At 40.7% G+C, this 72089-nt stretch overlaps 1 protein-coding gene across 3 annotated transcripts; it reads right to left on the reverse strand.

Moving 5' to 3' along the window:
* Positions 1–1341: 1341 nt before the first annotated feature.
* ccnd2a (cyclin D2, a) lies at positions 1342–33528 on the reverse strand. 3 transcript variants are annotated; one of them, XM_059987486.1, is made up of 5 exons: positions 32906–33528; positions 31738–31953; positions 30543–30702; positions 25181–25329; positions 1342–2167 (listed from the first exon to the last, which is right to left on the reverse strand). In XM_059987486.1, the coding sequence occupies exons 1-5, from the start codon at positions 33098–33100 to the stop codon at positions 2084–2086; spliced, it is 804 nt and encodes a 267-aa protein (XP_059843469.1). In that variant the 5' UTR covers positions 33101–33528; the 3' UTR covers positions 1342–2083. The 3 variants fall into 3 exon arrangements, with proteins under 3 accessions (XP_059843469.1, XP_059843468.1, XP_059843470.1); XM_059987485.1 differs by lacking the exon at positions 1342–2167 and adding an exon at positions 10110–12987 and having other exon boundaries at positions 32906–33525; XM_059987487.1 differs by lacking the exon at positions 1342–2167 and adding an exon at positions 22106–22260 and having other exon boundaries at positions 32906–33527.
* Between the last annotated feature and the right edge of the window lie 38561 nt (positions 33529–72089).

The raw sequence follows: 72089 nt of genomic DNA on the forward strand, positions 1-72089 counted from the left end.
CCAGAGGGTACAGCCTCAGAAGAGACCTCCATTTAATATAGAAGCAAGGAGGAATTTCTTTAGTTAGAGGGTGGTGAATCTCTGGAATTTGTTGCTACAGGCATCGCTGGGGGCCAGGGCATTGGGTGTATTGAGGAGGAGGCTGATAGGTTCTTGATTATTCAGGCTATGAAAGGTTATGGGGAGAAAGGAGAATGGGTTTGAGTGGGAAAATGTATCAGGCAAGATGAAATGCCAGAGCAGACTTGATAGGCCAAATTTGGTGTATTTATGAAACAATTGCTTTACTGATTATTATAGAATGTCCCTGTGGTGCTTTCCCCTCCTTCCCTGCTCCCTTCACCTTTTCCCAACCATGATTCTCCTTTCCTGTCCCCTTTGCACTCTCAGTTCACAATAGAGACTCATATTATAAATAAGTTTATCATCACTCTAAAATGTCTTTTTTGCAGCAGCAGCAGAAATATAGTGCAACACATTATTTTGCTACTGACCTAGTACCATTCAGTGGATAGATGCCCTGCTTGTCTAACCTGTCCTCATTGTTTATCAGCCCATTTTTAGTATTAAAAAGTAAAATTTCTCCGAAACATTTTTAACTAAGGATTTACATCTTTCCTTAATTAAAGGGACCAGTCTTGTACGTAGTACTCTAGAAATAGTTTCACCAGCACCCATTCTAACTGAAGTATAACCTCCCTACATTTGTTTCCAGCTTCACAAGCAATAACAATATTAGCTTTTATATTGCCTGTGCCTGCACACTAACAGCTTCAGTCATGCACTAGGACATGGAGATCTCTTAGATCCATTGTTTAGATAATATGCTTCTTCCTGTCAAAATTAACATTCACTTTTTTCTCCAATTGTACTCATTGACCATATTATTATCTACCTCCATTTTTTCCAGCCTACCACATCCTTGTCAACCTTTTGCCCATATCCACTGTTTACATTTGCCCAAACTGGGCCATATTGTTCTCTGCTTTGCCTTTTAAGTACCAATCTAAATGCCTCTTAAAGGTAATGATTGTATCCAATTCCATATCTTCCAACAGCATGTTCCAGATATCAAAAACTCTGGGTATAAATTTCCCCTTTAACCTATACCCTCTTAGTTTTGAAGTCCCTCTCATGGGAAAAATTATTCTGACCATCTGCCATATCCATGCTGCTCATACTTTTGTGTTGTGCTGTTGACTAATGTTTTCAGGCTCAATATAAAATGCAGGCAATATAGCTAAATGTATTAATTCATTTTATCAAATGTAAATTACATTATAGTTCTTGAGTTACTTTACATCTCTACTTTGGCAAATGCAGCATTAGTTAATTTTTACTTAGTTTTTTTTTAAAAAGGCTTAATTTATTGGGTTGAAATTGATTAAATCAAATTGAATCCACATGACTAGCAACAATCAACCAAAAACAAAATGAACTGTAATTACAAATCAGTGAAATAGTAGCATTAAAGTGAAAATCTAATATAGCTCACTCTTAAGACAGGTCTTCACTGACAATTTCAGTAACCAAAGTGAGCCACTAATTCAGCCAGAATAGTAAATAACAGATTCAATGGGTTATTTCCAACACCTATTTACCCTTAATTTCACAGTTTGAAACTAAGTAAAATAAATCTTCAAAATTCTAATATTTTTACCAAAAGAATGAAAACACAAGCAGTGATTCAAGCTATTAAAATGTTTGTTTATTGAGTAGTCAATTCCAATGCAAATTGGTTTATATTGCACTTGGAACGTAGCAGCAGTGAAACAACTCTGTATTTTTGAATTTTAAAACTGCTTAAGCTTGTTTTTATTATTTAAAAAAAGCTTTGCAATATCTTTGCATTCCAGACAACATGTAGTAAGAAATAGGTTGGAGATGTGGTTCAAACCAAGACAAAAGTGATTGAGGCAGGAGTTAAACTGCTACTGTTAACAGACTGTGACACTGAAAGAAACAATTTTCTAAAAGATTTTAAAATGTATAATGCACAGATAGAGAACACATAGGTTACAAATTGAAGTAGAATTGATCAAAAGGTCATTGATTCATGATGAACTTGTGTTGATCAAATAAGTCAAATTCCATTTTTATTATATAGGAATTTCCAGAATTTCAAACGTGGTTTTTCAAGTCTGCAGTCCACACTGCCCATGTTCCTCTGAAAAACACACATTCAAGGCTTTAATAAGAAATGGTTTCTCTAACTGAAGGTTCTATAGAGGATAAGGTTTAATATACGTGCTAAAAATCAGGTTTTAATTGAGAAAGTTATACACTAAGCAGAAACATAATGGGCAGTATTCAGCCAGAATAAGTGCATCAAATCTAATTAGGGCTTGTGCAGGGTAGAATATGTGCCAGAAAGTGTGAAGCTTATTCAATACCCTCCATCTTTTCCAACTCCTTAACTCACTGATCTGACAGTTGTTTGTTTATATGTTTTGAAAAGCATGTAAGTGAGGCCGAATGCCTCCAAGAGAGACAAAGAGCACATTTTCAGAAAATCTACGCTTACATCTTACACTGCTGTTTTATGACATAGTATTATTTGTAAAGTACCAGGAGCTCAACTTTAATTGGAAACCACGCAATACTAATCATATTTTCCACAGTAAAATATAAAGTTCATTTTGTTCAGTAACTCACCCCAGCCCACCAACTAAGTAAAAGATTTTCTAACTCCTCACTTCAAGAAGGAGATAATGTTGGATGGTAAATGTTCACTTGGTAAACACCTGACCATAAATATAGTTAAGGTCCCCTGTGTTTTCCCAAAGTCATACTTCAAATTGTATCTCACTTGTATCAGTCTTTCCACTTTTGTCATTCATTATATTGGTTTGAGACTGCTAACAGTGATGAATTATGAGTTTTCCTGCCTCGATCCATATCTTTTAATGGCTGCAATGATAGCATCTAAACTAATTTTATAAATGCCTGTTAAAAGTAAGTGGTCAGGCATGCTTTTGTTTTATCTTGTACAATCTCATCACATCATTTTACAACTAATGATGTACTTTTAAGTGTACTCAATGTTGTATTGTAAAAACAATGATCAGACTGCGCACATAGAGCTCCCACAGACAGCAAGGTGATAACAAATTTATTTTATTCACTAAAGTTCAATCATTGGTCAATTCACCAGAAATAACTGAACACTTCAATCATTCAGTGAACCTTGTGTTCATCCAATCAATGCCAAGACCTTGGTTTATTGTGTCATTTGAAATGTAGCAGCTCAAATGGTGCACTGCTCTGATTGTTCTGCAAGGGGTATTAGCCTAGTTTCTGGAGCAAAGCCACCGATCTGACTTAGAGGAAAAAGATTATTAATGTACAGTACTTGTAAAATTCTCCCCATTATTTAAATTAGAAATAATTGTGACTTACTGTTGTTCCTTTCCAAGCCTTGTGGTACATCAGGCAGCAACCTTGCTGTTTCTTTGGCATGTTGTTTTTTTTTGACAAAACCAAGTTGCTAGCTTGACACTCAACCCAAAACAGATGGAAGTCATGCAAGGAACCAGCTGGATTTGAACCCAGGACCACTCACCTCGAAGTTTGGTGTGGATGCCACTACACCACTGGCTGGCTAGTGACTTATAATTTTGGATCATTATTGAACATAAAGGCTTTTCCTCCAAGTCTAATGTTTCCGCGAATGGAAATAAAACTTTGTTCATGAATTCTTGCATCTTCCAATGCAATTTTGTAAAAAGAAAATGTCCAACTCCTGTAATGAGCAGCCATATACATTTTCTGAATGGTTCTTAAGCCATTGTTAATATTATTATTGATCAATATCTAATTTGGGATTAGTCATATTGTTTTGAACACTCCACTGGAAAGCAGTGTGAGTGAACAATAAAACTGTACAATGGTTAAGTTTTTAAGACATCTAAATGTCTCCAGATCACCACTCCAGACTAGTTTAAATTTCAAAGGTTCCATGTGGGAATTAAATTCAGTTAATGAGATAAACCTCAACGCATCTGTTAGTAATGGATGACTGTAAAATTGTTATTTTAAGTGGTTCATTGATGTCTTTTAAATCTTAACCCAGTCTGGCCTGTACATAATTCCAGACTCTCAGCAATATGGAATACTCTTAAGCATCAAACATGTGATCTAGCAAACCACACATCAAAGGACCATTGAAAACGGGCATAAAATGTCAGCAGCACTCATTTTGTGAATTAATAAACATAAAAACAAAATCAGTAAAACCACAAAGATTTAGATTGCTGCTTTACATCTATTTGTAATTTCAATTTTATAAAACACCAAGCTATTAAAGAACTCAATTATTCATTTTTAAAATACATTATAACCATAAAAATATAGCTATGCAGCAGCGATGTTAATCATAGAATCATTTATGTACCTATCCACCTGGAGCAGAATGTCACATCACATCTCATTATGATGTGAAGTTTAATTAATCTATTACCACCAGAACTATCTTTCTGAGAGCTTTGTTCAGGCACTCAGACTCTGTAGAAACAGTCCTCAGCTTAAGGTCTACTGTATGGAAGAACTGGAGCATTTATTTTTTCAATGAAGTAGCCAACAGAAACATTCACAGGAAATGATACCTTGGTTTGGAATTGCTTAGCTAAATGTTCACATTATTGGTATTAATGGTCAATTGGAATTCTTTATCCCTTGTCTGGTGTATTCAAGGTAGAGGCTACATATGTGGATCTTAGTGAAAGCCACATTAATTGGAGGCAAATGGAAAAATTATTAACATGCCCAATGAACTTCCATTAAAGTAATATCTTTGTTGCAAAATGATTCTGAAGGGCAAGCCAATAATACTAAATTTTCTCAACTCAAATGAATTTTGATAATTCATTTCTGAAACGATCTGAATATTTATAGATCTGCGGCTGATTCAGCTGCTTAAGCCTGTAAAATTGACCATGATTCACATTGTTTAAATAAATGATTAGCTTAATGTCTGATATTGGAAATTTATGCAAAACCATAATCTCATAATGCCTGATTGACTGACTATAAAGCCTAGTTATCAGTTTTTTGACAAATAAGCTACACAGAGAATGAATGAAGGGATGAAATTTGCAATTTGGTTATATTTACTTTTCAAACTCCTATCTATTCATTAAAATATCAAATACATTTAGTGCTTCAAAAAACAAAAGTGCTTATAGAGTTTTTGAATGATGCTCTATAACACAAATAGGAGCACATACTTGCTAGCAAGCCCTTCAAGCCTGCTCTGCCGGTCAATACGATCATGACTAATCTTCTACCTCAACACCATTTTTCTAATATAGAGATTATTTTGCCCTCAATTTGGTAGCAATGACTAATCCACCATTGGGTAGAGAATTCCAGACTCACCATCATGAGTGAATAAATTTCTTATTTCAGATCTCAATTAGTTACTCCATATTCATCCCTATTTCTAGACTCCTCAGCTATGTTAGCTTTCAGTGACTTGCATATATAACCATATAACAATCACAGCACGGAAACAGGCCATCTTGGCCCTCCTAGTCCGTGCCGAACCCTTAATCTCACCTAGTCCCACCTACCCGCACTCAGCCCATAACCCTCCACTCCTTTCCTGTCCATATACCTATCCAATTTTACCTTAAATGACACAACTGAACTGGCCTCTACTACTTCTACAGGAAGCTCATTCCACACAGCTATCACTCTTTGAGTAAAGAAATACCCCCTCGTGTTTCCCTTAAACTTCTGCCCCCTAACTCTCAAATCATGTCCTCTAGTTTGAATCTCCCCTACTCTCAATGGAAACAGCCTGTTCACGTCAACTCTATCTATCCCTCTCAAAATTTTAAATACCTCGATCAAATCCCCCCTCAACCTTATGCGCTCCAATGAATAGAGACCCAACTTGTTCAACCTTTCTCTAGAACTTAATTGCTGAAACCCAGGTAACATCCTAGTAAATCGTCTCTGCACTCTCTCTAATTTATTGATATCTTTCCTATAATTCGGTGACCAGAACTGCACACAATATTCCAAATTTGGCCTTACCAATGCCTTGTACAACTTTAGCATTACATCCCAACTTCTGTACTCAATGCTTTGATTTATAAAGGCCAGCGTTCCAAAAGCCCTCTTCACCACCCTATCTACATGAGACTCCAATTTCAGGGAACTATGCACAGTTATTCCTAGATCTCTCTGTTCCTCTGCATTCCTCAATGCCCTACCATTTACTCTGTATGTTCTATTTGGATTATTCCTGCCAAAATGTAGAACCTCACACTTCTCAGCATTAAACTCCATCTGCCAACGTTCAGCCCATTCTTCTAACTGGCATAAATCTCCCTGCAAGCTTTGAAAATCCACCTCATTATCCACAACACCTCCTACCTTAGTATCATCGGCATACTTACTAATCCAATTTACCACCCCATCATCCAGATCATTTATGTATATTACAAACAACATTGGGCCCAAAACAGATCCCTGAGGCACCCCGCTAGTCACCGGCCTCCATCCCGATAAACAATTATCCACCACTACTCTCTGGCATCTCCCATCTAGCCACTGTTGAATCCGTTTTATTACTCCAGCATTAATACCTAACGACTGAACCTTCTTAACTAACCTTCCATGTGGAACTTTGTCAAAGGCTTTGCTGAAGTCTATATAGACTACATCCACTGCCTTACCCTCGTCAACATTCCTCGTAACTTCTTCAAAAAATTCAATAAGGTTTGTCAAACATGACCTTCCACGCACAAATCCATGCTGGCTACTTCTAATCAGATCCCGTTTATCCAGATAATTATAAATACTATCTTTAAGAATACTTTCCATTAATTTACCCACCACTGATGTCAAACTGATAGGTCTATAATTGCTAGGCTTCCTTCTAGAACCCTTTTTAAACAATGGAACCACATGAGCAATACGCCAATCCTCCAGCACAATCCCCGTTTCTAATGACATATTAAAGATCTCCGTCAGAGCTCCTGCTATTTCTACACAAACTTCCCTCAAGGTCCTGGGGAATATCCTGTCAGGACCCGAAGATTTATCCACTTTTAAATTTCTTAAAAGCGCCAGTACCTCCACCTCTTTAATTGTCATAGGTTCCATAACTTCCTTACTTGTTTCCCACACCTTAGACAATTCAATATCCTTCTCCTTAGTGAATACCGAAGAGAAGAAATCATTCAAAATCTCTCCCATCTCCTTCGGTTCCACACACAGCTGACCACTCTGATTCTCTAAGGGGCCAATTTTATCCCTCACTATCCTCTTGCTTTTAATATAACTGTAGAAACCTTTCGGATTTACTTTCACCTTATTTGCCAAACCAACCTTGTATCTTCTTTTAGCTTTTCTAATCTCTTTCTTAAGATTCCTTTTACATTCTTTATATTCCTCGAGCAATTCCTTTACTCCATGCTGCCTATATCTATTGTAGACATCCCTCTTTTTCTGAACCAAATTTCTAATATCCCTTGAAAACCATGGTGCTCTCAAACCTTTAACCTTTCCTTTCACCCTAACAGGAACATAAAGATTCTGTACCCTCATAATTTCACCCTTAAATGACCTCCATTTCTCTATTACATCCTTCCCATAAAACAACTTGACCCAATCCACTCTCTCTAAATCCCTTCGCATCCCCTCAAAGTTAGCCTTTCTCCAATCAAAAATCTCAACTCTAGGTCCAGTCCTGTCCTTCTCCATAATTATATTGAAGCTAATGCTATTGTGATCACTGGACCCGAAGTGCTCCCCAACACATACATCTGTCAGCTGACCTATCGCATTCCCTAACAGGAGATCCAACACTGCCCCATCTCTAGTCGGTACTTCTATGTATTGTTGCAAAAAACTATCCTGCACACATTTCACAAACTCTAAACCATCCAGCCCTTTTACAGAATGAGCTTCCCAGTCTACGTGTGGAAAATTAAAATCTCCCACAATCACCACCTTGTGTTTACTACAAATATCTGCTATCTCCTTACACATTTGCTCTTCCAACTCACGCGCCCCATTAGGTGGCCTATAATACACTCCTATCAGTGTTACTGCACCTGTCCCATTCTTCAATTCCACCCAAATGGCCTCCCTAGAGGAGCTCTCTAATCTATCCTTCCAAAGCACCGCCATAAGATTTTCTCGGACAAGCAATGCAACACCTCCTCCTCTGGCCCCTCCTACTCTATCACACCTGAAGCAACTAAATCCAGGAATATTTAGTTGCCAATCACACCCTTCCTGCAACCATGTTTCACTAATAGCTACAACATCATAATTCCAGGTATCAATCCACGCTTTAAGCTCATCCACCTTCCTTACAATGCTCCTAGCATTAAAATAGATACATTTAAGATTCTCACCATCTCCTCCTCTCTTTCCATCCCTAACAATGCATTCAAATTTATTATCCTTTTCTTTCTTCTCCCCTACATCTTCGGGCTGAGCGCATCCCTTCTCCATCACCTGCCTTTCCTCCCTCACACACTATTTACTTGCTCCACTGGTGAACTAACCTCCTCTCCCATAGTCTCCTCAAATAGTCTCCCGCCCCCACCATCTTACTAGTTTAAAGTCCGCCCTGTAGCCCTAGCAAACCTCCCCGCTAGGATATTGGTCCCCCCACGATTCAAGTGTAACCCGTCCTTCTTGAACAGGTCACTCCTGCCCCAGAAGAGGTCCCAATGATCCAGAAACTTGAATCCTTGCCCCCTGCTCCAATCCCACAGCCACGCATTCATCCTCCACCTAATTCTATTCCTACTCTCACTGTCGCGTGGCACAGGCAGTAATCCCGAGATTACTACCTTTGCGGTCCTTCTTCTTAACTGCCTTCCTAACTCCCTATACTCTCGTTTCAGGACCTCTTCCCCTTTCCTTCCTATGTCATTGGTACCTACATGTACAACGACCTCTGGCTCTTCACCCTCCCACTTCAGGATATCTTGGACGCAACTAGAAATGTCCCGAACCCTGGCACCAGGGAGGCAAATTACCATCCGGGACTCCCGGTCACCTCCACAGAAACGCCTGTCTGAGCCCCTGACTATTGAGTCCCCTATTACTATGGACCTCTTTCTTCTAACCCTACCCTTCTGAGCTACAGGGCCGTCCTCTGTGCCGGAGGCTCGGCCACTGTCACTCCCACCAGGTAGGCTGTCCCCCCCAACAGTACTCAAACATGAGTACTTATTGTCAAGGGGTACAGCCACTGGGGTACTCTCTAGTACCTGCCTCTTCCCCTTCCTGACTGTAACCCACCTTTCTGCCTCCCGTGGTCCCAGAGTGACCACCTGCCTGTAACTCCTATCACCTCCTCACTCTCCCTGACCAGGCGAAGGTCATCGAGCTGCAGCTCCAGTTCCCTAACTCGGTCCCTCAGGAGCTGCAGTTCAGCGCACCTGGCGCAGATGTGGACGTCCGGGAGGCTCGGAGACTCCAGGATCTCCCACATCCGACACCGAGAACAACAAGCTGCCCTCACACTCGTACCTCCCAAATAACTGAAAATACAAGAACTAAAAGATAAGCCTACTGTGCCCTCTTCTGCCTAAGCCCTCTGAGCCCAAGCCCTACACTCTGCGCCCGGCTCACTCCGCTGCCCGCAAACGAAGCTGCCCGCTTCTTAAGGCGGCGTTCTTTATATATCTTCCCTCCTTCCCGGGCCTCCTTCACGCGCCTGCGCAGTCCCGCCTCTCAGAACTCCGATCTGAGAAGCAATTGGACAATTTGAAAATGGCCACCGCCGCACTTCCTCTCAAGCCTCGCTGTCCTCTTCCAAAAGAGAACTACCTCACTCAGTATCTCCTTTATATAAGGAAACAAAGATCCCTTTGAACATCAACATTCCCATCTCTCAATATTTGCCTTCTATCAAAATGGATATCTTCAAATTTTCCACACTTCCACCACCGTGTCATTGCCCATTCCTTCAGCTCAACTATATTTTTGAAGCCATTTGCATCCCCTTCATTCACATGGCTTTATGTCATCCGCATACAGCAGTATTAAATGAAAATTATATTCCACAAAAGGTTTCTTCTTTTTCTTGACAAGTGAGAAAGTGCAAGGAAAAAAGAAAGATAACATACACAAATACATTTTGGACCAAGTGACTTTATTGTCCATAGATATGCCTATTTCCCCTCACACCATAAAACCACCTATGATCCAATTAAGGTCATTATATATTGAATAAAAAGCCTTTTCCATACTGAACCAACAAGACTTGAATATTTATTCACAATTCTTTTGAAATGAGCCTTGTACCCATCAACTGCCCCACAAGTTTTCCACATTGTACTCAAGCTATAAATGCTGTCTACTCATCCCTAACCATATGAACAATCACGAAAAAATACAAGAGCACATTGTGAGAGAGTAACATTGTATTGGTATGGCATCACACTCAGTAAAGCAAAAAGTTTTAAGAACAGAGTTGTGCATCTGAAAGTAAATGAGGTACATGGTAAAATTACTGAGCCCAGTAGGGAGCTTTAAGTCTGTGCAATCTGTTTGTGCATCTCTCAGCTGAAGCAGCAATGTACAACAGAGTGCTAATCTCATCTCTTTAAGACAATTATGCCTTCAAAGCTCCCCAAAAACTGTAGAAGTGTGAGGTATTGTAAATGCAAACCATTTTATTGTCCAGTAAACCTGAGGTAACTATACAGTCTTTGTAGAATGTGACAGAAAAAAAGAAAATCATGAAAGGCTATTGCAAAAAACCGTACATGGGCACTTCCAGTAAATCAATGCACTCATTTTCCCAGGATTTTGAAACTTAAGCGGTAAAATAATATATTATAAAAATGTTTATAAAATAGCAGCACACTCAGTGAAACAATACAGCCAAGTACTGTTAATGTGAATAAGAATGAAACAAATCATAGCTTTTCATAGCAGCGCAATTAAAGATTCATACTCCATTTTCTATTCCATCAACCCAAGTCAGGCTGCTCCAATTCAGCAAAAACCTATTTCTCAAAAATACCTTTAGTCCAGCTTTTCACAAATCCCTAGACCAACCTTTTAAATCAATAGCTTTAATTTCAAATTTAAGACCATTATCAAACATGTGCAAATAAACCTCCCGAACTCTACCAACTACGTCCTAACGATGGAGCAGAAGAATTCAAGTAGACTGAATACAAATTTTCTCAAATAACAACTAGTTCTGAACCATGATATTTGCTGCTTCTTGCACCAGCAATGATTCTCATCCAAATGTCCAAAGCTTGGCACACCTGTGGCACACAAGAGCCTTCTGTGACACTGACAACACATGAAGTTACTGAACATCTGTGGAATGTTGCAACCCAAACTGGAATGTCTTCCTTACAAAGTAGTTTCTTTTTACAGCAATACCATAATTACATTGTACACCGGAAACTGGGAAACAATTCAATTTCATAAACCATTCCATTCATTCCTTGGGAAATATATTCAAAGTGCTTTTCAAATGAAATGGTTTACAATAATGGTAACTTGAGCCAATGCTTGTGCATAATAAATGATTGAGAATTATAATTCTGAAAAATGTTACACCTTATTTCAATTGCAAGTATAGAATTAGGTTTCTTCATTCTTCAAAATTTCAGGTAGTCAAACACTTAAGGTTTCTATAGGAGATCAAAGTACGGAATAAAAAATTCCTATCAGCAGATTCAATGGCAAGTGTAATCAACTGATTGGTAGTTGGATAGGGAGTTCTCTGGATGCACTCAAATTTGGCCCACAGCTAGAGAAACACTTATAAATTGGAGCCAGCAATGCTGTTGAATAGAATGAACCATTTCTGAGAGAGAAACCAAAATCTGAGAGAGACATATAATGAAACAGGCACAAACAAAAACAGATGCAGAAAATGAAGAGGAGAAAAGTGAAACAAACACAGGCATGAAAAATATGAAACCAACACAGGGGAAGTGAAAATACATGATTTCAAAGTTAAAAGATTAGAAAGAGCCACTAATGCTCCTTTTGTTATCACTGAAATTCAGTAACTCCCTAAGTAACAATTCTGTGGGAGCACCTGGACTATCTGGACTGCAGCTGTTCAAGATGACTCTTCGCCACCTTCTCAAGGATGGTTAGGGGCATAAAATAAATTGTAACCTTGCTGTGAATGCCCAGATCTCACAAATAAATTAAAAACAGAGTAACACACAAGCAGGTAAAAATGAGAGACAAGTATAAGTATGACATTGAGAGAAGAGTGATAAAACAGACAAGTTCACACAAAAACAAATTAAGGTGATTTAAAAGAAAATGACTTTCTGGACAATCACCAAACTTTCAAGGCGAAATATATACCCAGTGTACAATCTGCTGCAGGGCAATCCTCCAGTAACTCATTTCACAGGAAGATACAAGGTTCAATATCTTAAAGCAGTTAAATTCCTTCTACACTGAAGATGGTTCATTCATAAGAGAATATTATTTCCCAGCAACCCTCCCCATGTCTTCAGCTTTGCCATCTGAATTGAGCCACAAATCATAGACATTTCCTCAAATCTGAAGAGGGTGCATGCACCATAAAATTGAACAGTAAATATCTAGTCATTTGATCCCACATACACAGTCCTGCATTTAGCTAGCTATTTTATGCTTTTGAAGCACGTTCATCATTGATAATATAATAGCAATTATGCAAACATACATGGTGGGATTCCCTTCTGCAGAACACCCTAGGCACCAGAGTTTTAATATCAGTTTTTTTTCTAAAAGAAGCTTTTAGATAGTTTCTATGTAGGAGCATCGTAAAATGGAAAGAAACAAGATTTATTCCTAAAGGGAAGATCACGCAGGGTCATTTCCACTCCAGCTGCCTTACAGGTTTACGTTTCTCACATCTGTGGGAGTGCTGGCCTGGTCCAGTTCAACCATCCTCTTTGAAGGGTTCCTCTGCTGTGGGATTTGTCTCAGGTTGCTCACCAGTAATGATTCAATCTGCTCCTGGCAAGCTCTCAGGCAATCCTATTGGAGAGAGGTAAACCAAACCATGAATGTCCATACCTTTCAAAATAAATATCAACCTGTGAAACTCAAATATTCAGCCCCCAGAGCAAAGGAAGATGCAATATGTAGTGTAATAAATATTCTTTCCAATTTTTATTATATGTTTTCAATGTGTTTTGTCTCACAAGTTTTTCCTTTATCTCTGTATCATAATTAAAGGTAAACTGTTTAGTACACAGACATTAGTTAGAATTTGTTCATTAAATAAACACTGGACTGGATCAAGCTCATCTGTAGTTCACTCGATGGAGCGCTACCAGCCATATGGTGTCCAACTCCCCTTGCCTTCCTCTACCCATACCCCCACCCTGATACGTCTGCCTTTTGCTCTTCCTTATTTGACCACAAGTACAAAGATGAGCTGATATCAGATGCTAGCACATACAACTTCCCCCACCACGTCCAGACTTGCCGTAATAGTGGGACACCTATGTGCTGAAGGAGAGAAGCACTCGTGACAGAACATGCCAGCATAACAAGTGTGACCTCACTTGTTTGAAATGGGTTGCTCTCCTATGGAGAAAAAAGATGAGCAGTTTCTTTCCATGTTTTCAATTACTTGCTAACATCCAAACTAGAACAAGATATAGGGAAAGGCAAGAGAGCAGGAAAGTGGTGTTGATGCCATAATTTCTTCTCAGCAGTTAATTGGATACAGAGGCAAACAAGGCATCAGCCAGCCTACTCCAGTTGTTACTGAATTCTTATTTAATTTTTGTTTACATAATCATCCCGATTTTGCTTTGAAATTTAGATCACTGAACAATTATCAATGATATTCAAGAACAATTCCAAATATCTTTGAGCTTGGTGAACAGTCATAGATCTTGGGGTGGACCCAAGATCCAACAACTGAGACCATGCTTCAATGCATTCCCCATAGAGACTTGTATACTGGAGGGAAAGCCTGACCAGCCATCCCTATATAGAATGTTTAGATCCCAGAGGTGGCCAGAATGATCCAGTCCATAAAGTTAATAGTATAATATAGGAATACTGACAAAATAAAAACAAGAATCTCAAAAACATTTGCCAAGCACTTATGAATTAATTTTTGCAGTCACTTTAGCTTCAAAGATACTCATTATTTACCTATCTTAAGACACGTTTTAAAAGTGGCCAGCATGCCCCTCACAGATCAAGCGAACTATATTTGTTTCTGACCATTAGTTCAATCCTTCTGGAGACTGCACCTTCTCCTTATGATTGCACTGATTTATTTCTGGGTGTTCTGGCTTCTTCCCACATCCCAAAACCCGATGGATGGTAGGTTCCCATCACTGCCTGTAAGGAGTTTGTACGTTTTCCCCGAGACCACTTGGATTTCCTCTGGTTTCCCCCCCACAGTCCAAAGAAGTACTGGATGGCAGTTTAATTAATTATTTTAAATTGTCCCATGATTAGGGTAGAATTAAATTGTGGGATTTTAGGTGGTGAGGTTCGAAGGACTAGGAGGGCCTATTTCACACAGCACCTCAATAAATAAATAAATTTAACTCTATATTGCAAATTGTTCCAGGTTGGATGTGATTCGTAGAGCCTGCATGGAGTTGCTGGGAATCTGGGGAATTAAAAAAAATGGGTTGACTGCAAGAGGATACTTGATGGTCAATGCAGAGCCAGTGGGCTGAATGGCCCATTTCTGTGCAGCAAACAAATAATTTTAAATAAATTTTGCTTTAATACCATAAGACGTAGGAGTAGAATTAGGCCATTTGGCCCATTGAGTCTGTTCCACTATTCCATCATGGAAATATATTCTCCTTTTCAACCTCATTCTCCTGGCTTCTTGCCTTAACTTTTGACAGACTTCTAATCAAAAACCTGACAACCTCCACTTTAAATACACCCAATGACTTGGCCTCCATAGCCATGTGTAGCAATGAATTCCAGATTCACCACTTCTGACTAATGAAATTTCTCATCTCTGTTCTAAAGGTACGTCACTCTATTCTAAGAATGTGCCCTCTGGTCCTAGACTCCCTTACTATAGAAAACATCCTCTCCGCATGCATTCTATCTAGGCCTTTCAATTTTCGATAGGTTTCAATGAGATCCCCCTTCCCCATTCTTCTAAACTCCAGTGAGTACAGGCCCAGAGCCATCAAACACTCGTAGTTTGTAGGAAAACCATTTTGACTTGTAGGACAACTGCATCAAAAGTATTTTTGTGCAACTAGACATTCTGACTGACACTAACTCTATGCTGGCTCTATACTGGGAATACTAAGTCAATGCCTTTAGTCACAGCTATAAAATCTGCTGCTATCCATTCATTTATTTCCTGCCTCCACCACTCACAAGGGGTAAATGAGGCTTTGAAAAAAGAACTGGACATGGGAACAGAAAACTGGTGGTATCACATTAGTCGTGTGTTACACTTTGGCTGAGTATTCAGCTCCATTGACTGCAAAAACTGCTCATTGGCCATGTCTTACAACAATCGGCAAGAAAGATTTCTCCTGTGTTGTATCCCCCTCAATTCGTCTTACTTCATTCCCTTGGTTGTGTTATTCAACTGACCCCACCGGATCTTTTGGGGTCAGCCTTTTTCAGTTTCAGTGCCAGCTCCTAGCCTGGGTTTGGGTGGGGGTGGGTTGGCGCAATGAGGAAAAAGAAGAGGAGAAAAAGAATCTGGCACAGCTGCAGTTGCAAACTAAAGGCAAACTGATTTATTTCTCCAGCAAGAAGAAAGAAGTCAGGAAATCACTGCAGTTGCTGAAGAATAGTGCAACGTCTACACAGAACCTCTCCATTCACTGATGCAGCTGCTCCTTCAGAAATGGATGAAAGAAGAATTACCCTGTTTGGCACTGAAGGGCTTCCTCCACACTGACGTGCACAGTGTGTGGAAGTTATTAGAAAGAGCAAGTGTGTGTCCAGAGGAACAGGGTGCAGATCAGGAAGAAAAATTAAGACTACCCAGTGGCACCTTATACCAATCAGAAGGGCAAAGTATGCATTTACCATGCTTTACAGCTTAACTGCAGTAAACAAAGCAAGCAGATCACAATTCAGGTCTCATTTTCATCTATAGGTTGAAATCACAAATGCAACCTGAAGAATAAACATAATCCATTCTGTCCACGCAGATGAGTTTCTCAAAATATTTGACCAATTTCATCCTAAAGCTAAAATCACATACCTCTATTGAGGATCTAACTTGACACTTAACAACACTTAGCCATGTTAAACTGTAACTGCCAATTATCATTCTTGTCTCCAAGAGTTAAAGTTGCCACATTTTGTCATATAAACTTAGACCCACATCATACCTGGCCCCACACAAAGAAGCATTGTACACTTGCACATTATTCAACAAGGAAAGCTTTCAAACTACTGCTGCATTAATACTTCTATGAAAAGCAAGATTGCAGTAAATATACAGCACGTTTTTCTTGGTGACGTGCATCTGTAAACTTACAACATCTCAGTCATAAGTCACTGGCTGTAACCCAGAGTAGCAAATTTAATTGGGGATGAATTGAACTTTGTAGATTTAAGGTAATACATCTATGTATCCTGTTACTGGACAGTTTAGATGGAATAGGAGATGATGAAGCTGATGGTCTTTGACAAGCTCAATGTTATCACTGTTTTTGATTATTCATCCTCTCCCACTCATGCAGACTTTCTAACATACTGTTATGACACATAATTGTATATGCTCATGATTGCCCCAGAGCTTTACAAATAGTCAACAGATCATTTTTCAGGAGCCATTATACATTTATAAAACTTTAGGGGGAAAAAAAGCATTTGGCTCATTGTGCCCATGTCAAGACAAAAAAAACCACACTAAATTAGTTTAGTTGCAATTCCTAGTTCCGTCCTTATTCCTGTGAGCTATAGTTCAAGTGCTCATGCACGTTTTTAAAATGCACTAGACTTCTGCCTGCATTATCATTTCAATTAGTATGTGATGCCTCGCCCTCCAACTTCCTCAATTTCCCACTAATTCCTCTCCAAATATCTGAATTCTATGCTCTCCTGTCATTGACCTCAAATGTGGGGGGTGGGGGAGGGGTCCTTCCTATTTACCTAGCCTCGGTCCCTGATAACCTTATATATTATTAAATCTTGCTTCAACTTTCTAAATTCAAAAGAAAATACACCCAGCTTATTAAGTTTCTTCTTGCAACTAACATTCTCCTGTCCTGCCTTCATCCCTGAAAACCTTACCTGTATTCTGCCCAATGCAATAATATATCCTATAATGTGGTAGATAGAATCGATCCAATTCCCGACAATGCCTGCAAGTAGTTTGTACGTACTCCCTGTGACTATGTGGATTTCCTCTGGACGTTCCGGTTTTCTCCCACAGTCCAAAGATGCACCAGTTGGTAAGTTAACTGGACATTGTAAATTGTCCTGTGATTAGGCTAGAGTTAAATCAAGGGATCACTGGGCAGAGCGGCTCGAGGGCTGGAGGGACCTATTTCACACTGTATCTCAATACATTAAAAAAAAACTCTGGCTGACTAGCCTTTATATAATCTTGGCTTGAATATTCAGTGCCTCAACATTCAATATCATTTGTCTTCCATCCTGCAACCATCAATGACCTGTGGACCTTCTGTCCAAGGTCTTGATGTACTGCTATTTACCAGGCCACTTACTCAGAAGATAGTAAAGACCAGCAAATTTAAAGATGGTCCTGTACATCTGACCATTCGTACTGCGTGAGAAACTAGTGATGGTTAGGATGCCAGAACAACTGATGCACTTAACCAAAATATTATAATGATATTTATTTTTCTCTGAAAAGGTAGATGCACCCCCGGAATATTAAAGCTGTACCATTGAAGCACACATTCACTTTATACTGAGTCATGCTCAAGTCTTAGAACAGGACTTGAGATCATTGTGCAACCACCAGAGAGAAAGCAATACACTCCATTGCATCATTTAAGCAATACTAAAGCAAATGATGTGTCTGGATATTATCTTTTATAATTCGTAAGATAATCTGCTCAACTACCCCACTCTTTTAAAGTGCAGCTTGGAAATAAAAATCAGTTAGTAGAATATTAATTTTTTTTTAAAAACAGCTCTTTGCAATTTAATCTTTCCTCAAATTAGCTCCATCGATACCAAGCAAACAGAGAAAATTACTTCTTTTGCACATTAGCCATGTACAACTATCCACAGTGAGAACACAAGTGTTTCACATATCAAATGAACATGGATATTCAATTCAGCACTGTGCAGCATGTCATAGTTTCAGGGCAACAATTACGCTAAGAGCTTCCTTGCAATAGCAGGCTTAAAAAAAGACAAAAATCAACCCCCCCCCCAATAAAGAGGGGGGGAAAAAGAAAAAAATGCAACTTAAATATAGATGTTACAAACCTGAATTCATGTTTAGTTTATGAACACCTTTAGATCTTCAACACATTTCTCAATTTTGCCATTTGAGTCTATAGAACAGCTGATAAAATCCAGTTTCTTAAAAAGAAAGCTGTCTTGTGTTTATAAAACACTGAGAATATGTATGGTGGGGGAAAGTGGATGATGTGATTAAAATAATATTCTGAGAGTCAAGATTCAGTACAATAGAGAGCTGTGTTTTGTAGTCCATTTCTTTTAATTCAGGGTTAAGCCATCACTTTTGCATTGCTCTGACAAGCAATGCCTCAATATCAGCCCACTTGAAAACACTGATGCTATTTTAGCACAAGAGAAAAAAAAACATTCAATTGTAACACTTTAAAGATTTTTAGTTCAACATTGGTGAATAACAAACCTGGAAGTGGATATGACTTTATTAGTTCAAAAGTTACTAACGAGGTTGATTGCATAATGAGTTAAGAGTGTAGACTTCCTTCTTCTTCAACAGCAGTAAAATGCAGATGGCAGACTTAATCACCAAAATTTTTGATTAATTAAGAAAACTGAACAAATTGTGTATTGAAATGAAGACGTACATATTAACACAAGAAAGAAAAACAAAATGCTGAGATTGATTTTTATCCATTATAAAAGGTACCCATTATTACTGGTTGTTAACAGCATGTGGAACATGGGTGACCTAATCCACTGCTTCAAAATTACTGGGGACAAAAGAACACAGGAAATTAGACTCTGGCAGTGGAACACGGTATTCTCCCATAGCAACACTGAAACATAGGAACCTACTATTTTTCGGCTAAATGAACAAGGGGGCGAGGGGTAAAGACAACTGCTGGTTTCTATAAGAGGACAGGGTAATGGAGGAGGGGTTGGTTACTGAAGATTTTATGTAAATGAATGGGGGAAGGGTGCTTAAAGATTCTTGCACAAGGGAGAGCTGCAAGGCAGATCAATTTGAGCAGGAAGATTACTTTGACAAAGTATGTGCTGGCAGAGAATCACATTGAACTTTAGTTTCAAGTCACAAGTATTTATAAGGTTCAATTTACCTTTGTGTCTTTCAAGATTAAATCTTCAGAAATACGCACTAAATCAATTTATGTCCAGGCTAAAATGCAATCCTGTTTATTTTCATTTATTCAAACGCCACATTTCATGTATAAAATGTTATTTAAATTATACAAAACTGTGCAAAGACTGACACCAAAGCTGCAAAAGAATATTTTAAGAGCTAACCCAAACCCTCAAATGCATTAATGGCAGAGTTTACAAATAAACTTCCAAAACAAACCAGCACACAAAGGGTTAAGGATTGCTTTATAGCCTCCCTTAGAAATTCTCTCAAACTCATTTCTCTTTGATCTTTAAGCTCACTGGCACAGGGTAACCTGCCACACCGTGCTTTTCACTATGAATAGGATCCGAGGTCTGATGGAATAATAACTAACAATTATTCTATTCTGTAGCTGCATCACCCTACTGTTACTCCACATGCAAAACACTCAAATTGGGAAACTGAATGAATGCTATGAGCTGCCAACTCAGGCAGATACAAGTAGGAAACGATCTCATTCTTCCATTCATTTCAGTCAATCCTAGCTGCTGTTTTCTTGCATACTAAGTACAGTCTGCAAACAAACAAAGCAGGACGAGGGAGCGGGTTTGTCATATGCTTCCAAACCACAAGCATTAAGCAGCACAAAGAGTGGATAAACACTTAGTTCCCCCAAAGAAGTATTACATGACCCCATCCTAAAATTAATTTTACCTGGAGGGAGATAACACAGTATGGAATTGTACGCAAGCTATCCTCAGAGGTCAATGTCAATTGCTTAGCATAGTATGGGCAGGTAGCAAGAAGGATGCTAGGACCAAACAGATTCATGTCCTGGTAGATTTAATAATCTTCCTTAGCAACAATGTGTGCACAATTTTCAGTCTGGCAATATGCATCTTGTTTGGCCCACTAATGCACAAAGCTGGCCCTCACCATATGCATTAGGCATATGCAATTTTACTTGGTAATAACCCAAGATTGAAAAAGGGAAATAAACAGAGACAAGACCGCCTTGTACTTGGCTTAAAAAGATTAATGACACTACTGCACACACCACAGAGAAAAACCATAAGAGGAACTCAGAAAATGCTTATTTTTTAAATTTCTTTGAACACTTGTTTATAGTGATTTAAGTAAAGAAGATGGGAAAATGCACTAGTTGACCAGGTAGGACAGGTGGAACCTGAAAACCACAAGATGGTCCCCAATAATATATCTAACAAGACTGGCAAGTCTTAAATTGATGCAGTCTAGACTCCTGAAATCTCCAAGAGGACCACAAACTTGTGGTTTCCAGGTTTGCATGCCTCAATGACCTGGACAGCTATGCTTGCTGGAGTCAGGGTTTTATGCTTTAGCTCTTGGTAGGTTCAGCCTTGCCAAACAGGTCAAAGGGTAGAGACCAAACTAAGAATAGTCCACCAGACTTCCAGCACAGGGCTAATAAACCCAGCTGGCCAAACAAAACTGTTACAGAAACAGCAATGAAGAATCTTTCTACACCTGTGTGCGACGGTATTCCTGAGTCTCTAGCTAGGATTTGCATGGCTGGCAGTAGTGAAAACCAAGAGGAAGCTATTGGCACAATAAAGGAAACTTTGAACATTGTCAAGACCAAGACCAAAGTTGGTTTCTGAAATGAATGGACAAGTACAGACAGCAATGGAGGACCTTCACTGTTGCTTAAACGCCAGCAGGCATAATGGGCAGCATGTAAATAAGACTCCTGAAAGAGATCATTAAGTAGGTACAGCTTTGTCCCGCACCCACCAAATTTGATGTCCTTTGCATATTTCAAGAGAAAGTATACATTAAGAACTTAGGACAGTGTCCCTGATGTTTTAAACTATGAGAATATTTAAATCCAGGGCAAATTATTTGTGTTATTATAATTGATCTCAATGAACAAATATTTTCTGGATGACTATAATTCAAAATACATTAATTATTAAAGAATATACAAATTATACATCCATAAGCAGACAATTCTCAAAGTTGTATAATTTATACATTCTTTGATAATAGATGTACTTTGAATCTATCAGAGAATTGATTGGAATAAATTATCACTACAGATACTTGTGACACCTGGATAGCACTGATATAGCATGATCATTTACAGTTGCTTCAACCTTTGTGAACACACATTTTCAAAGTGGAGTTTTCCCAATTATGTGCAATGTGATGCAATACACTTGACTGTCTAATGTCATTCTTCACAAGATACTCTGATATGTACTTCCTGAGAACAGACATACCTTTCTAGGTACACGACCTGGTTTGAAAAAGCTTCCCTCCAATCGTTTTCTTTGAAAGTTGACCACCAGTTAGTTTCATCTTAGAATTTCGATTCCAAAGCATGGTGTTTAGAAGCAGGAGCTTTCATGAAATAAGACTACAGCTATAATCTCTGTTTCAACTGTCACAGCGTTACTGTGTGCTCAATATCAGACTGAGGAGCAATCTTTTAAATTAACCACCACAAATCTCTCAGTTCATAGGGCAAGTACTTCAACATAAACCTCATTCTGCATCATGTTCAACTGCTTCCACTGGAAGACAGGTTCACTGAAGTCTTTATTGCCTTAAAAAGCAGGAAAGGGCACTCAAAACATGCTGAGCCTCTACTCTGTCCCAGCTGACCCCCTCCAATGTCACTCTATTCAGCGCTCAGTACCTTCCCTTGTACTTCCTGCTCAACATCACGATAAACTTCTCCCAATATGGTGTATCTGCACTGATGCTTGCTTCAAGTGGGAGTGATGGCTGGTGCACAGGTAACCCATTACTCTTTGGTTGCGCTTGATTGATCACTGGATTATCTGCAAAAGATTAGGTGGTTCTTTAGCAGCATAAGCACACTTACCTACTTGAATTTCATTGCATATAATTTACATGTTCTTTATCATTGCTAATGAACACCTTCATAATCAATAAGCATGCTACATACCAGTAGTTCAAGGTTCCCGCCTCCAATCTTTTCTAGCTACCAACTCACAAATAAATCAGAAACGCTTCCTTACATGAGGAGTTGAGTCTGTCTTTGTTTATGAAACCTGCTGTATAATGGGCCAGTTTTGTCTTTAAAAATAAAAGCAATAGTGATTTAGACAATGATTTAACATAAGGTAGCTCCTTCGAGCAATACTTCCCTTTTCCATCATAGAACAAAGTCATTTTCACAGCTTGCTACATCTTTTATCTTACTCAGGGCATTTTCACTAATATCCACAAACTTTCTTTCAATACACATTTAACATCCAGCATCAGCATTCAATGTGCTTAATTGTTTTAGTGCACTTTTAATTTACAATATTTATTAATATCTTTCAATTCTTAAAAGAAACAGAAAAGACTGGAATGTGGCATGCCAGACAGCAGAGGAGAGAGAAAAATGCTAATATGTTTTTTGGTTGTTAATTCTGCTTCACTAACCATAACTGCTGTGTGGCCTATAGTATATTTCCAGTGTTTTATTTTTATTTGAGATTGCAAGCATCTGCAGTATTTTATGTGTGTTCTCACGTTAAGCAGCTTCCTCCAAATTGACTATCAGAACCTAGTTTTGGGAGTTTCACATACAGTACTCTACTTGTTGATCCTAAACACATTTGAATATATACTTTACCAACTACTGCCACTTCTGCACCAAAACTCTTATCTCACTGTCACAATTTTTTCAGTCCAGAATTCTGTATTTAGGGACCACAGGTGTTAGCACCTTCAAGATGGAACGGGCTAACTTTGATCTGGAAAAGCAGCCTTTTTGATCAGTTTCTCCCATCAACAAATGTGATGATCTAATAGATACCAATATCTGTAAAGTCCTCATGATAAAAATTTCCCCTCTCAATTCTTGGACATTATACAGATTTTTTTGTTATTAGCAAGAGGTAAGTAAAGGAATCATTATTGCAGTCAGGCAAAAAATCAACTGATAGAAACAAGATGATGTTGTCCAAAACAGCATGTTTTTAGACTGGGTCTTTGTTTATGAAACCCAATTCCAAGCATTGAAAAACAAATACCAGAAGCTTACCTTCACCCCCCACCCCCCACCAAGTTTAGCAAATTGAGAAAATACACTCAGTGTTAGCTTTACTGTATCTAATACTTTACTGTATTAGCTATAACTGTACGCCTGCTCATTAAAGCAAATATCTAATCAACCAATCAAGTGGCAGCAACTTAATGCATTAAAGCATACAGACATGGTCGAGAGGTTCAGTTGTTGTTCGTACCAGAGATCAGGTTGGGGAAATGTGATATAAATTACTTTGACCATGGAAAGATTGTTGGTGCCAGGTGTAGTGTTTTAAGTTTCTCAGGAACTGCTGATTTCCTGGGTTTTTCCACACACAGTTGTCTCCAGAGTTTACAGAAAATGGTGCAAGAAACAAAAAACATATAGTTCTGTGAGCAAAAATACCTTGTTAATGAGAGGTCAGAGGAAATAGCCAGACTGGTTCAAGTTGGCAGGAAGTAGTAGTAACTCAAATAACCAAATTCAAACAGTGGTATGAAGAAGAACATCTCCGAACACACATGTCAAACCTTGAAGTGGACGGGCTAAAGCAATAGAAGACCATGAAAATATAGTGGTCATTTTATTAGGTACAGAAGGTACCTAATAAAGTGGACACTGAGTGTACATCTTCAGTTCCAAAATAACTTCCAAATGTCTTTATGTACAATATTAAAAAAACAGATGTGATGCAATAATCAAGTCAACTTTTTTCTCTCGCAGCTATAAGTTTGGTCTTGCACTTGGTCAATACCTGTTCCTTTGCAACAGGAGTATAATGTATGTAGCATACCAAGCAAAGTGAGTATCATGCTAAGGCTCTGATAAGACTTGCCCAAGTTCAAAGCAGCATTCAGGGTAATCTATTTTAATGCCAAACTACAGAGAAATGATGTTTAATGATCACATAGCAATGTAATGTTCAAATGACTTGATTAATAAAAGCAAACTTAAGGTTGGAAGTGGATCGATGTTGGAAAGACTGAAAACCTTGAATATAACAGCTGAATGTTAAAACCTGAATATAAACAGCTGAATTTTACTACTCTTCTTTCTCAATGGACTTTTCCACTGATGTAATAAGTTGATTCTAAGCCATCCTCTGTGCATTATCATTTCCCCCATCAACGACAACACTATCGTCTAGTTAGTCTACTTGAACTATCCACATGAAAAATCAGTACAAAGTAAATTGAACAAATTAAACAATATCATACTTCATTTCCAAAAGATTTTTTCGAAATCGATGCAATGCAAAACAGGTCAATTGCAGCATGAGCAACAAGTAATCATTCCACAAGATGAATTTTCATACAAGTTTTAAGCATTCAAGATTTGTATAACTACAATGACTACAGCATTCCATATTTCTATTCCCACTCCACTAATTACTGACGGAAGACAAAGCTATGAGAAACACAATACTAAGTGGTTAATAAGTACAAGTACATCTACCTCTGAACATGCACATTTGCATTTAACCCCCAAAAATTCCATCAATGTTACTGATTGATCCAGATTTCAGAACTCCACAAGATTAAACTTCATCTTCTCAATTGAATAATTTTCACTTCTACTTCAGGATTTCAATCTGCAAGTAGCTTTAAGTGTTAATATTCAAGAAGTTTAATTGAAAGTGAATCTGAGATCCAAAACTGACAATATCCATGGATATTGGCTGTCAAACATTCACCAGAGCCTTTAAATAGTGTACTCACCACATCTGTGTGGGTGATTTTGGCCAGGAGTTTCGTCAGGTTGTCGTTGAAAAGTGAACAGTAGCCAATATCAAGCTGAAGTCCACATATTGCTGCTCCCACACTTCCGGTAGCAATCATTGATGGTGGGTACATGGCAAATTTGAAATCTGCAGGGGTAAAAGCAAGAAAAACTTAAAATCTTGAATCAAGTATTCATGCTCCAAATGCGCATGAGCTATATATATTTTTAAATGAAATTTATAAAATCATGTCTCCATGTTGAACATACATTTTGCACATAAATTAACAACTGAGCAGACGAATCCAAATAAAACTCAGATTAGTTACAACATATTTTAAGTCGTCAAAACATATGGCACCCTTTTCAGTAAAAGGGCATCCCAGTAGCAAACCAATCATGAAAATCTGAATAAAGAACCACAGTGCTCCTGCCAACCAACTCTGCTGTAGGTCTGTTTCTACATGTGGTCACATGAACACAATTTCAAAACCGTGTAACTTTGTAGGCTCCTTTAAACATCACTCACAATACAAATGAGACAGTTAGCAAATGGCTAGAGGCCCAGTGTGACTAATGTCTTGCTTCCAAAGCCTCACATAGTCTCTACCTCCACTCTTCCTTTCCTCCATAGCAAACATCATAACCTTGGCTATCAAAGCTCCACATGTCCTTTCTTTGTTGTGCAAAACAGAGTGATTTGTATCAATGGTTTCTATTTTTAGCATATTAATTAACTACTGCAACTGGTGAGGCAAGTGTCTCCAACAGGAGAGTGTGGCACCATTGTGTGGAGTCACCTCCTCATCTTTTCCAATTGAAAATCATGGAAATGACCTTCCAGCTGATATGAATTCAAACTGACAAGCTCACAAAAGGTCTGAGAGCAGGGCACTCATTTCACACACACAAGGGTTGCCAGCTCGCCCGACCAAGCTAGAAGGGGAGGATTTTATTATGAATTGCAACACTGTAAATCACTAAGAGGGGGATAATTTAGCAAAAAAAAAATAGTAATCTGCAATATATATTTTTTTTTAAAAGTCCCAATGAATAAAATCTCCTCACTGCTCCAATATCGTCATCAACAATCTAGAAGTTATAATTCAATTATTTGCCAATATGTGTACCAAATAAAGGCAGCATTTTTAATCGCACATCTGTGCTTATCAAATTTCAGGTGACATACACTTGTCTGCTTCATGCTTTAAAACAGGATCAATGAAAGAAAAACGAAGGATTTGATATGCACAAAAACCCAATGGTCACAACTTACTTTAGTCATTACAATTCAAATATACGGTGCTTCTGTCTTGCTTCTTACTAGAAAAACTAAACTCTTTTAAAAAATGGATATTAAAAAGACACTTCTCAAATTCTTTACCACTCAGTTTTATAGCTATTGGAACTTTCTTTTCACTGCTACTTTTACCTACTACAGAAAAAAATGTTTGAATGGAACACATTTTGAATTCTATATGCAGTGAAAACAGCAAGCAAATACTTTTTAAAAAGTGCAGCACCTTTGCACAGAAACTAGAGCTGCTTCAAAGAAAGTTCTAAAGAACCTCGGTTTGATACCAACCTCAGGTACTGTCTGTGTGGAGTTTGAACGTCCTTCCAGTGATCTGACTGCATGACTACTTGCCAAGTTTCCTGGTTTCCTCCCCCCAAATGATTGTAGGTTGCTAGGTTAATTGGCCACTGCAAATTATATTGGGATGACTGAAGAACCAGAATTAAGATGATGGTTATGTTGACAGAATGTTACATACAAATCAATAAATGAGGTTTGTTTGGGAGCTAGTATACATTTATTGGGCTGATAATTCCTTCTGAAGATGCAAAAAAAGTATTAAAAATGAAATTAAATACTCTGACCCTCAATCCCAATTATGCCCTTCCACACAAGAACCATCACCATTGGAGACGAAACTTAAACACAGAAAAATAAACAACCAAAAAAGCCTGGCAGCATCTCGACTTCCTTAGAAATTTGCGAACTCAAGAACATTAAAAAAGAGGAGCAGGAGTCAGCCAACCAGCCTGTCAAGCATGCTCCGCCATTCAATAAGATCATGGCTGATCTGGCCATGGACTCATCTCCACCTACCTGCCTTTTCCCCATAACCTTTAACTCTCCTACTATGCAAAAATCTATCCAACCTTTTCCTCAATATACTTACAGAGGAAGCCTCCACTGCTCCGCAAGATTTTCATGACGTCTAAAACTCTGACAAACTTCTATAGATGTGTGGTGGAGAGCATACCGAGTGGCTGCATCACAGCCTGAATGGAACATCAACGGCCTTGAATGGAAAATCCTATAAAAAGTAGCGGATACAGCCCAGTCCATCACAGGCAAAGCCCTCCCCTCTACTGAGCACATTTACATTGATCATTGTCACAGGAAAGCAGCATCCATCATCGGGGACCCCCACCACCCAGATCATACTCTCTTCTCACTGCTGCTATCAGAAAGGTGGTACAGGAGCCTCAGTACTCACACCACCAGGTTCAGGAGCAGCTATTACCCCTGAACCATCAGGCTCTTGAACCAGAGTGGATAACTTCATTTGTCCCACCACTGAACTGTTCCCACAACTCTGGGCCCACTTTTGAGGACTATCTCATGTTCTCAATATTTATTAATTTCTTGATTTTTTATTTTGCATTTGCAGTTCGTCCTCTTTTGTACACTGGTTGTCCACCCTGTTGAGTGCCAGCTTTCACTGATTCTATCATGGTAATTGGTTTTACTGAATATGCCCACAAGAAAATGAATCGCAGGGTTGTATATGGTGACATGTATGTACTTTGAAAATAAACTTACTTTGAATTCGTAGATGCTGAGGAAAATATGGTCAACCAATGCTGAAGTGGCATACTAAACACTAAGGTCCAAGAGTTAAAACCATAGATTATGGCTTAACCTGTGGACCATATGACAGAAAGCATAAACTACTGTGTTCCAAATAGATGCATTATTAATCTAGTTATGATGAATTACTAAATGCTTTGCAGAGCACAATCAAAAAATGATCTCTAGTTTCATAAAATGGAGGCTTTAAATATTATAAACATGACAACTAGGTGCAAGTTAAAACTGGTAAAGCAGCAAAGTTCACTGCATGTAACAATAAACAATTTCTTGAAACAGTCCACAAAAATCACAGGAAACATTCAATGAACAATTGGACATCGCAATACTGGCAATACAGTGCAAGCCTCTGGATAGATAAATTATGATGAACTTCATGATTTGCCCCAATTGTGATCTGGTAAATCAACATGAAAGTCAATAATCATCAAACAAAGGATCATTTACAGCACTATTAGTTTGGCTCACAAAACTTGTACAATAAGAACTAGTAGTAACCAATGTGGTCAGTTTCTTCACCAGGGATTAATATGAGGTTAATATCTAAGATCTACTTTAGTTCACAGTATAAAATTTGTCAGGAAATATGGGATACCTTTGTCCTGGACAACCTTGTCTGTACTAACATAACATCTTTCCTGGAAACAACTCTTATAACCATAACTAATAGAATGTGTACAAAGTTGGCTAGTACATTATTATTCTATTGAACTATTCTATACAGATTTGAGAGAGTAGTGTTGACTAACTTAATTCACCACAACTTTGAGCACAAATAGCTGAAACAGAGCTTGAGTTTACATTGACAGGAATCAGACTGAAATGCTGTTCTTGAATATTTCACTCAAGTATACATATTCAAAACATTATTCTAAGTGCTACAGCTAAAGCGAAAAATATTAAAGTTTAAGTCTTGACGAAAATATAAGGTAAAATAATGCTCTGGTGACTGCAATTGCAGTGTGAGAATATTATGTCAAATATAAACTGTTTTTGCAAAGCAGATATTCTGCAATCCATGAACTCTACTATTTCATACTAGTGGGCAGCTACTTGGTATATGGAAGTGTGCTTAATTTTCTATGTAAGCTCAAACCCAGATGGTCCAAATATCCTTCCTTGTCTACACATACCTTTGTGTGGGGCTACACAATTTTTTTTGAAAAGATCAAGTTTCTCAATAACTTTCATACAATGACTGACAGGTGGCTTTAAAAGTATGAATTATGAATATGTTAATTCCCTGAACAGGGACCCACCTTCTGTAACCCAGGTTACTCTACACGTCCCCTATTGTTAGTAGTTACTGCAGTGGTCTTTGAACTTTATTGCATTGTATGAACAAAAGATATGGTATTGCTGTCGTCAGTGTTCTCAGCCTGCTTTGGAACAATCGTTTTATCAAAGTGCTATTTTGAAAGTGAAAATACTCTTAAGGACTCTAAGTTGGAACTTAACAATGTCTCATTTAAGATAAAAACATGGGAAAGATCATTTTGTGAAAAACTGTTCCTAGGCATATTGTTACAAACAGTTTCTTTGCAAACCTTAAATATCCAGCACACAAAAGAAAATGCACAAGAATTGACCTATCCATTAATACATTTTAAAATAAATAGTAGTACATCAATTTTCTATTACCAGTCAAAAATCAAGCATATTTTTCAATTTAAGTCCATTAGAAGGATGACAGACAGAATAGGACCAACTTCTGACTCTTAACATCGTTCTCATTTGTACATTTCATATATGAACTTCAAATCAGTAAGGCTAATTAAAATTCCCCATTAAAAAAAATATGCTGTGTTGTAGTCATACCCTTCCACTGAAGGGGGCATCATAACTCCTCGCTAACAGAATGCTGTTATTGCAATGGCAAATTTATAAAATATTTCCATTATAAGTTTACTAGAAGTGCACAACAATAGTTTTCCATACATGATACACGAATAAATACTCATAAATGGCTCACATTATTAAACAATGCATCATTAAATAAAAGCTCCAACGTCCACTGATAAAGTTCTAGAAGAAAAACTGGATGTGATGCAGGGGGCCATATACATAAAGTCCCAATCTCTTCTAATGAAAACAATTTTACACCATCGGAAGGATTATCATTTTACTACATATTTTTGAAATTTTCTCCATACCTTTCATCCAGTGTGCAACTCAAACATAAGTGGCACGGTAGCTGAGTGGTTAGCAAGTTTTACAGTGCAGGTAACCCTGCCGCCTGCAAGGAGTTTATTCTCCCCATGATTGTGTGAATTTCCTCAGGGAGCTCCAGTTTCCTCCCATGGCCCATGCCGCCTGGTAGGTCATTGTAAATTGTAACTTGATAGGATCAAATTGGGGGATTGCGGCATGGCTCGAAGGGCTGGAAGGGCCCACTCCATGCCATTCTGTATCTCAATCGATAAATAACTGCAACTTCCCATACCAATGTCTTTCATCTATAAACAATATCTTGCTCATACCTGTGGCACAAAGGGCAATGAAGGTGTGTGCGTCCTTTCTGATCAATGGCAGCTTGTCTTTAGGCAGGGTAAGCCTGTGTAGAATGTGTTCAATAAAGTCAGGTGGGGTCACTGCTGCAAGGTTCCACTTCAACTTCCCCAAAACTACCAACTCCCATTCCTGACAAACGAAAGATATATAATGGCTTATCAATCAAAATGTTGCATTGGAAGACAACATTTGAGAACAAAATAAATACCCGCAAGTCTCAAAAGGGAACAGATTCTAAACAAAAAACACACTGTGTGAAAGATATGACACTGGCTCATTTTCAGACAAGGTTTTGGTAAAGTTTTGGATATCTCCCTCCAGGGGGAGCTACAGTTAATTTGGACCATTGATTTCATTGTTAAAAGGGGGGCAGATTTTTTCCCCTGCATTCAACATTTCAAATTTAGACTAAACATTTTTACTTTATTCAGCAAACAATGATAAAAAGCCACCACTTAAATTACATTGTTGCAGAATAAATCCAACTTACAATAGTGTATAAAGTGCTCATAACTCACTTTAATTTTAATCTCTTGTAGTTATTTCCTTTGCTGTGGACCAGAGCCAGGGTGCAGGGTCTAAATATGAATATCTGATCATTTTGTACTACAATGAGGCAAAATATTTTTTAGGTAAAGGATTTCTAATCTTTGGTATTTTCTACTAGAGGGGTACAGATAGATGCCCAGTTTTATTACATACACTGAGTTTAACAAATTAAGAAAAATGAAGAGTATATGAATCAGCAGGAAAGTAGACTGGGCCATAACAAGTTCAGTCATAACATTTTTAACTTGCAGACCAGACTTCTTGTGGCTCTCAAAAGCCACATGACCTCCAGCTTTTGTTTGTTCCACTGTTCTGGGGTAGTTCCTAAATACTTCAGTGCGATGTTTACCCAACTACATATCTGAGGAAAACAAGCTTTTTAAAATGTCAACTTCAAAATGTTCAATTGCATTCTGAAAAACAATTGAATCATTGTAAATTTGAGTACAGTTTAAGATTCCAAAAGAGTTTTTGCAGCTGAACACCTTCATGATTTCCTACAAAATGCAAATATGAAACAGCTATGTAGATCTATTGAAAAGCAAGTACAATTAAGACTCAGGGAAAGGTTTTACAATAATGTCTTGTTTAGACAGCAACAGAATGTGGAATTACCAGAAGCTCGCACGGTGTGATGGAGTTTTCAGTGTAAATGCAAAGTTTTTCTGCTGTTAGAGGAATAGTCTCTTTGAACTTGGATGCAAGGAACATACAGACAGCTCCAAGCAGCTGCAGATGGCATTTGGTGGTCTGCACAATTGATAAGAATCTATCCAGGTAATTCATCGCCAAAGGAAAAACTTCCTCCTCACACTTCTGTTCCTCGCAGACCTAGGGGAAAAAATGGGCTTAAAAATTAGGGATAACGAGGTCATCAAAAGTACCAGAAGTGGTGAGCAAGGCCCTGGTACCAGCCCTAAACTGACACATTCCTCACTTTTAGTCAGCAAGAAATGATTCGAAGTCACAATCACACATCAACATGTTTAGAGATTACTGGAAGCATTTGGTTAATTTCTAAAAATTAATTGAAATAAAGGTTATATTCACCTCTGGAAACACTGTAGTCAACCAAAACTTCAGAGAAACTTAACCTTGAAAGGCCATGGACCACCAACTCTCACAACTAGCTGCAGTAGTTAGTCAGGCTATCTGGCTGAGGCCCCTGCCTCAGTCACTCTCAGTTTCTCATCTGATAAACTTCCTCACCTACTCATGCTCACCCTCCAGCCTCTGCCCACTCTCTCTTATCCCCCATTTAAAATCAGCACATAAACACACTAAATCTGTCCCCACCTGATGCAATACCTCACTGGCGCCCACACCACCGATCTGACACTTTCGAGTGCCCCTCCACATACAAGAATGTGCCTCGCCCCCTCACTTTCTGGTCAGACTGGAGCCAGACCTTTTTTTTTCCCTCCCGGTTGCCAGCACAACTGAGTGGAAAAGTCCGCGCAAAGTGGCACACAGGAGAAGCAAGTGGCTCCCCTGACCGGGCAAACGGGAAAGAGGTCACACTTTTTTGTGCGACTACCCCCACTCCAGGATCTTTAGGCCCGTATGCATCAGCGGGAACTACATGGAAAACCCCTTTTGCGCCCCGGCCTGTGGGAGAGTTATAGGGGTAGTGAGGGGGTGGGGAATGGAAAACGATCAGAGACCCTGGGACCCAAGGGAGGAGATACCGAGATCGGGCTAAGATGGGAAGCGCGACGTGGGGACCCCGAGCTCCGGACGAGCTGACAGAGAGAGGGGGTTCGGGTTGTCAACAGCGACCTACCTCCAGCATCCAGGTGGCCACCATCCTTCGCATGAAGGGCTTGATGTCCTGCTGGACGCACTTGAAGTACGAACCGGCCGGCTGGTACCGCTCTTCCAGCACCAGCAGATTGTGCAGCACCCGCTCGTCATTCAGCAGGTGGGGGTCGGGCAGCGCCCTCCTCACCGAATCCACCTCGCAACACAGCAGCTCCATGGCCAGCAAAGGAGCGGAGGGGAGGCAAGGGTGACAGGCTATTGGCCCACCCCGGCTCAAACTTTTGCTCTGAAGTCGGGCGGCGCAGGACAGGCTGACGCAGGGAGCGGGCAGCCCCTTCCTTATGTCGAGGCAGCCGGGCAAACGCACACAACATCAAAAAGCTGGCAGGGGGAAGCGGGGAGGCCGGCGGCGGGGGAGGGCGCGCACACACATCGGGACCGCTCGCTTACAGGCCTCGGCAGGCCCCAGCGCCTCTCATAGCTGGGAAGTGGGAAGCGAGCGAAGCGGTCCGCAGCCGACCCAAGGCTGAGGCTGGGTCTGAAAACTGCGGGTTTAACTGAGATCGAAACCCGAGTCCGCCTCCTTCCTTTTGCGCTTCGGCGGGCTCCACATCACTCCGCCCCTTTGTCAATGATCGACAGGCCTCCGGAACTACGCCTAACCCGCACCGGCGGTTCCGCGTCCCGCTCTGTGACTGGCGGGCAGCATGAGGGGACGGGACATGGGAAACGATCTGGAAGACACTACACCAAGTTTAGTGGATAGAAGTTTGCCGATGACATTAAACTGAGTGGAAAAGCTAATCGTGCAGAAGATGCGGAGAGTCTGCAGAGAGATATAGATATATTAAGTGTGTGGGCAAGGGTCGGGCAGATGGAGTACAATGTTGGTAAATGCGAGGCCATCCACTTTGGAAGGATAAATGGAAGATCAGGTTATTACTTAAATAGTAAAAAAAAATGCGGCATGCTGCTGTGCAGAGGGACTTGTGGGAGTGCTTGTGCATGAATCGCAAAAGGTTGGTTTGCGGGTGCAGCAGGCCATCAAGAAGGCAAATGGTATATTGACCTTCATTACTAGAGGGATTGAATTTAAGAGCAGAGAGGTTGTGCTGCAACTGTACATGGTACTGGTGAGGCTCCAGCTGCAGTACTGCGTGCAGTTCTGGTCTCCTTACTTGAGGAAGGATATACTGGCTTTGGAGGAGGTTCACCAGGTAGATTCCAGAGATGAGGGAGTTAGGCTATGAGGAGAGATTGAATCCCCTGGGACTGAACTCGCTGGAATTCAGAAGAATGAGAGAAGATCTTGTAGAAACATGCATGCATAAAATTATGAAAGAGATAGATAAGATGGGGGAAGGAAAGTTGTTTCCACTGGTGGATGAGACTAGAACTAGGGGACATAACCTCAAGATTTGGGGGAGTAGAGTTAGAATGGAGATGAGGGGGAACTGCTTTTCCCAGATAGTGGTGAATCTGTGGAATTCTCTGCCCAATGAAGCAGTGGAGGCTACTTCAGTAAATATATTTAAGACAAGGTTGGATAGATTTTTGCATAGTAGGGGAATTAAGGGTTACAGCAGAAAGGCAGGTAGGTGGAGATGAGTCCATGGCCAGATCAGCCATGATCTTATTGAATGGCGGAGCAGGCTCAACAGGCCAGATGGCCGACTCCAGCTCCTATTTCTTATGAACTTAATCAACTTTGTCACTTATTTCCACTCTGTCCTCAAGTTCACGTGAACTATCTGACACTTGTCTTCCTTTCCTGAGACCTTTGTCTCCACCTCAGGTGACAATCTAATCACTGATATCTGCTTTCTGCTGGAACCACTTTCTCCTTGGCTCACTAGTTTGTTCATCTCTTTCCACTTCTCTCCCTATGGCCTAGCACTTTCCCTTGCAACCACAGGAGGTGCAGCACATGTCCCTAAACCGTTTCCCATGGGCTGAAATCACCCTGTAAGTGAGGCTGCGATTCCAGTCCAGTCTATTGCTTTCAGTGCGCTCGATAGGCCTCCACAATCTCCACAATCAAGGCATCAGTTTTGCAGAGTTCTTTCACTCTCTCTGAAATGGTTATTTTAAATCCTCTTCCCATCCCTACACTGACTTGTTTGTCCTTAGCCTTTCCCACTACCATTATGAAGTCGAACACAAACTTGAAGATCAATTCCATATAGGAGCATAATTAGGCTCCTATGTGAAAATGTTCTTTATATAACAAGCTATTCAATCCTGGACTTTTCATGAACCTCTTTTGAACCCTCTCCAGTTTCAGCATATTCTTTCTCAGATTAGGGGCCCTAAATTGCTCACAACACTCCAAATGAGGCCGCACCAGAGCTTTCTAAAGTCTCAATGCTATACAATCCAACAATCCTCGTTTTTATATTCTAGTCTTCTTGAAATGCTAACATTGCAATTGCCTTCCTCACCACAGACTCAACCTGCAAATTAACCCCTAGGGAATCCTGCACAAGGACTTCCAAGACCCTTTGCACCTCAGTTCTTTGTATTTTCTCTTGATTTAGAAAATTGTCAAGCCTTTCATTTCTCTTACCAAAGTGTATGACCATGCATTTCCTGGTACTGTATTCCTTATTCTAGTGTCAGGAAGTGACCCCTTATCTGAGAAAGAATATGCTGAAACTGGAGAGGGTTCAAAGGAGGTTCATGAAAATTATACTAGGATTGAATAGCTTGTCACATGAAGAGCGTTTGATGGCTCTGGGTCTGTATATTCCGTAAACACAGGAGGTCCTACAGATCCTGGAAATCTAGAGATCTAACACACACACACACACACACACACACACACACCCTCAGAAGGTCAGGCAGCATGGGAAGAAATTTCTTATGGGAAGAAATAAAGAGTTGACGTTTTGTGCCAAGACCCTTCCCTCACCAGGGCTTAAAACCCAATGATATAAACTTCAATTTTTCTATTTTTTTAATATCCTCACTGTAATCCTTTCCCATTTCCACCCACCCACCTGAGTTCTATCTTCCTTTATTCACCTTTCTATCCCTCCCCTCATTACAAAGACACATTAACTTCTTACACCTGGTTACATCTGACCAGCACCTACATACCTATTTAATGTTTTTCTCCTACCTGCTTAATTCTGCCCCTCCACCCACATTCCTGTCTACTGGGGTTTCTTCACCTTTCCTTTCTTAGTCCCTTTCCACCTGGATCCATCTGGCCATCAGCCTCCCTTATCTAGTTCCACCTATCCACCAGATATGCTGAGGATAAAGAGGCGACATGATATTGTGGTCTGTGAGGAACATGCCGTGGGGCTTCCAGGGATGTAGACAGACAAGGATGTGCCAAGTGAAAGAAAAATGCAGAAATCCGTTTTTGACAAAAAAGGGCGTTTTTAAAATGTGAAATTTTGAGAACTGATGATGTTTACGAAAATTTGGATGTGCACACATCGCCGAAAAAGAAAATGCAGTCTCAGCAGAGAGTTTTATTCAGGCTCCTTGATGTTACATTCAATCAAACCTTGCCTTGATTCCAAGGCCATTTCCTCTCCCCCGCCCCCCCCCCCCCACCCCACCTCTGTGATTCGTCTTACTTTTCCACGTCCTGATTAAGACTGTATTGAGATCTGGGCATCGGTAAAAGGCGGGTAAGGGCTGCTAGAGAGCAAACCTTCCCTCAGCTTTCCAACACGAAGTGGGAGTACATGTTGAGGCAGAAGTTAGCAAGAATACACTGACAGTCACAGCTATTCCCCAGCATGTGATAGAAGTCGACTACAAAGTGATAGCCCAGTCCCGACAAGTGATCAGCAAGCGCAGATCACGGCAACTGCTCCGCTCGGGGTCACAGTCTGCCCTGATGCCCGCTGGAGACAGCTCCGCCCTCGGCCGATTTAGGACACGTTTTGAATGCGTCACTGGGAACACCGAATCAAGGCGCGATGTTGCAGAGTTGATGAACCCCCCCCCCCTCCCTTTCCTTATCCTGTGATTGACAGGTTCCCCGCAGTTAACGCATGATTTCGCCAACTCCTCCTGGTTGATGGACATACATCCCCAAATTGCTCTATATAAAAATACTGGCTTGCAAAACACTGCCAACCGCTCCTCTGCTGTCGATGGCGTGCCAGAATCTTTCTAGGAAATAAATCTCATCTACGGTGGCCAAAAGACAAACGCCTTTGGAACCCAGCTCCAAACTCCTGGCGATTTGCTAAAATCTTTTAATCACCGTTCAAGGATTTGTTCTGTGCACGCAGAGAGACGAATAAACACATCACCTGCCCGGTTATATCCAGAGAATTTAACATACCATATGCCTGCCAATGCTTGTTGGATTTTTTTCTCTACAGCGTCGGTAGCATGTGGAATATACTGCAGATTTAAATCGCCTTTCGCTCCTTTAAAGTTGACAGGTTCAAATGAGGTGAACTTAGTTAATATGATCACACAAACACGATGTAATCACAGAAGTACAAAGAATACACAATTTAAACGTTAAATATATACGAACTCGGAACATCGCCGCAACCTGTTTTATGTCTGCCGTTTCCATTGCTGTATCTGTTTTCAATTGTGTTTTTGTTCTGGTGACGAGAAACATTAATTTCGTTTCTGCGTCCACAAGTTCTACCTGATTTGCTAAGTGTTTCCAACGTTTTTGATTCAAACTTTTACTTTATCACAAATAATGAAAACACGGTGCAAATTAAATTCGAAGCGATGAGAACTAAGGCACAAAAGCAGAACACGACGGTTGGGGCGTGCCGGCGGGGACAAGCGGTTAAGTTAACAATTTCCGATCTGAAATACGTGGATTGCGTACTTTGCCACCTGCCCCTCAGTTCGGAGTTGCTCCCCCGAACTACGCGCAGCAAGTTGCTGGGCAGATTTATCCACGTGCTTCATGTCGCCCCCAGTAATTCGGCACAACGAGTCTCTGCAGCCCTGAGGGAAACGCGGCAGGAACAGGAATACGAGCAAACAAGCCTGCTCCAAATAAATGTCAGTTACAGATGAGATCCGCGATCTTCCGCTATTTTCATCTGACTCCAACATCGTTTCCTGTTTTAGACAGAACTGTTGTGAAAATGCTCATAGCAACGTTTTGAAACCAATAATACTTTTTAATCTGTATATTATTCAAGTCTACTCACATGAAAGAAAACTACTTGTGTCGGTTAATGAACTGTTCCATTAGTGTCCACAATTTGTAGTTTAAACATGGTTAAATTAAATAAGGCCCAACTCTCCACTGACGGAGTTTCCTCTAAATTACTGAATGACATTAAAATTTTGGCTCAACGTTAATCTAGATCGGGGTACTTTCCCTCCCCTTAAAACACATAGTTGCGGTTTGTATTTAAGAACATCTCAATAATCTTACTAATCTTGCATTAATTTTGTTGCCGGAATCATTTATAATTACTGTATAGAAACTCCCAACTGCAAGCAGAAATAGAAACACCAACATTAACAATTCTAGACGTTTTGAGGCAGAAGTTGCCTGCAAAATTAAACTAGTAAATGTGAACCTTGCCGCAACATTGACAAACATTTTGGAAACTTTCCTCTATATTTCTGTTGCGAAATACGGAAACATTACTGCGATGCTGTTACTTTCAACTGTGCTTCGGTTTATAATTTAAAAAAAACGCGTCTCCCAGCGACTTTATTCTTTTGCTAAATAGAACCTCGTAACTTTGACAGTCATATAACCCAATCTTGTATTCAATAAGTCTCGCACATTGTAGCTTTTCAATGAAAATATCTCAGTAAATTGCCCGTATTAGAGCGTAATAAACAGTTGCCAGCTTTATTACAATGGTATTCTGGTTCGTGCACCGGCGAATCGTGTGTTAGTGGCAGTTACAGGGAGCAGATGTGAGATGGTCCTGTATTTTGCTGACCAGCTTGCCATATGGCAAATGTGGGTTGCTTGTTATATTACTAGCCCCGACCTCGTCTTCTTGTTCTTGTTAGGCTGCAGACTGAGGCAGGAACAACTGAGATAACTAGTGTGTGGCTTTATCAGGTTGTGTGTGGATCCCAGGTACGTGGGCAACGAGTACCACTACGTGCCCAGGTTCTACCTGTCGCCCTGGCTACGAAGGATGGGTCTGGCCCCTTTGCCGTGCAACACCCCTGTCAGCTGGTCGTTGCCGCCATACCTGTCCTTAGTAGAGAAGTTCTTTCAGGCCATCAGGCAGTGGTCAGCACGTAAGGTCCTGCAGGCACTGCAGGAGAAGGACGTGATGGACACAGTGGGGTTGTTCCCTGAGCAGACTGTCCAGTTCATCTGGCAAAATGCCTCATCGCCAGACCTCACCAACAGGCACCAAGACCTCGCCCGGCTGACGGTGAGAGGGGCCCTCCCAGTCCGATCCCTCCTGTACGCCCGGAACGTCGTCTCCACACCCCTCTGCCCACGGGAGGACTGCAGAGAGGAGGAGTCGGTGACCCACCTCTTTGCACACTGTGAGCTCGCGGAGAGGGTGTGGAGGAGGATGGAAGGGACAGTGTCGAGATTCATCCCCTGCAGCTGCGTAACAGAGGACTCTCTGATCTACGGGCTGTTCCCGGGGACACACACCGAGACCAACATCCGGTGTTGCTGGCAGATCATCAACTGATCTCTTTGGTCGGCCAGAAACTTGATGGTCTACCAGCACACGGAGATGTCCGAGGGGGAATGCTGCCGACTGGCACATTCTCGCTGCAGGAGTACGTGCAAACTCGGTGCAGCCACCGCAAGGGGCCCGTGGGGAAGGACCACAGTATAGGGTTCTTCTCTCGTGGAAGTTGAGGGGTAGCGGGGTTGGGGGTGTACCCCCTGAATGTAAATGTGAAAGAACAAAGTGCCACGTGGGTGGCAAAACTTATGAATTTTGAAAATGTAAAGACAGTAATGGTACCAACTGTAAAGAATTGAAATTTTTTGAATGGTTATTGTATATAATTTTATTTTTGAATAAAGTATATTTTGTTTAAAAAATTTAAAAAACTAGTGTCTGGCCAGAGATTTGCAGCAGCTGGTTGACCTTTAGAACATGGAACAATGCGATACCGGACAAGCCCTTTGAGTTATTATGCGAGTGCCAACCAGCTACATCAAAGTGAACCTATTTGTGCCACACGACTCTTAGTCTCTATTCGCCGCATCTTCATGTGTCTGTCCAGTAGGCTCTTAATTACCAAGAGAAAATCTGCAGATGCTGGCAATCCAAGCAACACACACAAAACGCTGGAGGAACTCAGCAGGCTTGGCAACATCTAAGGGAAAGAGTAAATAGCCGATGTTTCGGGCCGAGACCATTCACCACGACTCATGACCCGTGGGTCTCAGCCCGAAACGTTGAGTGATTAGTCTTTCCCATAGATTCTGCCTGGCCTGATAAACTCCTCCAGCGTTTTGCGTGTGTTTGTCACTTTCATGTCGGCTTCCATCACCGCCTTCCGTCACACACGCACACCTTCTTTATGGGGCCCCTGCTCCCTCCTTCTTCAGTCCTGACGAAGGGTCTTGGCCCGAAACGTTATCTGCTCGTTTCAACGGATGCTGCCCGACATGCTGAATTCATCCAGCTTGTTTGTACGTGTTGATTTGACCACAGCATCTGCAGTATACTTTGTGTTTACCACTCCTGGGAGAGCATGCCACGCACTTACCACCGTGTGTAAAAAAAAACTTACCCCACAATTCTCCTTGAACTTTCCCTCTCTCACCTTAAAGTTATGGCCTCTAGTATTTGATCTTTCTCTCCAAGGAGAAAGACTCTAACTGACTGGAAGAATTGGATCAGCCCATGGTTGAATGGCAGAGCAGACTCTATGGGCCGAATGGCTTACTGCTACTCCTAGGTCTTATGATCTATGGTCTTATGCTTTCTAAGCCTCGCACAATAGTACCAACCTCTGGCAGCTTCTAGAGCCGATAATATAAAAGACAGTACCAATTTTTTTCAGCTATGTAAAGAGTAAAGAGAGGCAAAAGTTTACACCAGACTGCTGGAAAATAACACTGGAGAGGTAATAACAGGGAAAACAACAATGGCGGACAAATGGAATTAAGTATTTTATGTCACTCTTCACTGTGGAAGCAGCATGTCAGAAATTCAAAAGTGTCAGGGAATAGAAGTGAGTGTAGTCGCTATTACTAAGGAGAAGGTGCTTGGGAAGCTGAAAAGTCTGAAGGTGGATAAGTCACCTGGACCAGATGGACTACACCCCAGGGTTCTGAAGGAGGGAACTGAAGAGCTTGTGGAGGCATTAGTAATAATCTTTCAAAAATCACTAGAATCTGGAATGGTTCCGGAGGACTGGAACATCACAAATGGGGTGGGGGGAGGCAAAAGTCAGGGATTATAGGCCAGTTAGTCTGATGTCAGTGGTTGGAAAGATGCTGGAGTCCTTTATTAAGGATGAGCTTTTGGGGCACTTGGAGGAACTCAATAAAATTGACCAGGTCAGCATGGTTTTCTTAAGGGGAAACCTTGCCGACAAATCTGTTGGAATTCTTTGAGGAAACAACAGGCAGAAGATTTGGTAGATATTGCTTAGATGGATTTTCAGAAGGTCTTTGACAAGGTGCTGCACTTGAGTCTGTTAAAGATTAAAGCCCATAGTATTACAGGAAAGATACTAGCATTGATAGAGGATTGGCTGACTGGCAAAAAAAAAAGCAAAGGAGCCTATTCTGTTGGGTCCACTACTTTTGCATTACGTATATGTTAATAATGTGGCTTTGTGGCCAGGTTTGCAGATGATACAAAGGTAGGTGGAGGAGCAGGTAGTGTTGAGGAAGCAGGGTGTCTGCAGTAGGATTTGGGCAGAGTAGGAGAATGGGCAAAGAAGTGCAAGATCATACAGTGTAGGAAAGTGTATGGTCATTCATTTCAAGAATATAAAAGCTAAGGCATTTGTCAAACCACATTTGGAGTATTATGAGAGCTTTGTGCCACATATCGAAGAAAGGGTGTGATGGCATGGGAGAAGTTCTACAGGAGGTTTGTTAGAATGATCCTAGGAATGAAAAGGGTTAATGTATGAGAAGCGTTTGATGGCTCTGGGCCAGTATTCACAAGAGTTTAGAAGAATGGTGGAAAGGGGATCTCACCTACATGGAATAGACGTGGAGAAGATGTTTCCAATAGTTGGAGAATCCAGGACCAAGGGGAAAGGCCAGGACCAAGAGGAATTGGTGAATCTGTGGAGTTCATTGCCACAGGTGACTGTGGAGACCAAATCATTGGGTATATTTAAAGCGGAGGTAGATAGATTCTTAATTAGTAAGGGTGTCAAAGGTTATAGGAAGAAGGAAGGAGTATATGGTTGAGAGGGCCATGAATGAATCATGGAGCAGACTCTATGGGACAAATGACCCAATTCTGCTCCTACTGTAAATCCTATGGTTTAAAGGTCTTTATCTCTTCTTATAGGTCATATTTTCTAATCCAAGCAGCATCCTAATGAACCTCTTCTGCACCCTCTCCAAAGCTTCCACATTCTTACTCGCAAAGGAGCAATCAGAATGGCACACTGCATGCATAAATGTTAAATTAATCAGTATCACAGGTTTTTTTAGCACAGGATGTTTACTTCTTCAAGTACAAAGCTGTACAATCACCAGATAATTCATGAGATTGCAAGTAACCATTCCTGCAGGATACTATCTTATATTTTAAAATGTTTTCACTAATTATCCATTATGGCAAGTGCCCTTGAATATAATAATTTGCCTTAAACAAATTTGTCTAATATTTAATTTTATGACCTGTGTGACTGGAGGTTAATAATAATAATGTTAAATATTAATTCCCAAAGGCTCACTTTATACCAAATTAAAACATCACTTTCTATTTATAGTTTTAATTAATTTTTGATGTGATTAGAGCATAATGCCACTGAGTGTCCAAAGTGACTTCACACAAAATCCTATAAATTACGTATTAGGATTTAAAGGTCACCATTGTGAAGCATGTAGTTGAATAGAATTAAACCACCTTCTGATGTGTGCCACCTTTCATAAACCACCCTAGAAGCAGAAGAAAGCCCTTAACTCCAAGTGGAGTCATCGGAATGCCATCATGATGGCGTTTTTTAGCAGGCTTTCTTATTTTTATGAGGCCGAGTTGTTAGCTCAACGCTCAACACAGCACGGATGGAAAGCATGCAAGGGAGGGAGCTGGCTGGATTCGAACTCGGGAGCCTTCGCTCCGAAGTCTGGCGCTTATGCCACTACGCCACTAGCCGGCCAAAGCCACCTTAGGATATACCTATTATTTTCAAGATCTGATGAACATCCTATACAAAAAGGGTGGCACATTAGCACAGCACAATGCTTTACAGTACCTGTGAACCAGGTTCAATACCCGCTGCTGCCTGTAAGGAGTTTGTATGTTCTTCCCGTGACTGTGTGGGTTTCATCCGGGTGCTCCGGTTTCCTCCCACAGTCCAAAGATATATCAGTTGGTAGGTTAATTGGACATCGTCAATTGTCCCGTGATTAGGCTAAGATTAAACTGAGGGATTACTGAGCGGTGCAGCTCAATGCTCAAGTAGGACGTACTCTGCACTGAATCTCAATACAGAAATAAAACCTGCTTGTGGTTCTGATGGTGAATGTAGTCATCTATGGTTTAAGTCCCAAGACTATTAAAATTATTAATTTATTGCTTCAGTTACAGAATGTTTACAGATGTGTGGTGGAAAGTGTGCTGTTTGGCTGCATTATGGCCTGGTACGGGAACACCAATGCCTTTGAGGGGAAACTCCTACAAAAGGTGGTGGATTTGGCCCGGTCCATCACGGGTAAAACACTCCCAACCACTGAGCACATCTACATGAAAGGTTGCTGTAGAAAAGCAGCATCCATCGTCAAAGATCCTCAGCACCCAGACCATGCTCTTTTCTCACTGCTGCCATCAGGAGAAGGTACAAGAGCCTCAGGATTTCCACCACAGTTACTACCCCTCGACCATCAGGTTCTTGAACAAAAGGGGACAGTTACACTCATTTAAGGACTATGTTATATTGTTATTTCATGCTCATTATTTATTGCTATTTATTTATAACTACATTCACACAGTTCGTTTACAGTTAACAGTTCCCGATGTTTATAATTTACAGTTGCTGTTCTATAGATTGGCTAAGTATGCCTGCAGATAAAGAGTCTCTGGGTTGTATGTGGTGACATGTATGTACTCTGATAATAAATCTTACTTTGAAATTTAATGGATTTGGATGGGCTGCCTAGTTGTATTATGTTAAAAATCATGGACAAATAATGTTAGCTTCACAATTAAACATCTGGCTATACACAAAGATGAAACTTATCAGCACCTAATGTTATCCTAAGCAATATTTGGGCAGTAATCAGCTTGACAAATCTAATTATTCTTAGTTCAGCAAAACTTTTCTTTACAATTTTTCAGTATTATATGTCCAATAATCTGGAAACATTATGAGGATGTGACTATACAAAAACTTAATGTATTCAAGTCAAATCTCTTCACTTTGGCAGAGCTATTAAACCAACACTTTACTGAAATTATAGAAAGAGGAATCTCGTACAACTCATTAAACATGCACGTAGCAACAGTATTTGGTAACTTTTAAGTCTATAAAAGGAGACAAGAATCAACTTTAAGATTTCATCTTCATTGTGACAGTACAATAAGTTTTGATGCATATTTCAATTTAAATGCAGCAATTTTGAATGTTTCAGATTCTGCTGAAGTGAAAAAACAGTCTTTCTGAATTGCCGTGGGAAACATGCAGAGTTGATCATTTTAATATCCTGTCCGAAACCCACTCATAAAGTGACTTGTCAGCATAACTCACTTGCTGTTCCGTGGGTCATTTGTTTGTTTATTATTTGGAGGTCAGGGTTAGGGTAAATGACACTAAAAATCTAAGGTGGCATGTTGCTCAACTAGTAGAACATTTCTTATGAAATACCCTGTGGTACAAGAAAATAGGAGAATAAAGATTAAATCAACACTTATACTATTTGAAACATTTTTACCTGAGATAAAATTTATAGTCACCTCATTAGATTAATAGGTTCACGTGATCTTTCACTGAATAGGCATACATAACATGTCAAGGTTGAGATAACTTAGTAATACAGTGGTAAAACAGTGTACAGAAGGGTGCCCAGAAACATATATCATTTCAAAGCAGAGAAAAGAAACAGGCAACGGAACAGGTTGTTGCGGTGTTTGATTCATATCTGCCAACAACGTGCTATGTTTCCATTTCATACAGTTTAGATATTTTATCTGTTTATTTTCAGGGAGTTCCTACTTAAGTAAGAATTGAGAATAAGACCCTTCTTGTGACCTTAACATGATGTCATCCAACCAAATGCAAGGAAGCACAATAGATGTGGAAGAATCAAATCAATTTCAGTATTTGACGCATGTTCTTTTAGCCTTTTGGAATAAAGGGATTAAATGATAGACATATCAAGCAATACCTCTACATGGCAAACGCACACTCACCCTTTTTATAACATCTGAGTTCTTCTGCTTTTTGCCCTATCACAGATAATTTATTCCCCTGTATCAGCCTAAAGCTTCATTATTATTAGTATTTTTCCCATACTGATTGAAGCCAATCTGCTCTCTTAATTCTATTTATCTGTCCACAGGCACTACCCAATATGATGAGTTTTCCCAACATTCGGTTTTTATTCCGCATTTCCAGCATCTACAGGATTTTGATTTTGTAGTTAACCTTGGAGCATTTCTTTAAAGGTGCCAGATTCTCGCTCAGAAGTGCTAAAGAATATAGAGTATGGAATGCTAGCTGAGTCTTAGTGAACCCTGAATTAGGATGCTGTATGTTCAAATTCTGCTCGAGGAGGCTGAACACAAACGTCTACCCAGGCTTTCCAGTGCAGGATTGAGAGAGTGACTCTGAGAGATGGCTTTTCATTATTAATTACATTTATTGAATTTATTGAATATTCCATGTACCTATCCAAGAGTGTTTTAAAAGACCCTATCATATCTGCTTCCAACACTGTTGCTGGCAGCCCATTCCACACACTCACCACTCTGACGAAATAAACTTACCCCTGACATCTCCTCTGTACCTACTCCCGAGCACCTTAAACCTGTGTCCTCTTGCGGCAGCCATTTCAGCCCTGGGAAAAAGCCTCTGACTATCCACACGATCGATGCCTCTAATCATCTCATACACCTCTGTCAGGTCACCTCTCATCCTCCGTCGCTCCAAGGAAACAAGGCCGAGTTCACTCAGCCTATTCTCATAAGGCATGCTCCCCAATCCGGGCAACATCGACATTTATTGTTCAAAGTTCAAGGTAAATTTGTTATCAAAGTATATATATGTCACCATACAATTTCTTGTGGACATACTCAATAAAGCTATAGAATAAGAACCATAACAGAATCAACCCAACTAGGGTGTTCAAGCAGAGTGCAAAGGTAACAAACTGTGCAAATAAACAAAGAAACAAATAAATAAACAGACGAACAAACAAATACGTGCATAAATAAATTAATAAATAGAGAAATAATCTATAAATATCAAGAACATAAGTTGAAGAGTCCTTGAAAGTGAATCCATTGGTTGTGGGAACCTTTCAGTAATGGGGCAAGTGAAATTGAGTGAAGTTATCCCCTTTGGTTCAAGAGCCTGATGGTTGAGGGGTTGAACTGTTCCTGAACCTGATGGTGTGAGTTCTGAGGCTCCAGTACTTCTTTCCTGATGGCAACAATGAGAAGGGAGCATGTCCTGGGTAAATAATGGGATCCCTGATGATGCATGTTGCTTTCCTGCAACAGAGTAGATGTGCTTGATGGTTTGGAAGGCTTTCCCATGATGGACTGGGCTACTACTTTTTTTCAGGATTTTCTGTTCAAGAGCATTGGTGTTAACATTCTAGGCATGATGCAGCCAGTCAATATGGTCTCTACTACACATCTATAGAAGTTTGTCAAAGTTTTAGATATCATGCCAAATCTCCACAGAGGAAGTAGAGGCACGGCCATGCTTTCTTAGTAATTGCAAACATGCTGGGTGCTGGACAGGTCCTCTGAAATAATAATACCAAGGAATTTAAAGTTGCTAACACTGATCCTCTGATGAGGCTTGGCTCATTAACCTAGTTTCCTCCTCTGGAAGAGTTAATGAAAGCAAACACCCAACAATTCTGAAACTAAACAGAAATAAATACAAATGAAATGGAAATCTAATAAACTAATTAAAATCTGTTTGTCTGGATACAATGTGCATAATAGTATAATTGTTATATAGTAATTTTTACAAAGCAAAGTTTACCAAAGTACAAAAAGTGGTAAAATTGGATATAAAGCAGAGATGTAAGAGCTGCAAAAGGAAAATAGTTAATTTGAAAAGGCATTAAAGGTGAAATTGGATAACTTGGATCATTATGATTTGTAAAAATATTTTCTTCAATTTTTGGGAGGTTTTCCGTTATGTTTTGTAACTCTAAAACATATACAGTATAAGAAAAAATAATTGAAAGAAAAACAAGAGAGCAGAGAATGTGAATCTAACTTTGTATTAATTTTAAGCGAGGGGCACACGTATAAATAACATGGTGGTGTGATGATGTATGTAATTTTACATACTTTTATAGATAACCCCCAATGTATTATGTAAACAAAGAATGCTTAATCAAACAATGCAGTAGTGAAAAGGTCTTAGGCACATCTACAGTAAATAGTAGGGTGCCTAGGACTTCTGCACAGGACTGTATTTTTATGTTTTTCAGTATTTCTGAGCTAATACAAAGCTAAGCGCTCTTACCTCTGTTTCTCAACCACCTTCCTATTTTAACCAATATACAGCACTGTGCTTTGGCACTCTAGCTATATATGCTTTTGCAGAGTACTGTATATTTATAACATTACTCAAATATTACTGAAGTATTAAATACACAACATTTGCCAAAGGCCATGGTAAGTTCAGTGGAATATTGACCAATAACCCATTCATTTGATGTCATGTACTTTTTCCTTTGCCTGTTACTGTAATTCATCTGAACATCCCTCAAGGAAGTAATTGGCATTCCATCCAAAAATAAGATTCAAGTTTTATTCTCAAAGCAAAACTATTTCATCTGCAATTTTCTATCTTTACTGTGCATTATACTTGTTGATAGCTATGTTTCAGAATTCATCGTTTCTGCCTCCCCGCAAGTTGTTCCTGCTGCCCTGGTTATTTTCCTTTGTCATACTTGTCCAGATAGGTAAAAGTTATTACAAATCAGAATCCCGGCTGCATTGAGATGTTTGATTTGGGTAGCTGCTAACATGTTTCCTTGACTTTGATTTCGTTCATAATTTGTTTTCAGGTAGAGTGCTTTACCATGCATTATCATCTACAGAAAAGCTGTTTTAAAACAACTGTGAAGTAATTTCATCCATTTGCTTGAGGAGTGGTATGTAATCGGCTCAAACATTATACACTTTTCCTTTACTGTCAGATAACTATTATGAAAACAGTGTAATTTCAATAATAATATACGTGTTGCTGCATACCAAATATTAAAGGAGGATCATTCATAGGATACAACATCACTGAACACCACGAAGTCAATAAATGAGTGAATTTAATGTACTCCATGTGCAAGTTTCTGGATGACTAGGATTTCACAGAAAGCTATTTTTACAGCTTTGATTGAAAACAGATGCACACTTTAAAAGCTGTAAATTTAATACAGAAAGGGTTAAAGTTTATTTATTTAATACTGTTTCACTTAGCCTGGAAATAATTAAAGCCACAACATAGAATTTCTATAGTAGTGTGAATGCTATGCTGTAAAACTGTACATCGAGGAGCTTAAAGAATGAGCACACTTTGTTTCATTTCTCTTCATGCCATAATACTGTGTTAACACTGAAAACTGCACAAAGAACAAAGATGTTCATGATCAGAATCAGGTTTATTATCATTGACATATGCCATGAAATGTGTTATTTTGTGGCAGCATTACAGTGCAATACATAAAAAAAATACAAGTTACAATAAAAACATATTTAAAAAATAAATAAATAGTGGGAAAAGTAAGCAATATAGTGAGATTGTGTTCATGGACTATTCTGAAATCTGATGGCAGAGGGGAAGAAGCTGTTCCTAAAATGCTGAGCGTACATCTTCATGTCCTTTTCCTTCCTGACGTTAGTAATAAGAAGAAGGCATTTTCCGGATGGGGAGGGTCCTTCAAGATGCATGCTGCCTTCTTGAGGCAGCATCATTCTTAAATTCTGAAGTACTTTTTATCACCTCTTTTTCCCACCAACCCTTACCTCTGACTCTCCTGCCCTGATTACTCTTCAATATCAAACTCAAGCACCCTCAAATAAAGATGGGTGGTGCACAAGTTGAGGGGTGGGGTGGAGATGTGTCTCTACCGAAGGAGGTGTAAGGCGTCTGCATGCAGGTCACCATTGGGCAAGGTGTAGCACCTGTTGAGACCCTGATTTGAGTCACGTGAGACCATGGTAGCTGGTAACCATGGTGGTAGATGGTCGCTTAGGCAGCTGGTGCACGTCACAAGTTCTGGTTATACAACCATTGATATCAGGCAGACAATCTCTGTAAGGTTTTGCCAATGGATGGGGTCACTGTATTGTAAAGACACTGCCCAGAAAAAGGCAATGGCAAGCCACTCCTGTAGAAAAAATTGCCAAGGACAATCATGGTCAGGGAAAGACCATGATCACCCATGTCATATGACATGGCTCATAACAAACAAATGAATACATTGAAAGATCATGTACAATGTTACTGTAGTGGATCTTGAAGCCCATTCCAAGGTCTGCTACTTGTTGTAAACTAGTGCAGTTTTCTAGTCTTTCCAGCAACAACCTTTTAAATTACTTTCTGAGAGTGAAAGCCTATGAAAGAACAATAGGCAATGAATTAAGGGTACTTCAAAAGTGTCATGTCACATATTCAGAACTGGTAATGAATTTGAGCTTCTCCGTGATAAATACTGTGGGCAAGAACGGGAATGAATGTATTTGAGGCCGGAACATGCTTAATCTGGCCTGTACCTTGCAATCAGCTTCACTACAATGTCCCTGGACACACTTACTTTTAATACCTATGTGGATCAAAGCATCCTTAAGGTTTAGGACTGCTTAGGGCAATCTAGGAAGTGGAACAGTCTGAGAATAATGATCAAACCTCAAGCCTGTCATTGGATCACCATAATGGCTCTATGACAGCCCAGGTGCATTTAGAAAAAGTTTAATGTTCAAAGTTCAAAGTAAATTTATTATCAAAGCAGAAGGTGGGAGCATGTCCTGGGTGTCCCTGCAGGTCCCCAATGATGGATGCTGTTTTCCTGTGAGAACTTTTCATGTAGATGTGCTCAATGGTGGGGAGGGCTTTACCTGTGATGGACTGGGCCGTGACTGTTGTGTATTTAATACTTCAATAATATTTAAGTAATATTGTATATATATTCATTGATTAAGCACTCTTGTCCATTTAAGTAATTCATTATGGGTTACATGTATAAATACACGAACTGCATATGTCAACACGCTACCACATGATATGTATGTGTCTTGCTTAAAGTAAATTCAATGTTAGACCTGAATTTTGGATTCCCCTTGTCTTGATTTGAAGTAGTTTAATGTTTTGAAGTTGCTAAACATAACAGTATCCGCTTCTTGTTGTATGATTTTCTATTCAAGAGCATTGGTGTTTCCACATCAAGCAGTGATGCAGCCAATCAATACACACTCCACCACAAATCTATAAAAGTTTGTAGATGTCATGCCGAATCTTCACAAACTTCTCAGGAAGTAGAGGCACTGCTGTGCGTTCTTTGTAATTGCACTTACAGTACAAGCTGGATTCAGGACAGGTCCTCCAAAATAATAATACTGAGGAAATTAAAGTTGCTGATCCTCCAATGGGGAATGGCTCATGGACCTCTGGTTTTCTCCTCCTAAAGTCGATAATCAGCTCTTTGGTCTTGTTGACATTAAGTAAGAGGTTTCTGTTGTGGCACCACTCAGCTAGATTTTCAATCTCCCTCTGATATGCCAATTTGGCCTATGACAGTGATGTTGTGTCACACAGCTTTGTGGTGCAGCTGTGCTGATGGAAATGGTGGAGGAGATGTTGTTGCCAACTTGAACTGAAAAAGCTGTGATGCAAGCTGTTTTAGAAATGGTAAATAAAACAATTAAAATAAATAAAGTTGTCTAAACACATACAAAACATATAGAAATTAATTAAAACATTAATATTATTTAAAAGCAGTCAACCAACTATTAATGTGTCACCCTAGATACATCAGCTATGCCTGATGTAAAGCAAAGTGGTCAAATACAAAGAATGTCCAGCTGCTCAAGTCAGGACCCACCATTAGACTCAGTACTGAGTCAGGAGCATAAAAGAAAGTCAGAAACTTTTGGCACCTGACCTCCAGTGGAAACTCAGTGCACCCTGATAGTGCACTATACTAGTATGATCTAGCCCAGATATTCATAGCCTGGGGTCCAAAGACCCCCTTGCTTAATGGTATTGTTCTATGGAATAAAACAGTTTTGGAACCCACTTTGCCAATGTCTGCAAAGTGGATCATTGGTATCAATGCTTTGTAAGAACTGAAGGACTCAGCTTCTAGCGCGGGTCTGTAGCATGGAGAAAAAGTCCTATTTTACCCCATTCTTACCAGCATATATTATGCAGATACACCTATCCAATATATTCAGGGAAAACTGCTCCACAGACTAGAGAGATAAGTTGCACAAAGTAAGGCAGCTGGGCTTGGTGAAAGCTAATTCCATCAGTCTCAGAGCATTGGTCTCCATCAGTCCGTTATAAAGTTGGAAACAGAGATGTTTGCTGATAATTATTTTATGTGCAACACCTCTGATATTTACGTTGTCAAAGGGTTGAAAGACCTGGACCACACTCAAGCATGGGCAGACAAGTAAGCGTATGCAAGTGATCAGAGGGATGTACGTGTTCCCATGCCCAGGTTACTGGAAACTAACGTGAAGGTGCAACAAATGGTGTGTTGGCTATGACTGCTACGCAGCCCAAACAGAAGCTCAGGCTGAATGCAGATGTGCACTCCCTACTAAAAGCCTGGGACCCTGTCTTCCAGTCTGGAGACAGAACAGCTCTCAGAGCAGCCAGGAGCAAATTTATCTTAGGCATCAAAAGCACTGTTCTCTGTAAGCTGCTTCGATGCGCAGCCACACAGTAACTGGAATGCTCTCAATTACATAGCCTTTGTTATCCTGCAGCTGGAATTTTATAATGTTTTAATAAAGTGCCGTGCAGGCCATGTAAAGAATTCCTGCTCAGAGCTAGGGCTGGTCCGCACTGCTGTAAAAAAAAATTAGAGGCCAGAGACCACCTACGCACAAAAAATTCAGGAACACCTGTCTGATAATTATTCCCAATGTATGTTGCTGGGCATTAAGGTCATTACCTTGGACTACACAAGGAAAAACAGTGCCAACTGTGCCAGCAATGTCTCTCTCCCTGATGCTTTAAATAACTCTCATGCACATTTCAAGGTGGGCAACCCGCTCCCAGGTGAGCAGCCACTGTCAGTAACAGCAGAAGATGCAAGAAGGGCGTAAGGCAGCTGGGGCAGACTGCATACTCAGGGAGTGTGAACACCAGCTTACAGACACATCCAACACTTCACTCATCCACACTGCCATTTCTGCATGCTTCAAATCAGCCACTATCATCCCATTCAAAGATCTCAACATGTTCACAACTAAACAACTACCACCCAGTGAGATTGATGCCAATCATCATGAAGTGCTTTGAGTGGCTGCTAATGGCATGTATCAAAAACTCCATTCCTGTACCACTAGACACAAACCAATATGCTTACCAACAGAACTGCTCTACGACAGATGCTGTAGCATGTCAGGCCCCTGATCCTGACACACTTTCTGGACTGCAGTTTAGCATTCAACAGAGTTTTGTGAACAAGCTCCTACTCCCTGGTCTAAATACACCACTCTGCAACTGGGTGTTGGTCTTCCCAATGAACTGACCTCAGATAGTCAGGATACTCAACCGCTCCTCCCTCCCCATCACCTTCAACACAGGTGCCTCCCTGGGGCTGTGTGCTCAGCCTATTGCTGTACATTCTGCTCACACACGACTGCACAGCCAAACACCCGAGTAATCTCATTGTCAAGTTCACTGATGACACGGCAGCGGTGGGGCTCGTCGCCAACAACATTGAGACGGCCTACAAGAGGAGGAGGAAGAGCACCAGATGCCAGATAAATAACCTCCTCCTCATTGTCAACAAAACAAAGGAGGTGGTTATTGACTTCAGAAAACTTGCTCCACTCACACTCCCTTTGCATCGGTGGCACAACAGTGGAAACTGCAAGCAATTTCAAACTGCTGGGAGTGCACATCATATGCAACCTCTTATTGTCCCAGAACACATCCTACACACTCAAGAAAGCTCACTAATGTTTCTGCCTTCTCAACAGAGATGTTCTGAGTACATGCTGTGCCACTGCATGGTATGGAAACTGAACCTCCATGGAAAATAAGGCTCTACAATGGGTAGTCGAAACTGCCCAACACATCAGTGGCACCATCAAGAAAATACGTAGAGAAAGGTGTCAGAGAAGTGCCAGTAACATCATGGAGGGTCCCACACACCCTGACCATGGATTGTTTGTCCCACTCCCATCAGGGAGGAGGCTGTGTAGCATCCATGACAGGACCACCAAACTGAAAAACAATTACTTGCCCCAAGCAGTAAGGCCAATCAACACCTCCACCCACCACTACTTTATCATTTCCTGTCAGAGTCACTTTATGTACAGACATACCTGTGCCTAGTGTCACTTTATAGACATACAATCAATCTATATACATAAGCTATCTTATGTATTTATATTTATTGTGCTTTTATTATTTGTTCTTTATCTTATAGTGGGTTTTTTTGTTTGCATTGGATCCAGCAAAACAATTATTTTGTTCTCCTTTACACCTGTATACTGGAAATGACATTAAACAATCTTGAATATTGAAGAGTAAAGGCAGCTTAAGGTAAGAAGAATAAAAGTAGAACTGAAACAAAAGGAAATTTCTTCATGCAAAGAACAACACAAAATGCTGGAGGAACACAACAGGCCAGGCAACATCTATGGAAAAGACTGCAGTCGACATTTTGGGCCGAGACCCTTCATCGGGGCTGGAGAAAAAAAACTTCAGGTAATTATCCACCGCCCCCCCCCCCTTCACCATTCCTCATTCCTATTTTCCCCTCTCTCACCTTATCTCATTACCTGCCATCACCTCCCTCTGGTGCTCCTCCCCCTTTTCTTTCTTCCATGGCCTTCTGTCCTCTCCTATCAGATTCCCCCTTCTTGAGCCCTCTAGCTCTTTCACTAGTCAACTTCCCAGCTCTTCACCTCCCACCTCCCTGCCTCCTGGTTTCACTTTTCACCTTGCGTTCCCTTCTCCTCTCTCTCATCTTCTTACTCTGACTCCTCATCTTTTTTTCTCCAGCCCTGATGAAGGGTCTCAGCCCAAAATGTCGCCTGCAGTCTTTTCCATAGATGCTGCCTGGCCTGCTGAGTTTCTCCAGCATTTTGTGTGTGTGTGTGTGTGTGTGTGTGTGTGTGTGTGTGTGTGTGTGTGTGTGTGTGTGTGTGTGTGTGTGTGTGTGTGTGTGTGTATGTGTGTGACCTCTCAGCTTCTTAAGTCATCCCCCTTCTCCCATCCACCTGACTCCACCTATCACCTGCTATCTTATACTCATTCCCTTCCCCCTACCTTCTCATTCCGGCATCTTCCCCCCACCCCAACTTCCTTTCCAATCCTGATGAAGGGTCTCAACCCAGAAATTCGATCATTTATTCATTTCCATAGATGCTGCTTGATCAGTCTATATCAGGCCCAGTGAGGAAGGCGGCATTATTTGGCTTGATTCCAGGAATGAGACTGACTAAATGAAGCAAGAACTAGTGAGGGAATGTATAGAAACCAGTAGTCTCAATATCATAAGGTTTAGAGTAATTGTGAAAAAATACCAAGATAAGAAATAGTCAACCGAAGAAGGACATGGGATGATAACGGATCTGGCTTGTATAAATTGGAATTGAAGCTTGGCAGTGGTAATTGAATAATGAGAGATTTAAGATGGAGAAGTTTAAACTATCATCTAGTTTCAGTCTACAAGGAAGAAGGACGGGGAAATTGAAACCAGAGCTCCAAAGCTAAACAAAAAGATGAACAAATATAAAACAGCATAAAACAGAAAGTGCCAGATACAATATTAGTGAAGCAAATGAGAACCAGACTGATTGCAGAGTCATCGAGTTATACAGCATGGAAACAGACCTTGAGGCCCAAATCACTCAATTACCCATGCTGGTCAAGGTGTCTGCCTGAGATTGTTCCATTTGCTCGATATTCCTCTAAACTGTTCCTGCCCAGAAGATTGAGATAGAGATAGAAGATTGAGGGGGGATCTTATTGAAACGTATAAAATTCTAAAGGGATTGGACAGGCTAGATGCAGGAGGATTGTTTCCGATGTTGGGCAAGTCCAGAACGAGGGGTCACAGTTTAAGGATAAAGGGAAAGCCTTTTAGGTCTGAGATGAGGAAAAACATCTTCACACAGAGAGTGGTGAATCTGTGGAATTCTCTGCCACAGGAAACAGTTGGGGCCGGTTCATTGGCTATACTTAAGAGGAAGTTAGATATGGCCCTTGTGGCTAAAGGGATCAGGGGGTATGGAGAGAAAGTAGGTACAGGGTTCTGAGTTGGATGATCAGCCATGATCATACTGAATGGCAGTGCAGGCTCGAAGGGCCGAATGGCCTACTCCTGCACCTATTTTCTATGTTTCTATGTACCTGTCCAATTACACATTGCAATTTCACCTGCCTCTACCACTTCCTCACACCCACCACTCTCTGCATGATGAACTTAAACCTCAGTGTTTAAATTTAAAGTTTCCCGTTAATCTTTAGTTTTCGACTTAATCATTCCGGGGAAAAAAGACCGTGATCATCCACCTTATCAATACTCCTCATGTTTTAGAAACCTCTATAAGGTCATTCCTCTGCCTTCTACTGTATGCACCAGGGGCATAACTCAAATCCTCCAATCTCAGCAAATTCTTTCTGGATCTTTTTGGTTGGAGTGGCAGTGAAAAGGGGGAAGTAACAAGGGCAAGAGAAGGCTGGCAGCAAACATAAAAAAGGCATCCAAAGATGTTCTCTCAGCATGTAGAAAGGAAAAGTGTTGCAAGGGAAAAGAAGGAGAAAAGAAGACAACATCCTCAGGAAGGAAGAGGCTGTGGCTGAGTACCTCAGACCAGTCTTTGCCAAAGACAAAAGTGATTTTAGAATCATAGCAAAATTTGCAGAGGGCCTAGATGGGCCTAAAATTGATGAGGGACAGTTTCTTGAGAGGCGTTGGGCATAAATCATTTGGTCCAGATACTGGGAGAGGAAACAAAGGTAAAACAGGGGGTCACGACCTTCCAAGTACCTATTGATTCAGGATGTTGCCCGAGGATTGTTGTCCGGAAAGTTATAAATGTTATATCGTTACTCAAATACAAGATTGATAAACCCCAGAAAGAAGAATGTTCTCCACGTTTTAACCTAAGTGGCTGACCAACTAATCTGAATTTCTTCGTTCTGTATTTCTCACTGAAGGAAATTTCACTTGAGTACATACTTTGTCAAGCTTCATATCAACATAATAAGATTGTCAGTCATTCTTTTCCTCTAAGAACTATAGACCCATCCTGTTTGTTCATTTTGTTCATTTCCATAAGACCATAAGATATAGGAGCTGAATTAGGCCATTTGGCCCATCAAAGCTGCATTGCCATTTGATCATGATTGACCCCTTCCCATCTCAGCCTCAGTCTCCTGCCTTCTCCCCATATCCCATCATGCTCTAACTAATCAAGGATCTATCAGCCTCTGCCTTAAATATACCTGATGACTTAGCCTCCGCTCCCATCTGCGGAAATGAATTCCACAGTTCCACCACCCTCTGGCAAAAGAAATTCTTCCTCATCTACGTTCTAAATGGGCACCCCTCGTTTCCATGGGTGCTGCCTGGCCTGCTGAGTTCCTCCAGCACTTTGTGTGTGCAGCTGAATTTGAGAGCAGGAATATTCATTAATTATCGCTGCCCAATGTGGCACTCTTCGGCCTTTCAGATCCTCCTCAATCTTTCCTCATGATACAACCCCTTCATTCCTGGAATTGACCCCAGTGAACCTTTCATGACCTGCATTAAATACAAATACATCCCTCCCTGAATAAGGAAACATATGCAATTTCTAAAGTATAATCTCACTCATGCTCTACAGATTTATAGGAAGACTTGCCAACATTTATATTCCATCACCTTTGCAATAAAGAGCAGTGTTCCATTTGGCTTCTGAATTAGTTGCTGTACCTGTACACAAGCGTTCTGTCACAAACAAAAGAAAATCTGCAGATGCTGGTAATCAAAGCAACACACTCAAAAAGCTGGAGGAACTCAGCAGGCCAGGCAGCATCAATGGAAAACAGCAAACAATCGATAGTTTGGGCCAAGCTCATCCAGCTTTTGTGTTGCGTCTCTAGCTTCCTATGTTCAATGTAATAAGACACCCAGATAGATCACTCTGATACATATCAGGCTGGCAGGTTTATGATTTACTTCTGGTTCCTCCTATGTTTCCGATCCACTCAGATCTAATGGAGTAAAGGAATGTGTGTGTGTTGTACACATAAAATGCTGGAGGAACTCAGCAGGCCAGGCGGCATCTACGGGAAAAAAGTACAGTTCATAATGTGTCTAAGGGTGCAAAGTGTGTTAGGTACATGCAATGTATCACATGTGCATATGCTATGTATACATGTGTATAATGTATGTATGTGTGAAATGTGCATCTGTTTTAAGAACCCCTTCAAAATTCTTCAAATTTACATGCATGACTCCTGCTTTTCCTCACTCAGTTTTGTGATCTGTGCCTTCTGTGGTATTAACAGTCTCTGCCACACAGTGTTACACAAAGCTATACACACTATAGCCTTCTGGAGAGCCAAGCCAGTAGATATTAAATCCCATCAGCTGAAGTCCATGCATTAGCATGCTGTTCACATGAACAATTACTCTTCTCTCTATTAGATATTTTCCTTGTGGTAAAACTCATTTTCTGTCTTTTGATTACTGGTACAATTAATCATTTTCAAGGGTTCACCCTCTGTCTCCAAGCAGCCAGTTGGTACTTTTGCTTTAAGGTGTTGAAAAATCACGGAGAGATGACTGCCAAAGGGTTGTGCAGCTGGATAGGGATCTTGTGCACACTGGTATAAAGATCCTCTTGTGGGTATGCACCAGCTGCATACTGATGAAGTGAAAGTTCTTATGATTGATGAGCTCATGGCTTTGATTGGCACAAGTGTGCCGCCAGTGATACCCAGCATCCACACAGAGCTGAAAACCAGAGCTTATTCTGACTGACCTCACCACAAGTGAAGTTCAGTCACTTGCCAGCATTAGCAAACACGCCAGGAAGACTCCACGTCTTTAAGACAAGCTGTAAGACTCCATGTCTTATTCACTTGTGTGCCGCCAGCCATGAAATCTTACAGATATCTCTATCAGAGCTTGGAAGCTTTGAGGAAAAGAAGGACTGACTTTGACAACCACCAGAAGGTCCTGTAGGTCTTCCTTCAGGAGGCTGCAAGGTATCAGTTGCTCCCTGACACAATAGCCTGAATCTCCCGAGGCGCCAGTGCTCAGGAATTTTGCACTCTGTCTGTGCACCTTGTATGACGGGTGTAGTTTCTCATGAGCTGTTGATCCCATACCTCCAAGCATCATGAGGGACATGTGGTAATTTACCCACGGAATGGGAGCTGAAGCTAAAGGGCATAGGTTTAAAGTGAGAGGTGGAAGATTTAAAGAGGACCTGAGGGCTAACTTCATCACACAGAGGATGGTGCATATATGGAATGAGATTGATAGAGGCAGGTACAATAACAACATTCAAAAGACATTTGGAAAAGTAAGTGAACAGGAGAGGTTTAGAGGGATATGGGCCAACCGTGGGTAAATGGGACTACTTGCTGAGCATCAAGGTCAGCATGGACAAGTTGGGATGAAGGACCCATTTTTCTGCTACATTACTCTCTGAATCTCTGGCTCTATTAGCTGCCTCGCTGACGATCAAGACTGGCGCACCATGACTGTGCAGCTAGGCATAGCTCAAATACCATCTATAAATTTGCTGATGATACAACCATTGTTGGTAGAATGGTGACGAGACAGAGTACCAGAGCAAGATATGCCAACTCGTGGAGTGATGCCGCAGCAACAACCCGGCACTCAATGTCAGTAAGACGAAAGTGCTGATTGTGCACTTCAGGGAGGGTAAGACGAAGGAACACATACCAATCCTCATAGAGGGATCAGAAGTGGAGAGAGTGAGCAGCTTGAAGTTCCTGGGTGTCCAGATCTCTGAGGATCTAACCTGGTCCCAACATATCCATGTAGTTATAAAGAAGGCAAGACAGCCACTATACTTCATTAGGATTTTGAAGAGATTTGGTATGTCAACAAGCACACTCAAAAACTTCTACGGATGTACTGTGGAGAGCATTCTGACAGGCTGCATCACTGCCTGGTATTGGGGGGCGGGGGGCGGGGTGCTATTGCACAGGACTGAAAGAAGCTGCAGAGGGTTGTAAATCTAGTCAGTTCCATCTTGGATACTTGCCTACAATGTACCCAGGACATCTTCAGGGAGTGGTGTCTTAGGAAGGCAGCTTCCATTATTCAGGAGCTCCAGCACCCAGGGCATGCTCTTTTCTCACTGTTACCATCAGGCAGGAGGTACAGAAGCCTGAAGGCACACACTCAATGATTCAGGAGCAGCTTCTTCCCCTCTGCCATGGACATTGAACCCTTGGACACTACTTCACTTTTTTAATATACAGTATTCCATTTTCTGCACATTTTAATATCTATTCAATATATGTATACTGTAATTGATTTACTTATTTATTATTTTATTTATTTATTTTTTTCTTCTATATTATGTATTGCATTGAACTGCTGCTGCTCAGTTAACAAATTTCACGTCACATGCCGGTGATAATAAAACTGATCCTGATTCTTGGTATTTAGTTTTATAGTTTAACTCTGTGTTTGGATTGCTAGTCAGAACAGCTCATCAGGTTCCAATTACCATTGAAAGAGCAGAAAGAATCTTTACATGGAGCATGGAATGATTTGCCACAGGTGACTGGAGACCAGAGTAACAGAGGCAAAACGCTGGAGGAACTCAGCATCTGTGGAAAGGAATAACAAGACAACGTTTCAGGCCAAGACCCTTCATCAGGGCAGGAAAGGAAGGGGGAAGAAGCCAGAATAAGGAAGTGTGGAGAAGAGGAAGGACTACAAGCTAATTGCAGCCGTACCCAACCTAGGGTCCATGGACCCCTTGCTTATTAGTATTGGTCCAGGGCATTCGAAACATTGGGAACCCTTGAGCCAGAAGGTGGTAGGTAAAGCCAGGTGAGGGAGAAGGTAAGTGGATAGGAGGGGGGAAGGGGATGAAATGAGAAGCTGGTTGGTGATTGGTAGAAAAGGGAAAGGGCTGAAGAAGAAGAAGACGGAATTTAATAGGAAAGGAGAATAGACCATGGGAGAAAGGGAAGGAGGAGGGGCATTAGGGAGAGGGCTCTGGTGCAATTTTTTTGAGGTGTTTTCCTGGTTTACAGGTTAGATCATATAGGAAAGCACAAGGAGATGTGGAGAAACCAGGGTAGTGAGGTCAGTTAGTGGAAAACAGTGGCACAGGCACACTGGGTCATCTGGGCTCTTTCTGTGCTTAAATGTTACTCATTCATTGACTTCAGATGTTTGCAGTTGTACTTGAGCTCACACTGATTTTGAGCAGCCTCAGAGATAGATATTGAGGATAAACGTTGTGGGAGTACTTCCAGGCATAAATATGGCTGTAAGTCTGGCTTTCCATAGCCATTTGTTCTTCTCAGCCCAGTAACAAATACTACTTTAAGTGCAATGTTTTGTGAGTGAGACTGTAACCTGTTGTGACCCGTTACATTGAATGGACACCCAAAATAGTCCTACCTCCAGAAATGAAAGACAAACTCCATGGAGACTTCACTCTAACTCACCCCTACCACTACCCCACCCCCCCAGCTCATCCTCCAGAAAATAGGCTCTGTGAACATCAGAGGAATAGCCTACACTGCAGGTGATTAACAGACACTCTGAACTTCAGAAGAGTACCCCTATCACAAATCAATGACTGACAGGCTCTGGGATGCCACAGGAGCAAACCATATCCCTATCAATGACTGGCAGGATCTGTGAACTTCAGGGCAGTGGTTCTGCCATGTCATTGTTGAGCTATGTGAAGTTCAGTAGATTGGCTCTTCCCCCAAGAAAAATGACTTAAACTTAGTATCCTCTCAAGAATTGCTATTATAACTCATTGCAGGTAAAATTAGATCCGTCAGCAAGCACAATATGGACCAAGGAGCTTATTTTGACTATGTAATGAAGCTCATTTCAAGACCTTTTCCCTTCTAATTTTGTTGGTTATGAGATAGGGATTCTGCATATTTGGCAGTAGGATTGGACTATTGACCCTACTACCTTCAGTTTATACAAATATGTAATGTTGATAATGGTCAGATATTCTAGTATGCACATATCCAGTGGAACATAGAACATGGAAACTTATTTTCCCAATACCATTTCTGGAAAATCCCTAATCTCTGAGCACAAAGGCTGATCAAGTGAGAGAGAGAGGTTTCCAACTCCCTTAGGCTTCCCAGACTTCCTGAACGACATATGGAACTCCAGTGGCTGGGGTCAGTTGTCTGTTCCCAGCCGATTTCTAAACTGTGATTCAATTCACAAACTCCGTCCCCTCCTTGATCCCCACAACTACCCATCCTTTCCCGGTGCAGAAGTGCAAAAAGAGGATGAAGATGGACCAAGATGTTGGGACTGGTGCTCAGGGATAAGTAGCAGCTGGCTCAGGGAGGACAAGATAAGGAATTCATCGATAGAGGCTGAATGAAGAAGATTCATTCATTCAGTGGATCAGAAGGAAGGAAGGTGAATCTCTGATACTATCTGAAGACGTCACAAAATCAGTTGCCCTACTAATGGACTCTGTAGTCAAATATAATGCAGCAGTCAGCATCAGAGAAGAGTTGGCAATACATTATCCTTGCTAGGACACCATCTTACCGAGTGCCATCAGGTGTAGTCTTTCATCTGAGGACTTACAATGAGATGCCTTCCACTCTCTAAAGCAAATGAAAGTTGAACTATCTTGTCACAGAACAAGGAAATTTCCTCAGGTGAATTTATTGTTCCAGTTAACATCACAAAGATATATTATATACTTCTTACAGAGTCACTGTTTATAGGAGCTTCCTCTCTGTGCAGTGACTGCGACATTTCCTTTCATACGTTATTGGCCGCACTAAAAAGTGCTTCAGTGGTGTAAGTGCTTTGGGATGTCCTGAGGTCATGTGTATAAATATAAATATTTACACTATGTAGATATACATATATACACTACTTTAGTGCAGTACTTTTCTCTCCCCCAGTTCCCACCTCTGAGGCCAAGCTTGGCTGAGCACTGCAATAGGTCTGGGCCCTGCACTGAAACATCTGTAACATGGAAAGGTAAGCTACAGCAATGTTTAAACTTCCTGACTTCAAAGGGGGGGGGGAACTTCTGGGACATTGACATCACATATTTTTATTTCTCAGCACAGAGAGAGAGAGAGGCCTGACAACAAGCCTGAGGAGATCCATTGATAGGTCAAACGTATTGGTCTTTTTTAGGTTCCTTAAGGTTGTCGTGGCCAGTGGAGGCAGTGGGAATGAGCCACTGTCTATTGAAAGCTCCCAATGCCATGGGTCTCAAATAGCCTCTGACAACCAAGTCCAGCTCCTGGCCTTCACATGTGGCTTAGCTACTAAGCCCAGTGGAACCGTTTCTACGGGGAAAAGGTGGGTGACTGGCATCTTAAAAACAATTGCTTCAGACAAATGGGGCTCATCAGCTACGGTTGGTAGCTCAGCTTGGAGAAGGAAAACTTTGATCTCCAACCTCCACTGCCTTGTGGCTGTACCTACTCAGAGCAAAGCTTCGGGAGTAAGCCACAAGAAAAAATGCAGAGCTGCATTCCCTAAGGCAGTCCTGCACTGAGTTCTGTGCTGAGTGGTAGCTCCTGCGATGCCACTGGTGCCAAAGCATATCAGTCTCTGCCGTTCATCAGCTGCATGGAGAGGGGAAGCCTGCTGCATGGACAACAGCTTGCTCTGGATGTCATACTGCGCTGGCTTGTAGATCTTGTAAGCAGCTAGGATGCAATATCCATGGTCGACTCCGACCAACAGTGGGTCTCATTGGTCTTTCCCAAACAGGAATTTAAATTCAGGATATCCAGGCTCAATAGGTTAAATTTTCTGCTGAGCACTTTGTATAATGTCCTGGGTATGTTACTCAAAATGGGTTTTTTGGTTTGTTAAGAGTAGGAATGCTTCTTTGATAAGTGTTTCTCTCGCAGTTGTTTTGCTTTATACTTGTTGATATGGTAATTGTATTCATTTGTTAACCAATGGGGAATGTTATTTTGTCTTGTGAGGCTGGGAACTTGGGGGATGGGTTTTCGCGGGCTTTTTGGGAGAGAGCGGGAGGAAGACGTCGAGGAAGGAGGACGTGTGCTGCACTGCTCGGAAGACCACTGGGCGTGGTCCTAGATGTGAAGACATGGAGGTCGGAGGCAAGCGACGATGGGTCGAATGGTTCGAGGTTTGAGCTCCAACGATGTGCACTAAACTGACTGAACTTTGATAAGTTGGCGCCTTTTTGTTTGTTTACCTTGCATATATATTGTATTGCCTAATACTCTTTTAATTTTAGTAAACTCTTTAAAGTGTATTTCATAACGGTATTCGTTGTGGGTATGATACTGTGGGCAGGCGCGAGGCATAAACTCGATTCTCACAGCACCTGCGTGTACGGGCGGTGGGTTGGTGTGTGGCTGGATCTCCTTTTCCCCTAGACATATACCAGCCTGTTGGGTAAGTGTTACAACTTCAAATACTGTCTCTTTTAACCTACAGATGCCCTAATTGATGGTCTGGTGTACCACATTACACTACAATTTAGCCTGGTCAGGTGGAAGGAACAACGAAAATAGGTTCCAAAACTATAATGGGTTTGGTTTATTGCATGTAGTCTAGAACCTTCTCCGAGGATAATCACCTTGTCATGGTAGAGAACCTCGTGAGTTTCCGGGATTCTGAGAGCGATGCTGCCTGGAGTTTAGCTATCAGGTGGTAGGGTCAGCCATGGTGGAATGGTTAAGAGGAAGGTTCCAGAGAAAGAGCAGTCCAAACAACATCTTAATGGAGCTGGGGAAGATGGAGGAAGGCTGCAGCAGTGAAGGATCTCCAGTCATCTGCATTCCGTGACTCTGGACCCTGACCCTTACCTGCGAAGGACTGTATGTTGGCTGTCCAAGCATCAGCCTCCCCACATTAAAGAAAATCATGCACAGGCGTTATCCGTTAAGGGAATCCACATTAATATCCTTGATTAGGTCCCATGGCGATCTGAAAATTCACCATTAAACAACCCTTGAGACCTGAGAGATTGCACTATTACTCTAATAGTGTACACACATGAACAAAATACAGTAATGTATTTAGTGACGGCTTATACTTGGAGCCATGCAGTGGCTCCTTCATTTGATGTGCTCGATTTTGTTACACACTTTTGAGCTTCGTTAGAGGACAATCCTCGGCAATATACATTTAGTGTATATTTCAAATTAGCGTGAAGGTAAAGGATTGGGAAACTTTTAAAAACCAATGGAAGGCAAATAAAAAAGACATAAAGAGAGAAAAGATGAAATATGAAGGCGAGCTAGCCAAATATAAAGAGTAAAAGAGAAACAAGACCGGCCATTTGTAAATTGTCCCGTGATTAGGTTAGGGTTAAATTGGGGTTGTCAGCACTTGCTGAGCAATATTGCTTCAAGAGCCAAAAGGGCCTGTTTAAATGGTCAAAGGTCAAGGTAAATTTATTATCAAAGTATGTCAATGCCGTCCTATACAATCCTGAGATTCATTTGCTTGTGGATATACTCAACAAATCCCCAGAATAACAATTATAACAGAATCAATGAAAGACACCCCCCCCAACTATGACATTCAGCCAGAGTGCAGAAGTCAACAAGCTATGCAAATACAAAAGAAACAACAGTAATAATAAATACATATGCAATAAATATCAAGAATGTGAGATGAAGAGTCCTTGAAAATGAGTCCATTGGTTATGGGAACAATTCAATGATTCTAGGCTGATATGAAGTTGAGTGAAGTTATCACCTTTGGTTCGGGAGCCTGATGGTCGAGGAGTAATAAATGTTCCTGAACCAGGTGGTGGGAGTCCTGAGGCTCCTGTATCTTCTTTCTGATAGCAGCAGTGCTAAATTAAAAATTAAAAAATATATAAAAATAAAATTCCAGATGCATGGCAACAAAGGCTATGTGCATAGGAGCCTTTCAGTTACTGCGTGGCCGTGCACCCATGCAGCTTAAGAGGGAACAGTAACTCCAAGGTTCTGAATGAAGTAGCTGAAGAGTTGGTGGAGGTATTACCAATGATCTTTCAAAAATCACTAGATTCTGGAATTGTTCTGGAGGACTGGAAAATTGCAAATGTCACTCCATTCTTTTGGAATGAAGCAGATAAAGGAAATTATGGGCCAGTTTGCCTTATCTCAGTGGTTGGAAAAATGTTATGGAGTCTATTATTAAGGATGAGGTTTCGGGATTCCTGGAGGCACAAGGGAAAAGCTTGCCTGACAAAACTTTTGGAATCCTTTGAGGAAGTAACAGACAGGATAGTCAAAGGAGAGTCAGTCAATGTTGTTAATTTGGATTTTCAGAAGGCTTTTGTTAATGTGCTCACATGAGGGTGCTTAACAAGAAAAGAGCCCATGATATTACAGGAAAAGCACTGGCATGGATAGAAGATTGGCTAAATGGCAAGAGACAAAGAGTGAGGATAAACAGCCTTTTCTAGTTGGCTGCCAGTGACTCGTGGTGTGCTGCAGGGGTCAATTTGGAGACCACTTCTTCTCACATTATATGTCAATGATTTGGATGACGGAATTGATGGCTTTGTGGCCATGTTTGTGGATGATACAAAAACAATTGGAAGGGCAGGTAGTGTTGAGGAAGCAGAATGCCTGAAGGATGACTTGGACGAATTGGGAGAATGGGAAAAGAAGTGGCAGATGAAATATAATGTAGGGAAGTGCATGATCGTACGCTTTGGTAGAAGGAATAAAGACATGTGCTGTTTTATAAATCAGGAGAAAATTCAAAAATCAGAGGAGCAAGGGACTTGGGAGTCCTCGTGCAGGATTTCCTAAAGGTTAACTTGCAGGTTGAGTCAGTGGTGAGGAAGGCAAATGCAACGTTAGCATTCCTTTGGAGAGGACTAGAATACAAAGGCAAGGGTGTAATGCTGAGGCTTTATAGGTCATTGATCGGACTGCACTTGAAGTATCGTGAGCTATTTTGTGCCACTAATCTAAGAAAGAATGTGCTGACATTGAAGAGGGTAAAGAAGAAGTTCATGAGAATGATCCCTGGAATTAAAGGGTTAACAGATAAGGAGCATTTGATGCCCCTGGACCTGCACTTGCTGGAGTTTATAATAATGGAGGGGGGGTGGGATCTCATTGAAATGTATCAAATATTGAAAGGCCTAGATAGAGTGGCTGTGAAGAGGATGGTTCTCATAGTGGGGTGGGGTGGGGCAGCCTCAGAGGTGAGGGACATCCTTTTAGAACAGAGATCAGGAAAAAATTCTTTTAGCCGGAGGTAGTGCATCTGTGGAATTCATTATCAGAGGCCGCTGTGCATGCCAATTCATTGGATATATTTAAGGTGAGTTTGCTAGGTTCTTGAGTAATCAGTGAGTAGGAGAATGGGGTTGAGAGGGATAATAAATCAAACATGATGAAATGGTGGAGCACTCAATGGGCCAAATGGCCTAATTCTGTTCCTTTGTCTTATGGTCATATCACTGCATGTTCAAAAGGTGGCTAGCAACAGTGAAAATTGACTGCATGTAGTGCTTGGTTTGTTCCAAATCTTTATAGCAGGATCCACCTTTGACATGGAACTCAGACCCTCTGGAGCAATTTGTGGGGTTAATCTCAAGGGATAGTTCCGTACTCTGTTTGATTCCTTGCATCATTCCAAGAGCTTCCGAGGACACATGATCATGAGAAAGATGACACCACAGAAGTAAGTCAGCAGCTGGCAGATGGAAATGAGAATTCCCGGAAAGATATCTAGTGCATGGGATGTTATTGATAGGCTTCTGTGTATACCTGTATAGATTTCCCATTTCCTGAATGTGACCTCATATGAATATTAACGTAAAAATGGTACCAGGTCACAGGAGAGTCTCAGAATCTTTTCGGTATGCTAAATTCTAACTTTGTGTCAGCTGGGCTCTACACAAAATTAAAACTTCCTCAATCTTTGCTGCAGAGAACATAATATTAGACTTCTGCAAGAGTTGTTTTCTACATATTATGTAACTTCGGCATCTACATTTGGAATTAATGTCTTCAACCAGAATAATCTATTTATTTTCAAATGCTTTCAAACACAATTGCTAACACTATGTTAAAATCTTCATATAGAGTAGCACTGTGCTTGCCGCACGATAAATCTAACTGCTGGGTCATTTAAGGTTTGTGAATGACGGTCCTCTCTAGCAATTTGTTATGTTCCCAATTCGCTCCTTCTTACATTCCTTGAAATGGGGCAGCCTCCGAATTCTTTCCAGTACGCTGTTATCTTGCAGGGTCACAAAGCATAAATGGTAAGCCTGACTCACTTGTGCTGTGCATAAATTCAGCATTTCAACAGTAGGCATTTAAGGAAAAAAATGACATTTTGCTGTAAGTGAAGATAAAATCTTTGAAGGCAGATGGCTTCTTTTAAGGATAACCTGTCTCCTTACTATTAGTAAGGGGGCACACCATTTTACACAAAGTACTGTGCACATTCATGACAAATGGCTGAATACTTTACTGATTTATAGAGACATGGTTGTGTGCATTTAAGCTGAGCATGTAAGTGTCAATAAAAGCCAAAATCAAGCGCACTGTAAAATGACTACCCACACTGAGTTCAAGAAAAATGCTACTCCCATTATATCTGCTTTCAGCTTAAAAATGCAGATCGCCTTCCGCGTACCTGCATTTGAGGCAGTAAATTGATCTTAATCTTCAGGGCAGAAACTGAAAGCGCCTTGTCAAGTTTTTATGTTCTCAGACTGCAAGCATGCTGACCATGTATGGTTCTTCACTGAATTATATCCTTTCACAACTAAAAGAAAAGGGCTGGACACTTCTTTATGTAATACAATATTTTTATGCTCCGATCGACTGATTTAATCTAAAATCCGACTGCTCTATGCACTTCTTCAAATTTGCCGCAGATCCCCCATATGCGCGAAGCCCAATGCTGGACACATACACTGACATCAAAAGTCTTACAACACGCACTCTAATGTTAATTGTGCAACCTTAACTTTCATAAAGACCAGAAATGGAACAGGTTAACCTAAGCTGTGGAGATAACGAAGTACAAATGCATGGACTGGTCACACCAAATTCCCTGTGCCTCCTGCCTGCCTGCCTAAGATACAAGCCAGCCAGACTTACTCCTCTGAACATAGGAACAGCAAGCTCACTACTTAGGCTGGATAGAACAATATCATTTACTGAATTTCTGCCTTCAGGATGTACACTCAGTGGCCATTTTATTAGGTGCAGGAGTGTATTTCCATTCACCGTGTATGTAGCCATCCACTTCAAGATCTGATGTGTATTGTATTCAGAGATGCTCTTTTGCTCACCACTGTTGTAACGCATGGCTATTTGAGCTACTGTTGCCTTCCGGTCAGCTTGGACCAGTTTGGCCGTTCTCCACAGACGTTTCTCTTTAACAAGGCGCTTTCACCCATAGAATTGCCACTCACTTTTTTTTTGTTTTTGCAGCATTCTCTGTAAATTCTAGAAACTGTTGTGCATGAAAATCCCAGGAGATCAGCAGTTTCTGAGATACTCAAACCACCTCTTCTGGCACCAAAAATCATTCACAGTCAGTCACTTAGATCACATTTCTTCCTCATTCTGATGTTTGGTCTAAACGAAAACTGAACATCTGGACCACATCTGCATGTTTGCATGCATTGAGTTGCTGCCACATGATTTGCTGATTAGATATTTGCGCTAACAAGCAGGTGTACAGGCGTACCTCATAAGGTGGCCGCTGAGTGTATATTGTGTACCAACACCACGTATTGAAGCAGCTCTCCAAAAAAATACACATTGTGACCACAATCATTTTTATCGAAGTCCATTTGACATTGGACAACACATTGTAATCTCATAATCCTTCAAAACAGAAATAATGAATTTCTCAGTACTTTTATTGATTTACTGTATGTTCCTGCTCCTTAGCACTTTTGCAAAGTTGCCAATATATCAGAGGGCATAAATAGTTACTTCCTAACAGATGTGTTAAAATTCTTCAATTTTGAATGTCATGACTTTATTTAATCCTTCTGACTTTCATGGTCATCTTGAACCTCTCCTCATTCAAAAGCCTCTGAATCCTGGAAACAATCTAATGCTTCTACATTGGCTCAATTAACTTTGAAAACACTGGAATAAATATTCTAAAGACTTTTTTTCGGCATTAATTATTCTCTATTCTCATCTTATATGATTCTATTTCTCTCTTATTACTCTGCTCCCTTTTTCTTCTGTACTCTATCATTCCCTCCACTAAAACCATCCATAGGGCACCATGGTATAGTAGTGGTTAGCGCAACACTATTACAGCTCAAGTCGTCGAAGTTTGGAGTTAATTTCTGAAGTCATCTGGAAGAAGCTTTTATGCACTTCCCGAGAATGTGTCGATTTCCCCTGGTTGCTCCAGTTTCCTCCCATAGTGCCAGTTAGCAGATTAATTGGTCATTGTAATTTGCCTCACGACTAGGCTAGGGTTAAGTTGGTGGGCTGCTGGCGGTGCAGCTCGAAAGGCTGGAAGGACCCTTCATAAAAAAATAAATAAATGCAATTAGGAACTAACTTAAGTTCTTAACTCTCCACTCTTATATTCTTTTTCTTTACCTTTTTTAACTTTAAGCTCTCTTATTACTTTTCATGAACTTGAAAACGTCTTCAACATTCTCCTTTATGTTATCTGATAATCTCTCCATGCTTTCCCTTAGTACTCTCTCTTATTTTCTCTTCTGGCTTTCTTTAGTTTTGTATAATCTCTTTAGGCTTTCGTTTGTATTAAATATTTCTTTATACATAATTGCTTTTTTTATATATATAACTTTAATTTTCCCAGGGGACTCTGACTTTTGCTCAAGAGTCTTTCTTATCCTTATGAGACTATATCTATTCTGTTCCCAAAACAGCTCATGTTTGAACATTTGCCATTGCTTATACACAGACTTATCTGACAACTTTTTTTTCTCTGCTAAATCTGGAGAGTTCCCTTTTTAAGTAATTGGAAACTGGCATTTTGCCAGGCAAATATATATAGATTTGATTGTTCTCTCTGTTTTCATTTTTATATCATGTTGTAATTGCTATTTCAAGATGGTTTCTAATGTCTACTTGTTTCAGTAATACAGTGCAGAAATGCCTCCTTTATTCAAAAAAATGATAGAAGGTGAGGGCCTCCGTCAGTCAGCGTTGACCATGGATATTGCGTCTTAGCCGTCTAGATATGCAAGCCTGGGCAGTATGATATGGAGAGCAAGCTCCCACTCTCCGTGCATCTGATGAACTCAAAGGAACAGCAGAGGCCGATGCAGTTTGCTGCCAGCAGCATCGCAGGAGTTGCCAGTCAGTGTTGATCTCAATGTAGGGCTGCCTTAGGGACTCCAGCTCCAGATTTTTCCCTCAAGGTTTCCTCCCGAAGCCTTCCCCATGAGAGGGTATAACTGCAAGGCAGCGGAGGTTTGCGGTCAGAGTTTTCTTTTTCCTAGATGAGCTGCCAACCATGGCTGATGAGCCCCATCTGCCCAAAGCGACTGGTTCTGAGGTACCAGTACCCTGCCTTTGTCCCTTCTCTTGTCAGTAGAAATGGTTCCACTGGGCCTAGTAGCTAAACCACGCGTGAAGGCCAGGAGCTGGACTTGGTTGTCAGAGGCTTTTTGAGGCACACACCATTGAGAGCATTTAATAGGCAGTGGGGGCTAAAATACATCAAGGACTTTTTTTTTGGATTGGTTCCATAAGGTTGTTGTAGCCAGGGGTGGCAATGGAGGTCCACAATAATCTTAAGGAACCAACCCAAAAAAGGCCCTTGATGTATTTTAGAAGCAACCTTATTTATTTATAGTTTGTTTCATTGTGATATTCAGACAGTAGGTCAAAATAATCAATTATTATGGGTTAGTTGAGATTCAAAGATGATTAAATCATGGTTAGAAGACTGTGTGTATATTGTCAAATAGTGCACGGAGAAAAATTATGTAGAATAACTTGGATGCTAATGGTAAGAAGAAACATAAATAAGAGAAGAAACCTAAATGTTGATGTCCTGTGATATCTGGCCATTGATTCTTGCTGTTACAATGGATGGACCTTGAAATCTGTAATTCCCTGTCCTAAGCACTGTGTTCTCACTCCTAATTTTAACCAAAGATCAGACCCCACAGTTGACGACTGGTCCTGATCCCAGAACCTTTTGGTTCTGACCATAACCTTGATTATAAATCTGGTCCTAGCGATTTCTGGGTCTTGTCTCAAGAAATGGTCACAATTCTCAGGCCAAACTTCTTGATACCTGTTACGAAGGTAGATATGCCACCCTCTTCAAAGCCTCAAACTATCCAGAGTCTCTGCGTTCTGCTACAGTGGCCACAGATCCTGGTGTTCCAAAATGGGATGATTATTGGGCAAAGAGATATATGTAAAAGCATTCTTAATTTCAGAATCAAAATCAGGTTTATTATCACCGGCGTATGTTGTGAAATTTGATGTTGAGTGGCAGCAGTCCAGTGCAAGACATAAAAATTGCTGCAAGTCCCAAAACCAAATGCACA

Source organism: Hypanus sabinus, chromosome 13 (genome assembly GCF_030144855.1).
Source record: "Hypanus sabinus isolate sHypSab1 chromosome 13, sHypSab1.hap1, whole genome shotgun sequence".
Lineage (NCBI taxonomy): Eukaryota > Metazoa > Chordata > Chondrichthyes > Myliobatiformes > Dasyatidae > Hypanus > Hypanus sabinus.

What these genes read in the sequence shown, in the direction of transcription:
- ccnd2a (XM_059987485.1), bottom strand. Translation starts at nt 33,100, where the DNA reads ATGGAGCTGCTGTGTTGCGAGGTGGATTCGGTGAGGAGGGCGCTGCCC. An exon ending in TCACACCGTGCGAGCTTCTG is followed by an intron (nt 30,703 to 31,737) that starts GTAATTCCACAT and finishes TTCGTTTGTCAG; the next exon opens with GAATGGGAGTTGGTAGTTTT. An exon ending in AAATCACCCACACAGATGTG is followed by an intron (nt 12,988 to 25,180) that starts GTGAGTACACTA and finishes TCTCTCCAATAG; the next exon opens with GATTGCCTGAGAGCTTGCCA.